Source organism: Oncorhynchus kisutch, unplaced genomic scaffold (genome assembly GCF_002021735.2).
Source record: "Oncorhynchus kisutch isolate 150728-3 unplaced genomic scaffold, Okis_V2 Okis03b-Okis08b_hom, whole genome shotgun sequence".
In the NCBI taxonomy this organism is placed as follows: domain Eukaryota; kingdom Metazoa; phylum Chordata; class Actinopteri; order Salmoniformes; family Salmonidae; genus Oncorhynchus; species Oncorhynchus kisutch.
Window position 1 is genome coordinate 5,779,077 of NW_022261980.1, and position 71,266 is coordinate 5,850,342.

At 44.6% G+C, this 71,266-nt stretch overlaps 4 protein-coding genes across 6 annotated transcripts in view; all 4 read right to left on the reverse strand.

Moving 5' to 3' along the window:
- The window catches only part of LOC109880367 (DEP domain-containing protein 7), a 22,154-nt gene extending 16,094 nt beyond the window's left edge, over positions 1–6,060 (reverse strand). Inside the window, exon 1 of one of the 2 annotated variants that reach the window (XM_031812872.1) lies at positions 5,936–6,060. The gene's annotated coding sequence lies outside the window, so the exon portion shown is untranslated. Of the gene's footprint in view, positions 1–4,361; positions 4,492–5,935 lie in introns of those variants that run through there. The other variant, XM_031812870.1, reaches the window with a different exon arrangement.
- A 2,472-nt stretch (positions 6,061–8,532) lies between these two features.
- Positions 8,533–25,117, reverse strand: qser1 (glutamine and serine rich 1). The gene is made up of 13 exons (XM_031812460.1): positions 24,712–25,117; positions 21,046–21,146; positions 20,584–20,733; positions 16,930–20,223; positions 16,354–16,661; positions 16,008–16,124; positions 15,772–15,905; positions 15,455–15,672; positions 15,026–15,163; positions 14,235–14,332; positions 13,993–14,139; positions 13,655–13,750; positions 8,533–10,826 (listed from the first exon to the last, which is right to left on the reverse strand). The coding sequence occupies exons 1-13, from the start codon at positions 24,816–24,818 to the stop codon at positions 10,686–10,688; spliced, it is 5,049 nt and encodes a 1,682-aa protein (XP_031668320.1). The 5' UTR covers positions 24,819–25,117; the 3' UTR covers positions 8,533–10,685.
- Positions 25,118–25,410: 293 nt separating this feature from the next.
- Positions 25,411–34,203, reverse strand: prrg4 (proline rich Gla (G-carboxyglutamic acid) 4 (transmembrane)). Of its 2 annotated transcripts, XM_031812461.1 has the most exons (7): positions 33,938–34,203; positions 29,602–29,717; positions 29,315–29,478; positions 29,194–29,221; positions 28,650–28,791; positions 28,111–28,290; positions 25,411–27,180 (listed from the first exon to the last, which is right to left on the reverse strand). In XM_031812461.1, the coding sequence occupies exons 2-7, from the start codon at positions 29,711–29,713 to the stop codon at positions 27,153–27,155; spliced, it is 654 nt and encodes a 217-aa protein (XP_031668321.1). In that variant the 5' UTR covers positions 29,714–29,717; positions 33,938–34,203; the 3' UTR covers positions 25,411–27,152. The 2 variants fall into 2 exon arrangements, with proteins under 2 accessions (XP_031668321.1, XP_031668322.1); XM_031812462.1 differs by having other exon boundaries at positions 29,315–29,717; positions 33,938–34,193.
- A 7,987-nt stretch (positions 34,204–42,190) lies between these two features.
- On the reverse strand, positions 42,191–51,416 carry eif3m (eukaryotic translation initiation factor 3, subunit M). The gene is made up of 11 exons (XM_031812665.1): positions 51,286–51,416; positions 50,308–50,440; positions 49,760–49,898; positions 49,211–49,334; positions 47,630–47,724; positions 47,315–47,398; positions 47,102–47,201; positions 46,847–46,928; positions 43,525–43,668; positions 43,117–43,177; positions 42,191–42,432 (listed from the first exon to the last, which is right to left on the reverse strand). Exons 1-11 carry the CDS (start codon positions 51,325–51,327, stop codon positions 42,309–42,311), a joined length of 1,128 nt encoding a protein of 375 aa, XP_031668525.1. The 5' UTR covers positions 51,328–51,416; the 3' UTR covers positions 42,191–42,308.
- Between the last annotated feature and the right edge of the window lie 19,850 nt (positions 51,417–71,266).

A 71,266-nucleotide genomic window follows, 5' to 3' on the forward strand; every position in this document is an offset into this window, starting at 1 on the left:
CAAAATCTGTGCAGAGGTTGTCTACAGTCTCCAGGCTCTGTGGTGCTCCCTCTCCCAGCCTCACCTTGTTAAACATACAGTAGAAAACCGCTGATAGCAGGGCAGCTGATAGAAAGAAACCACTATTTTTCTTTGACAGCGCGTAGGGAGGAGAGCAGAGGCATGTGAAACAGTTGGATGTCAACCTGCTCTGTGTGTTTTATAAGGCCACTTACCTCTACTGAGTGGAGAGAGAGAGACAGAAAGAGAGAAATACACACAGAGAGAGAGAGAGAGAGAGACTAAGTGAGAGAGAGAGATAGAGAAAGAGAGAGACACAGACAGACAGAGAAAGAATTGAATTGAAAGAGAGAGCAGGAGGGTGACAGTGGGAGGATAGTTACTGAGGAGGGGAGACAGACAGACAGACAGACAGACAGACAGACAGACAGACAGACAGACAGACAGACAGACAGACAGACAGACAGACAGACAGACAGACAGACAGACAGACACAGACAGACAGACAGACAGACAGACAGACAGACAGACAGACAGACAGACAGACAGACAGACAGACAGACAGACAGACAGACAGACAGACAGACAATTGAATTGAAATAGAGAGCAGGAGGGTGACAGTGGGAGGATAGGAGGGGAGACAGAGAGAAAGGGGTTGAAGAAAAGGAACAAAGGAAAAGACCGGAGTCTTTTTTAAATTTATTCTTATTTAACCAGGAAAGTCCGTTAAGAACACGTTTTTATTTACAATGGGGAACAGTGGGTTAACTGCCTTGTTCAGGGGCAGAACAACAGATGTTTACCTTGTCAGCTGTGGAATTCGATCCAGCAACCTTTGGGTTACTGGCCCAACGCTCTAACCACTAGGCTACATGCCCCCCCCAGGTCCTAAAGTCCTAAAGACTCGGATTGGAGTCTTGGGTTGCTGACTGAGTGAGAATGGCCCCTTATTCAGACCCTCCAAATCCTGTGGTAGATGGATTCATGACTACCACAGTCATAATATTGTAGCAAATTTGGGCAGTAGCCCCGACCGGGAATCGAACCCCAGTCCAACAACTGTCAACCCAACACCTTAGTCAACAGATCTGAACCTCTCAACAAGGTCACCACGGGTTGGGTTAAGGTCCCTCCACACTTCTCTATACCAAGTCCTTCACATGCACACGTAGCTAGGTGTTGGGTTAAGGTCCCTCCACACTTCTCTATACCAAGTCCTTCACATGCACACGTAGCTAGGTGTTGGGTTAAGGTCCCTCCACACTTCTCTATACCAAGTCCTTCACATGCACACGTAGCTAGGTGTTGGGTTAAGGTTGATACACTATGATATAGTCCTATAGGTGATGTGAGGTTGGAGGTCAGAGTGTATTAAGGAGGCATCGTAACAAGCTGGTTACAATGGAATTGCCTCAGCTTTGTGTTACTATGACGTCAGTAACAGATGACTGTCTCTACAGCCCACTTCATGTCCCTCCTTCTCCCTACAACCCTTCTATAAGCTCCTGCAGCCATGTCATGTTCACCTTTATGCTGTTGACATCAACAGTTACTAACATGTGGGGTAGGTGCCAGGGCTGAGGGGTCACCCAAAGTAACACGTTACTGAGACAGAAGCAGCAGTCTCATGCATAAAACAGCACACACACACACACAGTGAGAGAGAGACTACTTGCACATCGTTACGACACTGTATATAGACATAATGACATTTGAAATGTCTTTATTCTTTTGGAACTTCTGTGAGTGTAACGTTTACTGTTAATTTCACTTTTGTTTATTATCTACTTCATTTGCTTTGGCAATGTTAACATATATGTCCCATGCCAAGAAAGCCCTTGAATTTAATTGAATTGAGAGTGAGAGGGAGAGGGAGAGGGAGGAGGGGCCGAGGACACAGATCTGAAACTTAACACCTGTGCACAGACACCCTCAGGTGGCAAAGCCTCCATAATGATGTGGCTAAACACAGCCCTTATGTTGTCTACAGTTTAGTAAACATTCATTGTGGTCTGAATCTCATGATTGTTTGGCAAATTGTCAGAGGCCACACAGACTCACTCACGCACATGCAGGAAGGCAGGCACGCACACACCCACCCACGCAGAACACACACACACAAACAACCACACACACTTCATCCAGTCTGAAAGGTATAGATCCAGTCTGAAGGGGATAGATCCATTCTGGAGGGGATAGATCCTATCTGAAGAGGATAGATCCAGTCTGAAAGGTATAAATCCAGTCTGAAGGGGATAGATCCTGTCTGAAGGGGATAGATCCAGCCTGAAGAGGATAGATCCAGTCTAAAGCGTATAGATCCAGTCTAAAGCGTATAGATCCAGTCTGAAAGGTATAGATCCAGTCTGAAGCGTATAGATCCAGTCTGAAAGGTATAGATCCAGTCTGAAGGAAATAGATCCTGTCTTAAGAGGATAGATTCAGTCTAAAGCGTATAGATCCAGTCTAAAGGGCATAGATCTTGTCTGAAGGGGATAGATCCTGTCTGAAGGGGATAGATCCTGTCTGAAGAGGATAGATCCATTCTGAAGGGGATAGATCCTGTCTGAAGAGGATAGATCCAGTCTAAAGAGTCTAAAGGGCATAGATCTTGTCTGAAGGGGATAGATCCTGTCTGAAGGGGATAGATCTAGTCTGAAGGGGTTAGATCCTGTTTGAAGCGTATAGATCCAGTCTGAAGCGTATAGATCCAGTCTGAAGGGCATAGATCTTGTCTGAAGGGGATAGATCCTGTCTGAAGGGGATAGATCCTGTCTGAAGGGGATAGATCCTGTCTGAAGGGGATAGCTAGTCTGAAGGGGATAGATCCTGTCTGAAGGGGTTAGATCCACAGACTGAGATCCTCACTGGAGAAGCCCCCATTTCTATAGAAATATAATCCATTGTCATGGAAATGATAATGCATTAAGGTGATACATTGAACTCAAGGCGTACAGTCTGTCATGAGTACTGAGAGGAAGACTGAACATTACAGGTCATCTCTCAAAGACACAATGCTGGAGAAGAATAAAGAAGGCAACTGTGCCGGTGGAAACCGGTCTGACAGAGGATGGTTACATTCTCCAACATTATGTGTGTGTGTGTGTGTGTGTAAGAGAGAGAGATAGACAGAAAGTATGTGTGTGGGGTGTGCATTTGCTTGAGTCTCCTCCCTGTCCCTGTCACCTAATTTCCTAGATGATTATAGATAAAGAAAAATATTTTTAAAACGTTCTAGAGAAGAGAGAAAGAGATAAGATACATTCAGAGACACATCTTTAGACATTCTACAGAAGCACACATTCTGGGAGGTCACATTCAGAGGAAACAGTTCCCAGAGCAGTAACTGTTAACCCCTATCCATAAAACACAATGTAACACGCCTATAAGCAGAACAATACAGACTGCTCCATGGTGTGACTAAATACAGACCAGAGAGAATTCACATGAAAGACAAAGCTCAGGACGATGTCAAACGCTATAAATGAAATTCCACAACTCCTCTGAAAACTAACAACAGAAACCCAAAAAAAGAGCTGACTGGAAGTCTTAAACTTCTAAAATAGGACTCAAGGCAGTGTTGGAGCACTCACTAAGCATGTTGAGAATATAGAACTAAAACTCACTAAACATGTTGAGAATATAGAACTAAAACTCACAAAGCATGTTCAGAACATAGAACTAAAACTCACTAAGCATGTTGAGAACATAGAACTAAAACTCACTAAGCATGTTGAGAACATAGAACTAAAACTCACTAAGCATGTTCAGAACATAGAACTAAAACTCACTAAGCATGTTCAGAACATAGAACTAAAACTCACTAAGCATGTTCAGAACATAGAACTAAAACTCACTAAGCATGTTGAGAATATAGAACTAAAACTCACTAAGCATGTTCAGAACATAGAACTAGAATGATTATATTTCTATGGACGAGATTAACTGATCACAGCTTCATTAAATAGTACCCGCAAAACACCAGTCTCAATGATCAATTAGCCTTTTAAAATGATAAACTTGGATTAGCTAACACAACGTGCCATTGGAACACAGGAGTGATGGTTGCTGATGATGGACTTCTGTACGCCAATGTAGATATTCCATTAAAAATCAGCCGTTTCCAGCTACAATAGTCATTTACAACATTAACAATGTCTACACAGTATTTCTGATAAATATGATATTATTTTAATGGACAAAAAAATTGGCTTTTCTTTCAAAAACAAGGACATTTCTAAGTGACCCCAAACTTTTGAACAGTCGTGTACCTATATAGGTATATGATATATTGTATGCTACTGCGAAACCTTTATACACACACAGGATTACCTATAACATAATCTAATAGACTAACTCACCACAAATGTGCTACTCCAAACAGCGCTATCAAGAAGGTCCAAATGTAGTTACAGGAGAATATTACACTTGAATTCAGACCTCTCTTTTCCGTACCGACTGTCAATTTCAAGCCTGAAGCGTGAAAACCATGCAGGTTGGCATTTATTGGGATGACTCGTGTAATGGAGGCAGCTCTGCAGAGTGGTCACTCGCTGGCACAGTCACAAAGTCATCACATCTGATTTTAAACCTTACCCTAACCACACTGCTAACCCTAATGATGGCTAACCATAACCTTAAATTATCACCAAAAAGCTCATTTTAGTTATCATGAATTTTTACAATATCGGCAATTTTGACTTCGTCGCTGGCCAATCTGGCATGAAACCACTCAGTGCTGCCTCCAGGGCAAGACTCATGACAATAAATGTCAACCTGCGAAAAACATCCACATCCAAACTGGTTCTACTGCTCTCCTTAGCCCTGTTTATACCTGGTGCTAACATTCGTTCTATGTCCTGATCTTGTCCAAATTCTCATTGTCCCCACATTAGGCGATTAAAAGACACATTCATCCGATTGTGATCAGATCTTCCTGACCTCTGGTTCTGGATGGTCAAACCATTTAAATTATCATTATACCAACCACTAAAATCATTGACAGGAAGCACCATTGACCTAAGTCTTATGGCACCAGTAATTGCCTTAAATTCAATAAATTCATAATATTTTGAAAGAATTTCTGTCAAATATCAGGTCACAATGTGGACACAGTGGACGGATGAGACACATTTTAACACCACGTGTAGACGCAACAAAACTTGATCAGAAAGACATTGGATCATATTCATCTGATCACGAAACTCACATGTTAGCGCAATGTGTAAACGAGGCTCTGTTCAGATGGAATTGTGTTTCTTAAATCAGCCATCAGTACTGACTGTACAAAACATTAGGAATACCTTCCCCCCTTTTGCCCTCAGAACAGCCTCAATTCGTTGGGGGCATGGACTCTACAAGGTGTCGCTCCATAGGGATGCTGCTCCATATTGACTCCAATGCTTTCCACAATTGTGTCAAGTTGGCTGGATGTCCTTTGGGTGGTGGACCATTCTTGATACACACAGCACACTGTTGAGCATGAAAGACCCAGCAGCGTTGCAGTTCTTGACACACTGAAACCGGTGCGCCTGGCACCTACTAACATACATCGTTCAAAGGCACTTAAATCTTTTGGCTTGCCCATTCACCCTTTGAATGGCAAACGCACACAATCCATCTCTCAGTTGTCTCAAAGCTTGAAAATCCTTCTTTAACCTGTCTTCTCCCCTTCATCTACAATGATTGAAGTGGATTTCACAAGTGACATCAATAAGGGTTCATAGCTTTCACCTGGTCAGTCTATGTCATGGAAAGAGCAGGTGTTCCTAATGTTTTGTACACTCAGCGCATCATAGCTGCAAAACAGAAGACCATTCTCACACACACACACACACACCTCTCCTCTCTTTCACACACCTCACGTGTACACACACATGCACACATACACCTGTGCTGAAATGTCACCAAACAGCTATTTGGTTAATACACTTACAGAACTAGTCCACAAGGTGAAAGCAATGTTGGCTCTCCTCTTTCAGTTCCTGTTCTGGGAAAATTAACCAACTTTATTTCCTTGACTTTCTCCTTCAAACTTATCACGCACGCAATGTCAGAGGAGAATGATTGCTTTAGGGCTGATGTGGTTATTAATTAGCTAAATGTATTTGGTTAGTGATTGTTCCTGGTTTATTGGTTAAATTCAGAGGAGGCTGGTGGGAGGAGCTATACGGGCTCATGTAATGGCTGGAATGATACCGTTCCGTTGATTCCATTCCAGCCATTACAACGAGCCCATCCTCCTATAGCTCCGCCCACCAGCCTCCTCTGGTGGATTGCAGTCTACTCCCTCATTCAGTGTGAGGACAGATTATCTAGATGGACTCATTGTTTATGACCAACATGAGTCTCTTCTCTATTAGGATACAGTGTTCCCATGACACAGTGGGTACATGGGACATCATCAGCACATCATCAGGCTGGCATCTCCATGTAAACAAATTCCCATTAGTATAGAAACCAGCTCATTCTCACCCAGTCTCAATGCATTCCACTCTGTTCATCTCCCACATATCAAACTATGTATCAATATTCATATGCTTTTCAGCTGTAGGTCTAGAACAATGGTTTGTGTTCCACAAGCCCAGCGTCTCTCCCAGTGATGCCCGCACTGGAATCCCAAACGCCCCACACCCTACCCAGAGGACAGGGTCCTCCTTCACAGGGCCGTGGTGGGAGAACAGGGGTGCTTTTGTTTTGGAGAGGGTACAGGGGAACGTTTTCTGCATTGTGGTCGTCTGGACAGTCATATTTTATTCAACAGGCCGCTGGCTCTTGGCGGAGGCTAGGCCACAGGTCACAATGTCAGCCGTCCATTGTCAGATGGAATAGTCTGTTCCAAGACAGGGTGAGCAGCATCACAGTCTGATCTTCCTCCCTCAGTGTGTTCTCTCTCTGTAAGCTATAGAACATCTGTCACATAGTGGACACGCAGACAAAGACAGACGGACACCATATTCCCCTTTTCTCCCTCCCTGGCTCTCTCTATATCTCTCCCTCACACACATCATAGGGTAGGAGCAGTGCTCTCAGGTTTTAGAGGCTTTCAGTACGTAGGTGACGTACGCAAGGAGAAGTAACTGTCCTCCACCATAGGTTACTGTGTGAGGCCACAGCATGTTTTATAAACAGGTTGAACACCAACCAGCCTCTCCCTGTGTGGTTATGAAAGTGAAGTGTGTTGCCAAGGGAAACCTCTCACTCTCACCTCCATAGGCAAACTCAGATCCGTTGAAGTCTCTGTGGTATTGAAGAGGAACTGGATGGGTACACTAAAGGTCTAAGTGTGACGATGGCTAGAGATGCCAATCACAGTGCTTTTAGGTAGTTTCCTTTCCACATTTCCATGACAGGTGAAAAGGGAAATTCTAGTCTAATAACCTTCACACTGTCGAACACAGATTTATTACAAAGGTGAGATAAGTTATGTATGACTGGGACAATACAGTGTTATTCTCCATCTACCAGCCAGCCAGACCAGGAAAAACAGTCAAACATGCAGTCAAACTGACCCTTAACAACATGCAGTCAAACTGACCCTTAACAACATGCAGTCAAACTGACCCTTAACAACATGCAGTCAAACTGACCCTTAACAACATGCAGTCAAACTGACCCTTAACAACATGCAGTCAAACTGACCCTTAACATGCAGTCAAACTGACCCTTAACAACATGCCTTTCTTGTCAAGAGATTTGGTTCTAGATTAAATGTTGATTGACTGGTTAAATTTGCATTTTCAGTAAATGTACCAGTTAAATGTGCATTTTCAGTAAACAGACCAGTTAAGTGTGCATTTTCAGTAAACAGACCAGTTAAGTGTGCATTTTCAGTAAACAGACCAGTTAAGTGTGCATTTTCAGTAAATGGAGTGGTTAAGTGTGCATTTTCAGTAAATGGAGTGGTTAAGTGTGCATTTTCAGTAAACGGAGTGGTTAAGTGTACATTTTCAGTAAATGGAGTGGTTAAGTGTACATTTTCAGTAAATGGAGTGGTTAAGTGTGCATTTTCAGTAAATGGACCGGTTAAGTGTACATTTTCAGTAAATGGAGTGGTTAAGTGTGCATTTTCAGTAAATGGAGTGGTTAAGTGTACATTTTCAGTAAATGGAGTGGTTAAGTGTACATTTTCAGTAAATGGAGTGGTTAAGTGTACATTTTCAGTAAATGGAGTGGTTAAGTGTACATTTTCAGTAAATGGAGTGGTTAAGTGTACATTTTCAGTAAACGGAGTGGTTAAGTGTACATTTTCAGTAAACGGCCTGTCAGAGTACTACTGTGGTACGTGAAACATTTACCCACCATGTGCAGCTCATAATGCCAGTCTCCTGTCATATGGCCTTGTCATATCTAGACAAAAAAAAAATCTTCTTTATACCGTTTTGTCTTGAAAGGGGTAAGAGGTAAAACATTTGTTAAATTAAAACCCGCCACAATACCTAGTCATGGATTGAATCCTGTTTTTTAAACATGCACAGACATCTCAATGACATCGCAGTACCTTGAAGTAAACAGACACGTACAGATTCATTCAACCATTTCAATGTCTATGTTTAGTAGGAAATGTATTTTCACATCAGAAAAATAAATCGGCAGCTACACTTGAAAAGAAAAAAAACTATTCAAATGCGGTCTGAATAAATCTGTTCAAAATGGAGGCAAACCCTTAAAGAAAAATGATCTTAAAAGCACAGTGCAGTCAAGAATGTGATTTTTCTGTTTTACATTTCCACAGAGGTTGAAATAATACTGTGAAATTGTGAAAATGATGACAATGCCCTTTTAGTGTGAGAGCTGTTTGAAAAGAGTACCTGACATTTCCAACTGTTTTTGGTGGGATGGAGTTTTGACCTGCTCAAATGAGTTCGACCAATAAGACTCATTCTTATTGAACCTAGGTTACACAAAGTTCCAAACCTCTCCGCCAATAACAGATCGTTTTCCCTTCCCCACTCAGACCACTCCCACAGTCCTGGGAACATTCTTGATTGATAAATTGCTCTGTGCTAAGAAGCCATTGGTTTCATTTTGACAATTTTAATTGAAAATAATCACAGTAAGGTACTTAACTGTTACCCAGAAATGATTTGATATTGAGACAAAACAGCTGCATTAGACCTTTAAGATATATATATATATATGTAAGTATACAATATGTAATCGAAATAAACGCATAGGGAATCTTCTCTGAAAAACAATGAAAAGTGCATTGCAAGGTGTAATGAACAAGAAACAATTATGACCACAATTTTCTTCTGTGAAAAATACATCTATAAGTGAGATAAAATGTACGTTTGTAAAGAAAAACGAGTATAAAGGCTGTTTTTCTGTTTTCTTCTCATTCGACCTCAGATACAGCAGTTAGGTAATAGCATTTCATTAGAATAAAAGACAAAAAGCAGTGTTAGAATTGCACCAACTCTGTTCGGATCCACAACTCGTCATGAGAAAATGACTTTTTGAAGCACAAAAGGTAAGTATCTATATTATATCCAATTCTTCCTGGAAAGAATCAATGTGACAAAACTGCTCTTTTTACAAAATGTACATTATATGTATAGAAATGTGGCGATCCATTGTGAGAAAACATGTTTTACATATAGATCTATGAATATATATTTATATAATAACCCCTGCCCCTTAATTTACTCATCAAATATCGGACTAAGGACTTGATTCAATCTGTAGTGCTGAAGATCTCAGCACGATAGAAATTTAAAAGCGATGTTCCCAGAAACTGCATTCACTGTAAACTCTGCATATGTCGGCTCAATCAGTATTTACCTTTAAAATTACGCCACATCGCTGATCTTCAGCGCAATCGATTGAATCGAACCCAAAAGTTTGCTGTAGGTAGTCAAGGGTGTGCTTTCTGATTGGCTGTCCTCTATTTCCTATGCTAATCTCTGCCTATCTAGTGCATGCTCATTGGTTGCGATCTTTCATGATTTGCAAAACAAATACAAAACTACATAAGAAAAATAGGTCTATGAAAAGGTCCACTAGCAGTCTGCTAGTTACATATTTTTTACTACAAAACCCAGATTGTCCTCGTACTCTGTGGTTTCAGAAGCGTCTAGCCAATCAGGTAGTGCTGAAATGCTGGACCCTCCTCTTCTCATCATGGTGACAGCGCTGATCTCCAGAAACCTCTGGTCATCCAATTAGTAGATTAAAACAGGAGGGCAGGAGGTTGATGCTCTCTGTCAGCTGACTATAGCTCCCCTGCCTCTCTTGTCTGGGCAGGCTATAGGCAGGCCTCTTATTCCATCTCTCTGGGCTGTAGGAAGACATCTGTCCCCCCCCCCCCCTTGCTCTCTCTCTTCACTATAGACCCCTTCCCATTTCTCAGTCTGTTTTAGGCAGACCTCCCCCTATCTGTCCTTCACTCTGTCTCTCTCCCTACATGCTATAGGCAGGCCTCTCTCCCTCCAGCTCGCTCTCTCTCTCTATCTTAGTCTGTGCTATAGGCAGGCCTCTCTCCCTCTCTCTCTCCCCTCTCCCTGTGCTATAGGCAGGCCTCTCTCCCCCTCTTAGTCTGTGCTATAGGCAGGCCTCTCTCCCTCCAGCTCTCTCTCTCTTAGTCTGTGCTATAGGCAGGCCTCTCTCCCTCCAGCTCTCTCTCAGTCTGTGCTACAGGCAGGCCTCTCTCTCCCTCCAGCTCTCTCTCTCCCTCTTAGTCCGTGCTATAGGCAGGCCTGCTGCACCTGGTTGAGGAGCTCTCCGAAGCGGTCGAACAGGCCCTCCACCCAGGCTCCGTTCCTCATGCACAGCTGCACCGTCTCCTCCTGCCCCATGTCACCAGCCTGCACCCGCAATGACGCAATCTGCAACACAGCAACCACAAAACAACCCACACGTCAACCACAAAACAACCCACACGTCAACCACAAAACAACCCACACGTCAACCACAAAACAACCCACACGTCAACCACAAAACAACCCACACGTCAACCACAAAACAACCCACACGTCAACCACAAAACAACCCACACGTCAACCACACCAGCATTTCTGTACAGCACTTTGTGACATCAGCTGATGTAAAAAAGGGCTTTATAAATACATTTGATTGATTGACGATTGTTGGACTCCCGTCTGCAACAGGAGTCTCACTCCTCAGGCCGTTCTCTTCCGTTACGTGACAACTAAACAACCCCGGTAGCACACAACAGTTGTATGCCTGTCATGGGTTAGAGTTGTGCAACCAAACCATACCCAGGGCCCTCACTGCCCAGGGCCCTCACTGCCCAGGGCCCTCACTGCCCAGGGCCCTCACTGCCCAGGGCCCTCACTGCCCAGGGCCCTCACTGCCCAGGGCCCTCACTGCCCAGGGCCCTCACTGCCCAGGGCCCTCACTGCCCAGGGCCCTCACTGCCCAGGGCCCTCACTGCCCAGGGCCCTCACTGCCCAGGGCCCTCACTGCCCAGGGCCCTCACTGCCCAGGGCCCTCACTGCCCAGGGCCCTCACTGCCCAGGGCCCTCACTGCCCAGGGCCCTCACTGCCCAGGGCCCTCACTGCCCAGGGCCCTCACTGCCCAGGGCCCTCACTGCCCAGGGCCCTCACTGCCCAGGGCGTGACATATTGCCTGACAAAGGCACAAGCCGCAAACAATTACACATATAGAGGGGTTGTTACTGAAGAGAGAACCTGGGTTCAATACTATTCTAATCTGAACATGACACTCAGTGGTCATTGCTGATACGGCGTCTCCGTTCTGCAGTCAAAACATCACGTTGGAGGTTTGACCGAGGGCAATGTGGACCAACTAGACAGCTGGTTAGTGTGTATTGTTTAGACTGAGGGCAATGTGGACCAACTAGACAGCTGGTTAGTGTGTATTGTTTAGACTGAGGTCAATGTGGACCAACTAGACAGCTGGTTAGTGTGTATTGTTTAGACTGAGGTCAACGTGGACCAACTAGACAGCTGGTTAGTGTGTATTGTTTAGACTGAGGGCAATGTGGACCAACTAGACAGCTGGTTAGTGTGTATTGTTTAGACTGAGGGCAACGTGGACCAACTAGACAGCTGGCTAGTGTGTATTGTTTAGACTGAGGGCAATGTGGACCAACTAGACAGCTGGTTAGTGTGTATTGTTTAGACTGAGGGCAATGTGGACCAACTAGACAGCTGGTTAGTGTGTATTGTTTAGACTGAGGGCAACGTGGACCAACTAGACAGCTGGCTAGTGTGTATTGTTTAGACTGAGGGCAATGTGGACCAACTAGACAGCTGGTTAGTGTGTATTGTTTAGACTGAGGGCAATGTGGACCAACTAGACAGCTGGTTAGTGTGTATTGTTTAGACTGAGGTCAATGTGGACCAACTAGACAGCTGGCTAGTGTGTATTGTTTAGACTGAGGGCAATGTGGACCAACTAGACAGCTGGTTAGTGTTTATTGTTTAGACTGAGGGCAATGTGGACCAACTAGACAGCTGGTTAGTGTGTATTGTTTAGACTGAGGTCAATGTGGACCAACTAGACAGCTGGTTAGTGTTTATTGTTTAGACTGAGGTCAACGTGGACCAACTAGACAGCTGGTTAGTGTGTATTGTTTAGACTGAGGGCAACGTGGACCAACTAGACAGCTGGTTAGTGTGTATTGTTTAGACTGAGGGCAACGTGGACCAACTAGACAGCTGGTTAGTGTGTATTGTTTAGACTGAGGGCAACTAGACAGCTGGTTAGTGTGTATTGTTTAGACTGAGGGCAATGTGGACCAACTAGACAGCTGGCTAGTGTTTATTGTTTAGGCTGAGGGCAATGTGGACCAACTAGACAGCTGGCTAGTGTGTATTGTTTAGACTGAGGGCAATGTGGAACAACTAGACAGCTGGTTAGTGTGTATTGTTTAGACTGAGGGCAACGTGGACCAACTAGACAGCTGGCTATTGTTTATTGTTTAGACTGAGGGCAACGTGGACCAACTAGACAGCTGGTTAGTGTGTATTGTTTAGACTGAGGACAACGTGGACCAACTAGACAGCTGGCTAGTGTGTATTGTTTAGACTGAGGGCAATGTGGACCAACTAGACAGCTGGTTAGTGTGTATTGTTTAGACTGAGGGCAATGTGGACCAACTAGACAGCTGGCTAGTGTGTATTGTTTAGACTGAGGGCAATGTGGACCAACTAGACAGCTGGTTAGTGTGTATTGTTTAGACTGAGGGCAATGTGGACCAACTAGACAGCTGGTTAGTGTGTATTGTTTAGACTGAGGGCAACGTGGACCAACTAGACAGCTGGTTAGTGTGTATTGTTTAGACTGAGGGCAACGTGGACCAACTAGACAGCTGGTTAGTGTGTATTGTTTAGACTGAGGGCAATGTGGACCAACTAGACAGCTGGTTAGTGTGTATTGTCCACAGACACACTCCTGTATATGTTCTTCTTCTTAGCATCCCTGAATTATTCCACCACAGACCCACTGGGGCACACACAGTGCACATGCATGCCCCCACTAGGGTGACCACATTTAAAATACCCAAATGTGGGACAATGGGATGACTTTGGGGGACAGTGTAGCCTGGTGGGAGGGAGTTTTAATCTGTTGATAAAATGTGGGACATGATTGTTTGCTTGCAGGACCAACATGCAGGGACATGTGGTCACACTCTGCCAATCACAGAGACACAGAGTGCTGTCTCACCTCCTCCTGACACATGAGGTATGTGTGGTACTTGTAATGCTGTAGAGAATGGTAGAGGGAGAACCACTGTGGTTTCTGCTGGTCCACTGTGTATTCCTAGAGACAGAGAGAACAGAGTTCATTACACTACATTTTCCTAAACACTCCACGCAGACTTCACAGTTTGGTCAAGTAAGCATAAAAAACTAAATGCATTCACATCCAGCAGTCACAGAAACATGTTGCATCAGAGACACAAACTGAGTGCAGGACGCCCTCTACTGGACAAAACCAGAAAGGGCTCCTTCTTTCCCTCTGGCCTGCACTGTAAATAGCAGTGTCAACATAGAGCCTCTTACCAGGGGCAGTTTGCTGGGGGACTTGGAAGGCTTCATGTTCTTCCTGTTGTAGGCCTTCCCACTGAGCCGCACCTTAAAGGCTGGAGTCTCCCCATCCTTGTTGAGCTCTGTTACCACGGAGATCTCTGGGAAGCTGTCCAGCGCAGTCTGAGGACAGAGACAATGTGAGAGGTACTCAATTAAAGGTTGTTGAGGAAGGCAGAGGCCTATATTTATTTTCAGGAGAATGCTAAAACGCAAACCTTAAAGAGTTGTCCCACTCGTAGTCTGGGCAGCAGGCGTCTCCTGTTGTCCCAGATCATCCCGTCCACTCTCTTCATGTGGGGCAGCAACAGCTCATCTGAACCCCAGAAACAATGTGATCAGCTTCCTAAATTCTACAAACAACTATTCCACTCCCTTCCCCTCTCTCTCTCTCTCTCTCTCTCTCCCCCACCTCAGGTATGCCCGACCTGATTACTCCTCCGTGAATACACCTTTCTCCGTCCCTAACCCCCCTATGGCAGTCGTTCCCAAATCTTTTTTTAAGGAACTCAGTCTGGCTTTCATGTGACTGTTGAAAGTTGTAACAGTAGAATGCAGAGATTGGGTATTGCATCATCAGTTCCTCTTGTCGTGTTAGTCATTATATACCTTAGAGATCTATTTAGAACTCGGCAGAAATGTCTAGAATAACTAGCCCATGTCAGCTAACGTTTTATAGCCCATAGATAGTTGTCATTTTTTTCTCACTCACATATCACAAACACATGGTCAAATGTATAGAATTGCAAGAAATTTTGATTGAAAATCGCACCATTTTCTTTGCACCCCATGACATAATGTATAGAAATGCAGGAAATAAGCTTAAAAGCTACAAAATGTTCTCTCCACCAACAAGAGGGGTGTGAACAGCGCGTGTCATGAACAACGGGTTGTTCCCATAGAAATAGATGTGGCGGGTACGCGCACAGGAGGGACGCGGGATGTTCACCAATGCTGGAAGGGGGGCACCAACCATCCCCCTCTCCCCCTCTGTTGGGGGTATACCCACCGTTCTCCCTCTCCAGAGCGCTCATCACGTCTGCATCCAGGGCGACGCTGATCAGCAGCTCTACAAAGCTCTTAAACGTCTCCTTCATGGTCCTGGTGTTGAGGAACCGAGAGGAAAACGGCACTGGAGGAGTGAACTCTGAGACAGAGAGAGAAAGACAGAGGGAATTAACAGAGGGAATTAAGAGGGAACTAACAGAGGGAACTAACAGAGGGAACTAACAGAGGGAACTAACAGAGGGAACTAACAGAGGGAACTAACAGAGGGAACTAACAGAGGGAACTAACAGAGGGAACTAACAGAGGGAACGAGGGAGAGGGAAGAACAAGAGATAAAACAACACATAAGAGGAGGTTGCAGAGCTCCATCAAGTCATCAAACCCATGGGAATGAGCCTAAATGTAGGCCCTCTAAAGCATCAACCCTCACCATCATCTTCAGCCTCATCCTCAGGAGAGGACTCGGAGGGAGACGGAGAGTACTCCTTCCACTTCCTCCTCTTCTTGGGCGGGGGCTCTACCTTGGTCTTGGGCTGCTTGGTGCGGGGCTTGGACTGGGACTTCTGTGATGTGGGCGTGGCGAGAGGGTCAGAGTTCACTGAGCGGGGAGAAGTCTTCAGACCGAGCAGTGTCTTCGCCTGAGAGCCTCTGGAGGAGAGAATGAAGGTAGAAATGAATGAAACCAGATTCAGAATGATGAAGATGAGACAGATTGAGGTAAATAAGTAGCGGAACAGATATCAGTACCTCATGGAGGACATGGGCTTGCAGCGGGGTTTGCGGTTGCAGACCCGGACGTACTCCTTCTTGTTGACCGTGTCCAGGAACTTGACGTACACCCTCCTGTACATGGTCTTAGCGTCACCAAAGTAGCCCAGATACTAGAACGGATGTAGACACACACACTAATCATCATCTGTGAGTGTTCATGAGTAGTGTGTGTATGTGCATGCATGTCTAATCAGATGTACACCTGTCCTTACACTGTTAGTGGCTGAGAACACTCTCTTGCTGTCCCTCAGCTCAGGGACAAACTTCTGCAGCAGAGCTTTCTGGACCTTCCAGATGGCTGGGGGTTCCTGTCCTGCTGTCAATGTCACCTACATAAACCACCACCACACACACACACACACACACACACACACACACACACACACACACACGAGTAGAACAAGTCTCAGCATGGATCAATAGAACAAACCACAGACAGACAAAGAGAGAGAGACACAGACACAAATATGTTTTATATATCTGGACTAACTGCATTAGGGAGAAAAAAATGTGAATCTCTGCCAAGGTTTCACACAAATCCCCTCCCATCCCTCCCACCTTCAGGCTCCCGGTGTCCTCGTTTTTGACCACAAACTCATCCCTCTCGCGGTACATGCCCTCTCCCCCGCTGTCCGACAGTTCTTCGTCCGTCAGTCCTTCTATGGCCACGCTGGTCAGCTGGACGGCCAGCTGGCCTGGGGGCGCCGGCTTCGCCCCCTCCTGCCCCGACGACCCAGTCACCGATGATGACAAGACGGTTGTCGAGGACTCCTTCGGTGCAGCCGTCTGCTGCTCCTGGGCTTTGGAGGCTGAGTGAGGCATGCTGGGAGCCTGGTCTGGCTTCAGGGGAGAGTTGGAGAGTCTGTCTGTTGATGGAGAGAAGAGGGAGAAGGGAGAGGAGAGAGGGGATAGAAGTTAGGGTATTAGATGTTAAATGTAACTACTGGAATTAACATGGGAACTAATGAATGCCCTTTTCCTTGATTTATGAAAATGTTTTTAGAGATAAAAAACAAAGCATTTTATTTAAATGGTATCCAATCAGGGCACAATGCTGTCTCGCACTACACTGATAACTAACAAACCAGATGACTGAATCCTAAGGGCTTGTGAGGGCAGCCCATCCATGTTTACCCGCTTTGTGTGTCCTGTCTGAGGGCTCGTCCAGGGCCGACAGGGCTGAGCTGATGCTGTTCTGGAGGGCCTGGTTCTTTCCAGCGCTGCTCTCATCCTCGTCCGAGCTGAACGATGGCAGTGTCTCCAGGTTCTTCTGGAGCTCTTCCTCCAGACGCTGCTGCTGAGAGCTCCCCGCAACGCCAAGGCCCTCATCGCCTATCAACGGGGCTGATGGAGGTTGTATTTTCAGAGGTAGAGGCGGTATGGCGCACAGTGGCCGCTTGGACGAAGCCGAGGGCCTGCGGGAGCGACTGGGGGTCCGTACGGGGGATGAGGAGAAGTGCTGTTTGGGACCTGACTTGAGGAAGTCCAGAAAGGAGCCGATGAAGCCTGTTTTGACCTCTGGCTGTTGCTCCTCCACCTCACGGATCTTCTGCCTCATCCTCTCCTGCTGCTGGTAGCTGTCGTAGGCCGCCTCCGAGGTGGAGGGGGAGCTGGTGGGGTCGCTGCCCCGGGAGTTCTGCCTCTTGGCCTGGACTGTCTTTTTCCTTGGTTGGATGTTCTCTTCCTCTGGAACGGGTGGCTTGGCCGAAGCCTTGGAGCGCACCCTCTTTTTGGGGTTGACAAAGCCGTCAGAGGGACACTCGTCAAGGCCGTCTTCTCTCTTGATGACTTTGGACCCTTTGGGGTTCTGCTTATTGGCCTTGCCTCTGTTGAGGTTCCCTGAGGGGTCGTACCCCAGGCCAGCCAGGTGGTACTCATTCTCAGAGTGGCCTCCGTTGGGGTTGCCATCGGCCCTGTTGCTAGGGTAAACAGACTGTCCTTTGGGTGAAATGTTGTTTGGCTCGTCTCCGGGCTTCCGTAGCAAACCCTTGTCGGCGCCCATGTCGTGCCTGGGGTCAACTACAGTGGTGTGCGATTGTGACATTGAGTACTGTTGCCCCAGATGCCCCTCCCCTTTAGGAAACTGGTGTCCGTCTGAGGTCATAGGAGAGCCATTGAGTGTCAGGGTCATGGTGTTATGGGAGTTAGTGTTGGTGATGGAGGTCTGGGAAGATGAAGAGGAGAAACTAGGTGACTGGTGTCTGGTGTCCACAGTCTGGAAATGACCCTTGGGGTCGGGCATGCCGCCCTCAGCAGCGCCAGACGTGGCTTTGACAAAGTCCTGCGGCGTGACACCGCAGGCGGCTGCCGTGGCAGCCAGGATGTCGTCCACGTTGGACAGGATGTTCCTCTCGTCCGCCAGCAGCATGGACTCTGGGAAGCAGATGGAGCTCAGGGCGAAATGGTGTTTGGCGTCCTGCGACTGCTGCTGATTGGTCGACTGGCTGTAAGGGTCTTTTGGCGAAGAGAGGTGCAGTATGGAGGAGTCCGTGATGGTGTTCTGTCCTATTGCCCCAGGCTGGCTCTGGCTGCCATTAAGGCTAACGCTGATCAGATGATCTCCCTCCATGTGAAGGTACTGGACCTGGCCTGACCCCGGGGTCAGTTGCACCTTGGAAGGGTTGAGACCACAGTGGATGAGAGGCTGTTGGATCAGGACCATCTGCTGGTCCCGATTAGGCTCCAGTAGAACCTGAGAGTTGGGGACCCTGATGTACTGGTTCTGGGTGTGGTTCAGGGCAGACTGGGCGTTGGCCTGGTGATTTTGTTGCCGTGGCTCGGGCCCTTTGAGCAGGAGTGAGTGCTGTTTGAGCTCCTCATGGGAAGACATGAGCTGGGCGTTGGTCCTAGTCTTTGGGCCCATGAGCTGGTCTTCAGCTCGCGAGTTGCTCCGGATCACACTCTGAGTGTTGTAACGGTCATCCATTTTGGAGACTACGTAGACCACATTGTCACTGCCCCCCAGGCTGGAGGTTTCTAAAGAGACCTGCTGGAGAGCCTGGAGGTCCTCGATGGGGATCTCCCCTTCCAGTTTCAGTTTGCAGTAGGCTGGCTTTAGGTCCTGTACTGAGGATCTGCAGTTGTTCTGTAAGGCGAGGGGAGGGGCTGAAGAGAAGGGGGTGTAGCCCTGGCCCGATATTGATGTGGGTAACCTCTGGGCGCTGGCGGAGGGGTAGGGGGCGCTGAGGGATTGTCCTGCAGCGTAGCTCTGAGACTGAGTGACCGTAGCCTGCCCCTGAGACAGGTAGCTCACGTTAGGGGCACCCTGAGAGTGGCTGGCAGGGGAGCTCTGAGAGGGGTTGCCCAGACACAGGCCCTGAACCTGGGCTCCGTACTGGCCCACATCCTCCTGGCTCTGCCCAGGGCTGGAGCAGTAGACCAGGGACTGACTGACAGACGCTACATTGCCTGAATGGCCAGAGAAGGAGGGCAGAGTCTTATAGAGAGAAGGCCTGAGGAGGTCTGAGGAGGAAGAGGAGTAAGCCTGGGAGGTGATGTAACTCTGAGAGTGGCTGAGAGTGGACAGCAGACTGGGCAGCGGGGCCGATGTGTATGGCTGAGTCTGTTGGCTGGCAATCACCGAACCATGCTTCAACCCAGGCCCCTGCCCTGGGGAGGGGTAGCTCTCTGGAGAGCCACCCTGTGACTGGGGTCCGCCATCTGGGGCCAGTTTGGAAGAACAGTCTTTAGTCTTGGCACCCGTGGAGGACGAGCAGTACCCAGAGGGGGAGGGGATGGAGGAGGGGTAGGCCTGAGATTGCACACCAGTCTTAGGCTGCTGCGCACCGTTGACCCCCTGGGAGGAGTCCGTCCCCATGGAGGTGCTGCAGGGCACTGTGGTCTGCCTCGAGGGGTCCTGCTGGAAGGAGCCATCCCCGCTGCCTGAGCCGAGGTAGCCCTGCAGGGAATGCTGCAAGCCAGGCAGCTGCTCCGAGACAGCGTGGCTGCTGCTAGAAGGCCTCTGGTGGTGCTTGATCACACTACATTCCCGCTGGAGTGCTCTCTCGATGGAGCCCGAGAAGACGGGCACCCCGTAAGGCTGGGGGGCTGACTGGGTAGCCAAGGGCAGTAGCCCAAACTGGGGCTGCAGGAGGTGAGGGGCCGACTCCTGGGCCGAGCGATATGTGGATGACTGGGGAGGGAGGGCGGTGCCCAGGGAGGGGGTGGGGAGGCGGTCGAAGGCCAGGGAGGTAGGTAGCGTGGCCTGGCTGGGTTTAAGCTGCAGCAGGGGGTCGAGGTGGGAGGAGAGCAGGCCGTTGGTGGAGGTGCTGAAGGCGTGGTCCTGGAGGGCCAGGGAGGGGCTGGTGGCGTAGCTCCGCGAGGGGAAGGCACTAGGGTGCTGATAAGAGGAGAGGGGGGCAGGGTAGGGGAATGTGGCGCTGGTAGGAAGGGCACCAGTGAGGAACAGCTCTGTGGTGGGGTTGGCACCTAAAAAAAGAAAGAAAGATTAATAAAGATAAATCTTCGGGAAAGTTCACATCCAAACAAAATACAAAATGATACAGACAAAAACAAGCCGCTAACACAGCTCACACACGACAGATGAACCAAACATGAGAGAGAGAGAACAAGGCCAACTATGTCTAATATATGAACTGAGTGGAATGGATACATGTCTCATTTCCCAATTGAAACCAGCCTGGTGCCTCAATTCAAAATGTCATTTTCTTTGGAATTCATGACGCACAAAACAATTCATAAATCGACGACAAATAATTCACAACACTCAAAACTGAGTGTGCAAAATGGCAGCCATTTGGTGTGTGTATATACTGTGTGTGGCCTCACCGGTCTGCCACGTGGTGGTCCTAAAGGGGGGGAGCAGAGAGGCCCCGACAGGACCAGCCTGCTGCAGGGCTCTAGACTCCATGGCCGACAGGAAGTTCATGACAGAGGTCTCAGTAGTGTTAGTGCCTGAGTCAAACCCCCCTGACAGACCTGGGAGAGGTAGAAGAAGGGGGAGGTGGTGAAGAGACAGAACATGTCATGAGGTTACTGAGGTTATGTCTAGAAGGGATACAGATTGTGTCAAAAATGTACTTTTCGGAGCAGGTTAGGTGAATTAGGTTAAGAAACGGGTTCGCTGAAAAAAAATGTAAAATTTGACAAAAGTTGTATCCATCTAGACATGACCGGTTACTGATACAGGCGCAGTAACATTCTACTAATGGTCTTCCTCCAATAACAACACAGAGTGGCAGCCCTCTACAGTTCATTAAACAAGTCTCGAAGCCCTTTATTAAATCTTACCTGTAGGGTGATGGGTAGTGGTGTAGGTGGGCAGCTGGGTGCAGGCGTAGGTCTGCCGATGGAGGAGCTCCGACTCCAGGTGTGTGGCACCATAACTGGCACTGCGGAAAGGAACACACACACACGCACATTTTGCACCTTTACTGTGCAACCTCACCATGCCTGAGGCACTAAACCAGACAAGCGTATTCCATACATCAACTTCACGGTGTGAGCACCATCACAACAGCACACTGTGCCCCTGTCAGCCCCCTGGACCTTGCCCTGTCACACAGAGACCCAGACGGTATTTATAGGCCCATGATGCAAGCTTACAGTGTGTCAGGCACAATGGAGGCCCTTAAAAATGTGGTGCAGGACAGGTCTCATTTGATATATAAAATATCTCTCACCCATTGATAATATTACAATTGACAGTCACATAAGAGGTTATTATTTGTTCAGCATTAGAAACGGAGTTAAACATATTATGAAATGATATACGTTGACAGAACTCAAACATGACACGTTGTTTTTATAGAAACACTAGTATTGATTATAACAGGGTGTCAGACGAGCTCATATGAAGACTGCTGTACTAAACAGGGATCACACACAACATGAGAGCAGACACACTTGTTGTTCCCTGCTCACAGCTGAGCTACCGCAGGGTAACATGCAGCACTATCAACCTGCACTGTCATGAATAGTGTCAGTGTAGCTAGACAACCAGCTGGTGCTCTCTCTTGCCCTTTCCACAGCCCCCCAGAGTGACACAAAGAAACTGGCATCCCCAGAGGTGAATTATTCATGTATACTGTACAGGGGAACCCAAGCAGGGTGAGGAGATTGTTACAAGTCATAACAGGGTTATGAATGAGAGCTCTGGGATATTTTTATGTCGGCCTCAGTCTTGAAACCCACAAAGGCCTAACCCACACACAGAAGTGGAGGCAGAAGAAGAACAGAGAGCGAGACTTTTTAAGAGGACAGACTACCTTATGAACCTTGGGTTATATTTGCTTCCAATGAAACTTTAATTCCGCACTTTACAATTCACTGGAGCATCAAAACAGCCTTGTCAGTATAAGAACTTGAGAATGAAAGACCCTGTACAAACAGCTAGCTAGCTACTACTTTCCATCAAAACATGTGGTGAAAACAACTAGGGCCGGTACGATACAATACTCAGTAGTATCTTGACAAGGAAACAAAACCCGAAGCGGATTTAACTTCTTTAGGAAAACAGTCCTAATGTTGGAAGCAAACATCATGTCATCCAGAGTCACATTTATTTATTTTCCATCTGTAGCTCACAATATTTTACATACAGCAGGTTTTTAAAGTACCAAAGAGTTGTCTGCTTCATGTTTTTATTTTTGCTATCAAAGAAATATTGTTATACTGATATCGTCACAGCCCCCCCCCCCCGCCCAAAAGACCCCAGAATGAGTCAGTCTGTTCGGCTCCATTTTGTGACCATGTGATGAACATGTCCCATTTCCTAATATTCAGATAATACGAGACGTCTCGGTGCGATGAACACAGAGCAGACTGACTGATGTTCTAGTCAGGAGACAAACAGCTGTCTGGGGGGGGACGCTCAGCTGGGAGTCATCTCATCTGCTTCTCTCTCTCACTAACACGTCCCTACTAATCTACAATAAAAGGGTGAGGGAGAGATAAGCTAGTCACAAACTAGGACCCAAGTCAAAGCTAAATTCCCAGAGTTGATTCTCACTGATCAGTTTGGAGGAACCAACCAAAACGCTGATTCTCACTGATCAGTTTGGAGGAACCAACCAAAACGCTGGTGCTTTCACACAGACAAGAGAAAGTGAAAAGGTCAGGAAGACATTATCACACTCAGGGATGATGAGGAGGTGGTGATCTCCACCTCCTCCCTGAGTGGGATAGTGTATTTTCTAGAGTGAATCCACTGTTCTCTCTAAAGACAGACGCTGGCCAAGTCCTTTTTCCTGGAGGTTAGAACACTCACAGGGACAATGAGCAGTTGGAGAGAGAACTCAGGAACAGGCTTCAAGCATGTTCAGTCTAGCCTACTTTCATAATGTAATGACATAGTACTAGTACGAACAGCTTCACTGTAAAAAACAACTAAAAACTGTTTTAAAACCCACCTGTCTGATATGCTACCTTCCCTGATTTAACTTACCTACCCCTAAAACTGTTTTAAAACCCACCTGTCTGATATGCTACCTTCCCTGATTTAACTTACCTACCCCTAAAACTGTTTTAAAACCCACCTGTCTGATATGCTACCTTCCCTGATTTAACTTACCTACCCCTAAAACTGTTTTAAAACCCACCTGTCTGATATGCTACCTTCCCTGATTTAACTTACCTACCCCAAAAACTGTTCAACTAAACATGTGCTGGTGAGTAGGTTAAAACAAGACCCCACGCTCCCCCCTAAGTGTGTCAATCTCAGTTTCCCTCCATAACCTGAGAAGTGACTGATCTCTAACCAGCCCCTCACTCTCCCTGTCTCCTCAGGCCCTGGGGGTGGGAAGGTAGAAGGAGGAGGGTGGGTGGCACAGCCCCCCAGAGGCACTGTGTGGGGCTCCACAGTTCATGTCTGGACAGAGATTCCCACTCACACCACTAACGAGGGCTCCTCTCTTCATCCAGATGGAAATGAGTTGAAGAGCCCAGTCTGCCAAGACGAGAGACATGATTCTGTCAAATGTGTTTCAACTTAATGTCAGAAAACAGGTAGTTAAGGTTTAGCTAAAGACTGAACCTCAATATCCACATATCTGATCAACTGTTACGGCATGGACTAACTTCATTTTGTCTCTCGCTGTGTGTCTGTACTCAGCAGATACCATAACTAGGGCAGCTGGTGTCCCACATTTTCAGCGCTATCCATTTATAAAACAGGATATTTTAACAGGCAATTCAGGTTAACTCCACACAGAGAGTGGACCAAAAAAAACACACATTATCAACCACACCACTGAGCCTCCCAAATATACATGTGACAAGCACGACTTTCATATTCATCATTTTGTTCAATGGTCAAATGACAGCGATGCTCTGAAGAAGTAAACATTCAGAGTTGACCACGATGTAGACGTCAGACAGCTGTCAACAAACTGTACAAAACACCAGTCTTTCTGTGACTTCACCTTCAGGCAAAACAGAATCCAACCAGTCAAGCTACTTCCTAAAATTTGAGACCATGTCAATGACCAGTTTATCAGCTAATTAAACACCTCGGATTTGACAACCTTACGCGCAACAACGTATCTAGTTAGCTATGCAAATATACCCGTACATCAGTGTGATTAAGCGGATCTGTCTGGCGACTTCTTTCCTAGTTAAATATGGTTCATTCTAAACGATCGAATAATTGATTGAACTATTCGACATAATTGCATTCTTGCATGTAAGATAGTTAATTGTGCATATTGACAATTAACGTGCAACATAGCTACGTAGCTGATGGCGTGCTACAGATTTTAGGGGTGTCCAACATTTCCAAAACACTGTTCAATGAGTGATCAGTAACTTTATATTCATATGTCAAGCCCTCGACCCAATTGTTCCATAACACGACGCGTTAACTTTAAAAGCTCGTCACATTTCTGTTTGTTGTGCTAGGCCTTCCATCACCGGAATTTTCCGTGAAAGGTGATCCGCCCTCTCCTTCATCTCATTTACCTTGGCTTTATGCTTGCGGTGCTCCGCTCATAGGCCCAGGCTACGGTCTGTGCTGGTGGAGCCAGCGGGTCTGCGAAACTGGAATTCGGGTAATTCCGGTCCATCATCCGTCGAAGGCTGGGAGTGATGCACTTCCCCGATGGCGCTTTGTGAAGCAGTAGGCACACATACGAGCGCGGCGCCGGACAAAACAATCACATTCTCCCGGACCATAGATTACTAGGCGCCGTCAAGTTCAGCTGTTTAGTTCTGAAACTTTATAACCGCGTCTCTTTAGCATGAGGTTATGATGATAATCATTGTTCGTTTTCCTTAATCAAAAACTGTGCAGGCACTGCATGGTGGTTTGGTACTTGGATCAGGTCCCCATGTTGGTTTATTTCCCATGATGCACCGCCAACCCTGCTTGAGTTGGAAGAGTTCTTTCTCATAATTTTCCTTCAGTATAATAATGGAGCAATATTTCTTTCTGTGAAATGTTTTTACCTGTCTGAAATGACATCAATAGTCAGTCATATCACTGATCATATATTTTTAACACGACCTTTGCACAGACTTTTTTGTTAAACCTTTGCACGGTCACAGAATTATGTAAGAAATCATATTTGCAGACAATTTAATGATCAAAATAATGATAGCTTTTGGTTTTGCTGTAAACATTAACACTTCGCCATTCAAACATTCTTCAGAGACAAGACAATCATTAAAATGTCAATTTATGAAATGATCCTTTGATAGTTAACATGTTTCATAGACTTAAAGTACACAATCAGTCAAACCAAGCATCAACAGCACACATACAGTACATTGTCCCATGATGTCAACCTCACCATTGACATCAACCTCACCATTGACATCATTCATTGATCTATGTGCCACTATACCTCCTAATCCTTACAGAAGTCATGCTCAGATGTGAGCAGTATTAATTCAGTATCCTATTTTACAAATGAATGGGTAAAGAAACAGCCCACTACTCAACAGTGTCCAGAAATAAAAACAGAATTATCCCAACCTGTGGTTGTAAAACCCTAAAACAAAGTGCACCCTGTTATGACAATTTAACAGGCACTTCATTAAATATCATGGATAGGTGTCTTCTTCATTAATGAATGGAGCTTCAGAAAAGAGCAAAGACTTCCTGGGACACTAATAATAGCATAGCGTGTGATCCGTGCTTGACGTGGGCAGGAGCTCACCGGAACTGAGTACTGGCACCAACAATGTTCTACTGCTTCAGTTTCTGCACCGCCTATAGAATATTATCTCAAAAGTATTGCAGTGTTCCTGCACAGACATACATATATATATATATCAAATATAATATAATATAAATGATATAAACAACAGTACAGGTAAATGAGTACCGGCATGTACAGTATTTCAGTCCAAGTCAAGCACTGAGTGTGATGTCATCAAACTCACACAGTCTACTTGAGCAGTTACAACACATACAGTGAGCACCAAAAGTATTGGAACAGTGACGCATTCTGTCTATGTACTTTGGTTTTAAAATGATATGACTATGATGATATTTGTGCATCTAACTTTCTCACAAAAAAATTGTCACTGTCCCAATACTTTTAGAAGCCACTGTACATCTAATGTGATTCAGAGAAAGTGGAAGTGTCAATTCTCTCAGTCCGTCCTAACACCATGCTCATATTGTGTCATTAACCAACAGGCTACAGTAGTAGGCAGACTTGTGTGTACACCACAGGTTGGTGGCACCTTAACTGGGGCGGATGGGCTCGTGGTAATGGCTGGAGTGGAATGTGGAATGATATTAAACATGGTTTCCATGTGCTTGATGCCATTCACGCCGTTCCAGCTATTATTATGATCCGTCCTCCCCTCAGCAGCCGACACTGTTATATACTCAATACGGTTTCTCATGCTTCATTTTCCATTCATAAAAGCAGAGCAGTTGACAGGTTACAGTTAAACTAAGATGTATCATGTCAACTATTACCTCACTAGTTGTTATGGGTTAAAGCAGGTCCAACTCAAAAGTGAGGAATAAAGTGATGAGGAATAAATCAACTTTGGCACATGCAGAAGAACTGCTAAACATTTGTACAAATAGATAAATATGCTAAACATCTCAAATTGCAGGTAATGGAAGAGGTAAAGAGGTAATCAGTCACACAGGTAATGGAAGAGGTAAAGAGGTAATCAGTCACACAGGTAATGGAAGAGGTAAAGAGGTAATCAGTCACACAGGTAATGGAAGAGGTAATCAGTCACACAGGTAATGGAAGAGGTAAAGAGGTAATCAGTCACACAGATCTACAATTATCACAAGGTATTACAATCCAATAAAATCACATGTTGAACATGCACGGGGGAGAACAACCACGTAAAGTAAATAGATCTAAAGAGGTTTAGTAGCATTTGATGATGCTCAATATGGAGACAGTCATCCAGCGAGGTCAAAGGTACTATCGTCGAATACTTCCAGGTTGAGACCTGTGGGAAAGAAACAACCAAGTAAACATGTTGTTCACCTAACAAGGCAAGGTTACAAAGATCCCTACTGTCTAGAAACCAAAATAAAATTGTACAAAACAAATGTTTTGAAAAAGATTTTAATGTATGAACATTTTTGTAGTTATAATTCAATTCAGATAGGTAGAGCTTTGGGGGTATGTGTAACAGTGTTGGTTGCGTCAATCTCCTTCCCACAACCTGGGCTCGAACCAGGGAGGACACTGAACCCATCGACAACTGTTACCCACAAAGCATCATTACCTGTCACTCAACAAAAGCAGTGGCCCTTGCAGAACAAAGGAAACAACCAGCTCAAGGTCACAGAGCGAGTGACGTCACCGATTGAACACTAGTAGCCCGCACAGCTAACTAGGTAGCCATTTTACGTCGGCAACACTCACTCTTAAGCATTAGCTGTCAGAGCAGCTCACAGATCACTGCACCTGTACATAGCCCATCTGTAAATGGCCCATCCAACTACCTCCTCCCCATATTGTTATTTATTTTTTATCTTTGCACCCCAGTATCTCTATTTGCACATTCATCTTCTGCACATCTATCACTCCAGTGTTTAATTGCTCAAATGTAATTACTTCGCCACTACGGCCTGTTTATTGCCTTACCTCCCTAATCTTACCTCATTTGCACACACTGTATATAGATTTTTTCTATTGTGTTATTGACTGTGCATTTGTTTACTCCATGTGTAACTCTGTGTTGTTGTTCGTGTCACACTGATTTGCTTTATGTTGGCCAGGTCGCAGTTGTAAATGAGAACTTGTTCTCAACTAGCCTACCTGGTTAAATAAAGGTGAAATAATTATTTATTTTTTAAACTCCCCTTTGACCTCCTCTGCAGCAACCGGCAAAATCGTGTGTGTGTGTGTACATGAGCATGCATGTGTATACCCAGGGTAAGGAGGAGGTGGGGCGTCGTGCGTTCCGGATTTGCCGATGGCGTCCTCATAGGAGGGCAGGCCTGGGGGGTCAATCTCCGGCGGGGGCAGGAGCACAGGCTGCAGAGAGACCTCATCCAGTCTCCGCATGATCAGCGAGGCATTACTGCGCCTTGGACGCACCCTAACAGAGCTGGAAGAGACAGTCAGGAATGATACAGTATCCCTTTGACGAATGTGTGCGTATACACACACACACACACACACACACTTTACCCCTATCTACATATCTACGTAACACTGCACATTGACCCGCCTATATATAGCCTCGTTATTTTTTTATTTTTTTACTTTAGTTTATTTAGCAAATATTTTCCTCAACCCTTATTTTTCTTAAAACTGCATGGTTGGTTAAGGGCTTGTAAGTAAGCATAAGTAAAGTCTACACCTGTTGTATTCGGCGCATGTGAAAAATAACATTTGATCTTATTCAAACTATTGATCCAGCGACCACTGTCATTCAGTCAACATAATGCCCCTCATCTAACTCACCCTGCACGTGAGAGGTTATCCTTACAACTCCCCTTGCAGAAGTACCAGACCAACAGGCCGAAGATGACGATGGCCACCCCTGCCGCGATCAGACCCACAAGCAGGGCAGTCACATCCAGCCGCGATGGCCGCGTGTCCTCATCTGTGGGATCACACAAAAGCAACCAATTGAAGTATTTTTGTATGTATGACACAATGCAAGATTCCTAAATATGCTCCTAACTCTCCTTAAGAGTCACAGTGTATGGTGCTTTTTTTAAACTAGACTGTAACCAGGTTTCTCTCCAGCCATCCTGTAACATTTATGGACTAATAAACCTATCAAGGAGAAAATAAACTGGACTGCAGAACTTAAGGGCCTGAGTTGAACCGCTGGGCTATAGGCTGCATTGGGTTTTTCATTTCGTCCTCCTGATTAAGGGTGTCTTCCGCCACCCTGTACCCATCAGTGTAGTTAGAAAAGTCTGTGCGATTAGTAGTAGTACAATGGAAAATAGTTGACCTGCGACATACATGTAGATATACTTAGCCATACTTCTCTTACCCTCAGTGTACTTTTTCCAGAAGTCATCCTGCCAAATTACATAAAGACAACATCAGGTTGTGGTCATGAGACTGGGCCTACCACACAAATTATGCCTGAACACCATCTCAGCATCACTTACAGTCTGAGGGACATTTTCAAAGACCTCTCGTGCTTCCTCGTAGCTGCAGACTTCTTCAAAGCACTCCCTCTCCAAATTCCCAGGAGTGAAGAGCTCAAAGTCAAATCGGTTGGCCAATAGATGGCGTCCTAAGAATGCATTTGCCTGCTCCTCTTGCATGAAAACTAGGGGACTCAATCACATGAGTGGAACAAAATTATGCTAACTTTTAAACACAATACTTTAATACCATAATTTAGGAATATAACAACATTTTATTTGAAGATGTTTGGAAACTCATGTCTCACCTTCTTTTGACTGGTCCTCTGTCCCTGTGGTGTGTAATAACTTTCTCATACAAGCAAATTTTCCACAGGGAAGCAGTTGATACAGTATGAATAAATGCAAAAGCATCGCCATTCACCTGCGGATAATGATTTGAGCATAGGTCATAGAGATTAGATAAGAAGTTACAACGTGCATTTCACAAGTTAGTGACAACAAGACACACCCAGTTTTCACCAGAAAGCTGTTCAGAAGCCTATACGGGTTATCTGTTGATTGCTTAGCAATTCTTTCCTTAAAAACGTGAGTTTTAATTTTACACCTTAAATTGTTCACACTGAAACGTCACTTTTTGGGCGACCCGACCAAATTCGTATATAAAGTATGAATTGTAGATCTGTAATTCTCATTGAAAGCAAGTCTAATAAGCAGTAGATCTGTAATTCTCATTGAAAGCAAGTCTAATAAGCAGTAGATCTGTAATTCTCATTGAAAGCAAGTCTAATAAGCGCTAGATCTGTAATTCTCATTGAAAGCAAGTCTAATAAGCGGTCGATCTGTAATTCTCATTGAAAGCAAGTCTAATAAGCGGTCGATCTGTAATTCTCATTGAAAGCAAGTCTAATAAGCGGTCGATCTGTAATTCTCATTGAAAGCAAGTCTAATAAGCAGTAGATCTGTAATTCTCATTGAAAGCAAGTCTAATAAGCAGTAGATCTGTAATTCTCATTGAAAGCAAGTCTAATAAGCAGTAGATCTGTAATTCTCATTGAAAGCAAGTCTAATAAGCAGTAGATCTGTAATTCTCATTGAAAGCAAGTCTAATAAGCAGTAGATCTGTAATTCTCATTGAAAGCAAGTCTAATAAGCAGTAGATCTGTAATTCTCATTGAAAGCAAGTCTAATAAGCAGTAGATCTGTAATTCTCATTGAAAGCAAGTCTAATAAGCAGTAGATCTGTAATTCTCATTGAAAGCAAGTCTAATAAGCAGTAGATCTGTAATTCTCATTGAAAGCAAGTCTAATAAGCGGTAGATCTGTAATTCTCATTGAAAGCAAGTCTAATAAGCAGTAGATCTGTAATTCTCATTGAAAGCAAGTCTAATAAGCAGTAGATCTGTAATTCTCATTGAAAGCAAGTCTAATAAGCAGTAGATCTGTAATTCTCATTGAAAGCAAGTCTAATAAGCAGTAGATCTGTAATTCTCATTGAAAGCAAGTCTAATAAGCAGTAGATCTGTAATTCTCATTGAAAGCAAGTCTAATAAGCGGTAGATCTGTAATTCTCATTGAAAGCAAGTCTAATAAGCAGTAGATCTGTAATTCTCATTGAAAGCAAGTCTAATAAGCAGTAGATCTGTAATTCTCATTGAAAGCAAGTCTAATAAGCGGTAGATCTGTAATTCTCATTGAAAGCAAGTCTAATAAGCAGTAGATCTGTAATTCTCATTGAAAGCAAGTCTAATAAGCAGTAGATCTGTAATTCTCATTGAAAGCAAGTCTAATAAGCAGTAGATCTGTAATTCTCATTGAAAGCAAGTCTAATAAGCAGTAGATCTGTAATTCTCATTGAAAGCAAGTCTAATAAGCAGTAGATCTGTAATTCTCATTGAAAGCAAGTCTAATAAGCAGTAGATCTGTAATTCTCATTGAAAGCAAGTCTAATAAGCAGTAGATCTGTAATTCTCATTGAAAGCAAGTCTAATAAGCAGTAGATCTGTAATTCTCATTGAAAGCAAGTCTAATAAGCGGTAGATCTGTAATTCTCATTGAAAGCAAGTCTAATAAGCAGTAGATCTGTAATTCTCATTGAAAGCAAGTCTAATAAGCGGTCGATCTGTAATTCTCATTGAAAGCAAGTCTAATAAGCAGTAGATCTGTAATTCTCATTGAAAGCAAGTCTAATAAGCAGTAGATCTGTAATTCTCATTGAAAGCAAGTCTAATAAGCAGTAGATCTGTAATTCTCATTGAAAGCAAGTCTAATAAGCGGTCGATCTGTAATTCTCATTGAAAGCAAGTCTAATAAGCAGTAGATCTGTAATTCTCATTGAAAGCAAGTCTAATAAGCAGTAGATCTGTAATTCTCATTGAAAGCAAGTCTAATAAGCTGTAGATCTGTAATTCTCATTGAAAGCAAGTCTAATAAGCAGTAGATCTGTAATTCTCATTGAAAGCAAGTCTAATAAGCAGTAGATCTGTAATTCTCATTGAAAGCAAGTCTAATAAGCAGTAGATCTGTAATTCTCATTGAAAGCAAGTCTAATAAGCAGTAGATCTGTAATTCTCATTGAAAGCAAGTCTAATAAGCAGTAGATCTGTAATTCTCATTGAAAGCAAGTCTAATAAGCAGTAGATCTGTAATTCTCATTGAAAGCAAGTCTAATAAGCAGTAGATCTGTAATTCTCATTGAAAGCAAGTCTAATAAGCAGTAGATCTGTAATTCTCATTGAAAGCAAGTCTAATAAGCAGTAGATCTGTAATTCTCATTGAAAGCAAGTCTAATAAGCAGTAGATCTGTAATTCTCATTGAAAGCAAGTCTAATAAGCGGTAGATCTGTAATTCTCATTGAAAGCAAGTCTAATAAGCGGTAGATCTGTAATTCTCATTGAAAGCAAGTCTAATAAGCGGTAGATCTGTAATTCTCATTGAAAGCAAGTCTAATAAGCAGTAGATCTGTAATTCTCATTGAAAGCAAGTCTAATAAGCAGTAGATCTGTAATTCTCATTGAAAGCAAGTCTAATAAGCAGTAGATCTGTAATTCTCATTGAAAGCAAGTCTAATAAGCAGTAGATCTGTAATTCTCATTGAAAGCAAGTCTAATAAGCAGTAGATCTGTAATTCTCATTGAAAGCAAGTCTAATAAGCAGTAGATCTGTAATTCTCATTGAAAGCAAGTCTAATAAGCGGTAGATCTGTAATTCTCATTGAAAGCAAGTCTAATAAGCAGTAGATCTGTAATTCTCATTGAAAGCAAGTCTAATAAGCAGTAGATCTGTAATTCTCATTGAAAGCAAGTCTAATAAGCAGTAGATCTGTAATTCTCATTGAAAGCAAGTCTAATAAGCGGTAGATCTGTAATTCTCATTGAAAGCAAGTCTAATAAGCAGTAGATCTGTAATTCTCATTGAAAGCAAGTCTAATAAGCAGTAGATCTGTAATTCTCATTGAAAGCAAGTCTAATAAGCGGTCGATCTGTAATTCTCATTGAAAGCAAGTCTAATAAGCAGTAGATCTGTAATTCTCATTGAAAGCAAGTCTAATAAGCGGTCGATCTGTAATTCTCATTGAAAGCAAGTCTAATAAGCGGTAGATCTGTAATTCTCATTGAAAGCAAGTCTAATAAGCTGTAGATCTGTAATTCTCATTGAAAGCAAGTCTAATAAGCAGTAGATCTGTAATTCTCATTGAAAGCAAGTCTAATAAGCAGTAGATCTGTAATTCTCATTGAAAGCAAGTCTAATAAGCAGTAGATCTGTAATTCTCATTGAAAGCAAGTCTAATAAGCAGTAGATCTGTAATTCTCATTGAAAGCAAGTCTAATAAGCGGTCGATCTGTAATTCTCATTGAAAGCAAGTCTAATAAGCAGTAGATCTGTAATTCTCATTGAAAGCAAGTCTAATAAGCGGTAGATCTGTAATTCTCATTGAAAGCAAGTCTAATAAGCGGTAGATCTGTAATTCTCATTGAAAGCAAGTCTAATAAGCGGTAGATCTGTAATTCTCATTGAAAGCAAGTCTAATAAGCGGTAGATCTGTAATTCTCATTGAAAGCAAGTCTAATAAGCAGTAGATCTGTAATTCTCATTGAAAGCAAGTCTAATAAGCAGTAGATCTGTAATTCTCATTGAAAGCAAGTCTAATAAGCAGTCGATCTGTAATTCTCATTGAAAGCAAGTCTAATAAGCAGTCGATCTGTAATTCTCATTGAAAGCAAGTCTAATAAGCTGTAGATCTGTAATTCTCATTGAAAGCAAGTCTAATAAGCAGTAGATCTGTTCTATGTGCTTTATTTATATGCTTCCTGTTCTTAAAAATGTCGTTTTTTAAACTCTTTTACTTTAGGTTTCGTACACCAGCTTCAAACAGCTGAAAATACAATATTTGTGGTTATGTAAATGATATTTCACAGCGGTTTAGATGATACAATGATTCTCCACACTATACTTGGCGAACTATTAGAATTTTAGCAACAAGGAAATGGCAGAGCAATTTCTACATAGTGCACCTTTAACTTTAAAACGTGTCAAATCCAAGAAGAGTGGAAGAAAACAGGCTACTGCCACGAAATGAAGTTACTGAGCAGGTATGAATGACATTGATTGTTGACAGGTGAAACTGAAATGAAACCACCTACCTTGAACGTTCGCCGATAACAGCTGTGTTTGATGTTATATTTCCTTATAAAATCACTCAGAACACGTATCGTCAATAATCAACAACACTGCATTACAAAATATTATAATTCGATAAATCAATACAAGTAGAATATTCCAGGAAGCGCGAGGTTTCTGTTTACTCGCAACACATTTTTTTCCAATTTCTTTTACTCCCAAGAACTGTGAGCTCACCTCCTGTTCTGTAGTAGTTACCTACCTGTACAGACCTGACTAATCAAGCTTTTCACCTGGATACACTGATCTACAGTTCAGTAAAAACACAAGGTGGCACTTGAAACCACTAAACAAGAGAGAATCGGCACAAGAGTGAATCAAGTAGAGTAGTAGACTTCCCAGAGCTTTTAAAAACGTCTACTTTACATTTAGCCTAGAACAAATGAACAGACATATTATTAATTGTAAGGGATATGCCTACTCATGCTCCACTGTCGAAACAGGCACGTCACAATCAGGGAAGTGTGGGAACTAATGGATGTCATTGTGGCTAAAAATACCATGTAATGTCACACCAAAACATGAAATCCCATTCTACTGTAAGGCTTGGTTTCCACTCTCAATTTACCTTTGTTGTAATATTTATTTAAAAGAAAACACAAGTCCATATCTAAGAGAGGTCAGAGGCATATATTGTACTAAACATTGTATTACACGTTGTAGAAAGGGAAACATGTCCTCTCTGAATCTAACGGATGTGTCCCAGTTTTCCACAAGACCTGTTCAAGTGACGCACATTTCCTTTTGCGACCATGATGTCATGGCCTGGATTCTTAATGTGTCTGCCTCGCGACCTGTCTCAGCAAATTGACCTTTATCCCTGAGACTTACTGGGATTGACTAGGATAGCCGAGTTTAACGACCTCTTAATGGGAAAAAAAACCTGTGCATGTAATATTTCACCCCAAATGGCTAAGCATTTTATCCAGAGTGCTCTTTGTGGTATCCACAATGCTTCCTGTGCCCTTTCAATATGAGTGCATAAATTAGCCAGGTTAAAACCCACAGGTTCATGCTCCTCTCAGCACACAGAAGAGCAGAGGTGTGTTCTCGATAAGACTTCCTTGTGCCACACTCTGTCATAAAAGATCCCTGTTACAACAGCAACCCTCAAGACTCGCTACAAACGTATCACAAACCCCCAAGACACGCTTGTAACGTGTTAGTATTATAATCAGAGCAAATAGCCTGCTCCTGCCAGGTCAACACCCCTGTCAGTGTCCTTACACTTGTGTTTGTGCACTCTGTCTAAATAGGGTTATCTCCATCATGGGTGCAAGGCCACTATTTATGTAAAGTAGTGATATGGTAGAGATATGGAGAGAGAGACATACATAAAGAGAGAGATGGTGCTAATTGAAAGTTAATAGGATGTCTTGTCCTGTGCTCTGCTGTGTGTCTGGACACTGTCACGGCTTTAGATTTGCTATAAGGAATGTTCATACACAGAATGAAAGGCTGATGCAAAAGTGAAATTCCTGACTTATCTAGTGTCTGACGCTAGATGATATTACAGAAAGGCTTTAAACATGCACTCTGAGGCAAGGCTGTGATGATTGAGCACCCTGCTCTGGAAAAGGAATCATATTCTCAGTGGTGGGAAAATTCCAAGTCAGCATGATCTGTTGAGAGTCTGTCTTCTTACACACATCCATAGTCTTTAAGGCATAATGAACTGGATAACATTCTAAAAGGCACTGCTGTCCATATGCATACTGTTCATATTTAGTGGAGTACACGCATTTCACATAACACACGGGAGATCAAATTCACCTTAAAACTGTTTTGGTTTTGCTTTTGCTTTTCAGCACGGAACTGCGTGGAACTAACTACCAGCTTCCAACCATGATAAGACGGGTCATGAAAGCAGATAAACCAACTGGAGAATGACGGGAAAGTTACAGCTGGGAGATCTCACATGACACACCATCCATGAAGCAGTAACTTAGGACCCGAGAGACAAATTAGAGAGAGTGAGAGGGGAGAAAGGACGAGAGAAAAACTATGTGAGAGAAGATAGAGAAACAGAGTTCAAGAAAGAGAGGGGGGGAGAGAGGGGGGGGGGGAAGGGGGAGAGAAAGGGAAACAAAGATTGGGAGAGATAGAGGGAGAGAAAGAGAGGGGGGGGGGGGGGGGAGAGAAAGGGAAACAAAGATTGGGAGAGATAGAGGGAGAGAAAGAGAGGGGAAATGAGAAAGAGAGAGAGAGGGAGAGAAAGAGAGGGGAAATGAGAAAGAGAGAGAGAGGGAGAGAAAGAGAGGGGAAATGAGAGAGAGAAAGGGAAACAGAGATTGGGGAGAGAGAGGGAGAGAAAGAGAGAAAGGGAAACAGAGATGAGAGTGAGAGAAAGAGAGAGGGGAACAGATTAGGAGAGAGAGGGAGAGAGAGAAAGGGAGAGAGAGGGAGAGAGAGAAAGGGAAACAGGGCTTAGGAGAGAGAAAGGGAAACAGAGATTAGGAGAGAGTGGGAGAGAAAGAGAGAGGGAAACAGAGATTAGGAGAGAGAGGGAAACAGAGATTAGGAGAGAGTGGGAGAGAAAGAGAGAGGGAAACAGAGATTAGGAGAGAGAGGGAGAGAGAGAGAAACAGGGATTAGGAGAGAGTGGGAGAGAAAGAGAGAGGGAAACAGAGCTGGGGAGAGAGGGAGAGAGAGAGAGAAACAGGGATTAGGAGAGAGAGGGAGAGAGAGAGAGAAACAGGGATTAGGAGAGAGAGGGAGAGAGAGAGAGAAACAGGGATTAGGAGAGAGAAAGGGAAACAGAGATTAGGAGAGAGTGGGAGAGAAAGAGAGAGGGGAGCAGGAGAGAGAGAGAGGGGAACAGAGAGAGAAAGAGGGAAACAGAGAGAGAGAAAGAGAGGGAAACAGAGAGAGAAAGAGACGGAAACAGAGAGAGAGAAAGAGAGGGGAACAGAGAGAGAAAGAGGGGAACAGAGAGAGCGAAAGAGAGGGGAAGAGAGAGAGAAAGAGGGGAACAGAGAGAGAGAAAGAGAGGGAACAGAGAGAGAAAGAGACGGAAACAGAGAGAGAGAAAGAGAGGGGAACAGAGAGAGAAAGAGAGGGGAACAGAGAGAGAAAGAGACGGAAACAGAGAGAGAGAAAGAGAGGGGAAGAGAGAGAGAAAGAGGGGAACAGAGAGAGAGAAAGAGGGGAACAGAGAGAGAGAAAGAGGGGAACAGAGAGAGAGAAAGAGGGGAACAGAGAGAGAGAAAGAGAGGGAAACAGAGAGAGAAAGAGACAGAAACAGAGAGAGAGAAAGAGAGGGGAACAGAGAGAGAAAGAGGGGAACAGAGAGAGCGAAAGAGAGGGGAAGAGAGAGAGAAAGAGGGGAACAGAGAGAGAGAAAGAGAGGGAACAGAGAGAGAAAGAGAGGGAACAGAGAGAGAGAAAGAGAGGGAAACAGAGAGAGAGAAAGAGAGGGAAAAGAGAGAGAGAAAGAGAGGGGAAGAGAGAGAGAGAGAGGGGAACAGAGAGAGAGAAAGAGGGGAACAGAGAGAGAGAAAGAGGGGAACAGAGAGAGAGAAAGAGGGGAACAGAGAGAGAAAGAGGGGAACAGAGAGAGCGAAAGAGAGGGGAAGAGAGAGAGAAAGAGGGGAACAGAGAGAGAGAAAGAGAGAGGGAAACAGAGAGAGCGAAAGAGAGGGGAAGAGAGAGAGAAAGAGGGGAACAGAGAGAGAGAAGAGAGGGAACAGAGAGAGAAAGAGAGGGAACAGAGAGAGAAGAGAGGGGAGAGAGAGAGAGAAAGGGGACAGGAGAGAGAGAAGAGAGAGGGGAAACAGAGAGAGAAAGAGGAGAGGGAAAGAGGGGAACAGCGAGAGAGAAAGAGAGAGGGAACAGAGAGAGAAAGAGAGGGGAAAGAGAGGAGAAAAGAGGGGACAGAGAGAGAGAAAGAGAGAAGGGAAACGAGAGAGAGGAGAAAGAGGGGAACAGAGAGAGAGAAAGAGAGGGGAACAGAGAAGAGGAAAAGAGAGGGGAACAGAGAGAGAAGGAGGGGGAAACAGAGAGATAAAGAGAGGGGAAGACCGAGAGAGAAAGAGGGGGAAGAGAGAGGAGAAAGCGGAGAGGGAACAGAAGAGAAGGGGGAACAGAGAGAGAGAGGGGCAAGAGAGAGAAGAGAGAGGGAACCAGAGAGAGAAAGGGGGGAACAGCAGAGAGAAGAAAGAGAGAGGGAAAAGAGAGAGAGAAAGAGAGAGGGGAACAGAGAGAGAAAGAGGGGAACAGAGAGAGAGGGAAACAGAGAGAGAGAGAGAGAGAGGGGAACAGAGAGAGAAAGAGGGGAACAGAGAGAGAGAGAGAAAGAGGGAAACAGAGAGAGAGAAAGAGAGAGGGGAACAGAGAGAGAGAAAGAGAGAGGGGAACAGAGAGAGAAAGAGAGGGGAACAGAGAGAGAGAAAGAGAGAGGGGAACAGAGAGAGAGAGAAAGAGGGGAACAGAGAGAGAGAGAAAGAGGGGAACAGAGAGAGAAAGAGAGAGGGGAACAGAGAGAGAGAGAAAGAGGGGAACAGAGAGAGAGAAAGAGGGAAACAGAGAGAGAAAGAGGGGAACAGAGAGAGAAAGAGAGAGGGAAACAGAGAGAGAGAAAGAGGGGAACAGAGAGAGAAAGAGGGGAACAGAGAGAGAAAGAGAGAGGGAAACAGAGAGAGAGAGAGAGAGGGGAACAGAGAGAGAGAAAGAGGGAAACAGAGAGAGAGAGAGAGGGGAACAGAGAGAGAAAGAGGGGAACAGAGAGAGAGGGAAACAGAGAGAGAGAGAGAGGGGAACAGAGAGAGAAAGAGGGGAACAGAGAGAGAGAGAGAAAGAGGGAAACAGAGAGAGAGAAAGAGGGGAACAGAGAGAGAGAAAGAGGGGAACAGAGAGAGAGAAAGAGGGGAACAGAGAGAGAGAAAGAGGGGAACAGAGAGAGAGAAAGAGGGGAAACAGAGAGAGAGAAAAGAGGGGAACAGAGAGAGAGAAAGAGGGGAACAGAGAGAGAGAAAGAGGGGAACAGAGAGAGAGAAAGAGGGGAACAGAGAGAGAGAAAGAGGGGAACAGAGAGAGAGAAAGAGGGGAACAGAGAGGAGAGAAAGAGGGGAACAGAGAGAGAGAAAGAGGGAAACAGAGAGAGAGAAAGAGGGGAACAGAGAGAGAAAGAGGGGAACAGAGAGAAAGAGGGAAACAGAGAGAGAGAAAGAGGGGAACAGAGAGAGGGGAACAGAGAGAGAGAAAGAGGGGAACAGAGAGAAGAGAAGAGAGAGAGGGGAACAGAGAGAGAGAAAGAGGGAACAGAGAGAGAGAAAGAGAGGAACAGAGAGAGAGAAAGAGGGAAACAGGAGAGAGAGAAAGAGAGGGGAACAGAGAGAGAGAAAGAGAGGGGAACAGAGAGAGAAAGAGAGAGGGAAACAGAGAGAGAGAGAAAGAGGGGAACAGAGAGAGAGAGGAGAAAGAGGGGAACAGAGAGAGAGAGAGAAAGAGGGGAACAGAGAGAGAGAAAGAGGGGAACAGAGAGAGAAAGAGAGGAACAGAGAGAGAGAAAGAGAGGAACAGAGAGAGAGAAAGAGAGGAACAGAGAGGAGAGAAAGAGGGGAACAGAGAGAGAGAAAGAGGGGAACAGAGAGAGAGAAAGAGAGGAACAGAGAGAGAGAAAGAGGGGAACAGAGAGAGAGAAAGAGAGGAACAGAGAGAGAAAGAGGGAAACAGAGAGAGAGAAGAGAGGGGAACAGAGAGAGAGAAAGAGGGGGAACAGAGAGAGAGAAAGAGGAGGGAAACGAGAGAGAGAGAAAGAGGGGAACAAGAGAGAGAAAGAGGGAACAGAGAGAGAGAAAGAGGGGAACAGAGAGAGAGAAAGAGGGGAACAGAGAGAGAAAGAGGGAACAGAGAGGAGAGAAAGAGAGGAACAGAGAGAGAGAAAGAGAGGAACAGAGAGAGAGAAAGAGAGGAACAGAGAGAGAGAAAGAGAGGAACAGAGAGAGAGAAAGAGGGGAACAGAGAGAGAGAAAGAGGGGAACAGAGAGAGAAAGAAGGGGAACAGAGAGAGAGAAAGAGGGGAACAGAGAGAGAGAAAGAGGGGAACAGAGAGAGAAAGAGGGGAACAGAGAGAGAAAGAGGGGAACAGAGAGAGAAAGAGGGGAAAGAGAGAGAGAAAGAGGGGAACAGAGAGAGAGAAAGAGGGGAACAGAGAGAGAGAAAGAGGGAACAGAGAGAGAAAGAGGGGAACAGAGAGAGAAAGAGGGGAACAGAGAGAGAGAAAGAGGGGAACAGAGAGAGAGAAAGAGGGGAACAGAGAGGAGAGAAAGAGGGGAACAGAGAGAGAGAAAGAGGGGAACAGAGAGAGAGAGAGGGGAACAGAGAGAGAAAGAGGGGAACAGAGAGAGAAAGAGGGGAACAGAGAGAGAGAAAGAGGGGAACAGAGAGAGAAAGAGGGGAACAGAGAGAGAGAAAGAGGGAAACAGAGAGAGAAAGAGGGGAACAGAGAGAGAGAAAGAGGGGAACAGAGAGAGAGAAAGAGGGGAACAGAGAGAGAAAGAGGGGAACAGAGAGAGAGAAAGAGGGAAACAGAGAGAGAAAGAGGGGAACAGAGAGAGAGAAAGAGGGGAACAGAGAGAGAGAGAATTGAGATATGTTTGATTTGATAAGGATCCTCATCAGTAACAACTAGTCTTACTGGTGTTCGACATATAATGACAAATACATTACAGACAAAAGGCTTTACAAGTTACATGTAGTGTGTGTATGTTCATCAATCAGATACACATACATGTCAGTACATACACACTTAAAGCCGAGAGGGAGAGAAAGAGAGGGATATGGGGGTAGAGCAGGAGAGATAGAGACAGATGGAGAAATACTCGTACAGAGAGAGATGTGGGGCAGGTTAATGGGGACTTCCACAGTGTTCAGTAAACCTAACTGTCTCACTACATTAGTCTAAACCTGCTTTCTCCGTACCCCACCTTGCTGGTGGTGACCATGAGGAGTGTTGTGTGATTTACTCCCTCTGAAAAGACCAGGGGATGCTTCTCCCAGAGGACTCTGGGATAGGAGTGAGCCTTGAGCTTCTGCAGACGCTGCTGGGCCAGAGCTGTGACATCACCATTAACACAGGTTTCTGTTTGGTTTTGGCTCTGCCCAGTAGACTGGCAAACAATGGTGTTGCTCCCTTCCTCATGTCTCTTCAAAGTATACTTTGTTTTGACTGACAAACCACCGCTGTATTTCTGCTGTCTAAATTAACTGTGCAGTGATGCAAAATCTTTTTGGAAAAAGTCCATTACAATGTAAAGGTACGTTGTCAATTTGTCGTCGAAAGTATGACAGCAGTGGTGTTTTAGCAAGAAGTTGATTTGACACAACTTCTGTGCTTCATCAACTACATTTCATCAGTCCCTGAGGGAGAGAACCCTTTCATATCTAATGCCTGATCCAACACATACACCAGCACAGTTCAGAACATAATGCTCTGGAATGCTGCTAGAGATCAGATTCTAACACACCAGTGTAACAGCCAATCATTTGTCCTCTTACAGCATTAGGAGGGAGTGGAATTCCATTCTGGTCAGCTCATTAGTGTATTTTGTGAACATTTTCTCTTTTATCATTCAGAATTGTCCAACAGTGTCCAGGGCTGTTGAAGTGTTTTAGCATGAAATAAGATGGACCAGGCTAGGGTAAGGAATGTGGTCAATGCCAGTCACTAGTCTTCTGTGGAAGTGGCACAGATAAAGAGAAGACCAGTCATACCATAAATATTACAGTAAATGTTTCATCTTGAGTGAAATCATAAAACTGCTCTGTATTAGAGGTGGGAGACCATTGAGATAGGACACGGTATTCCTAACCTGTGTAACAACAACTGACACTAGATCAGTTTCCCAACACCTCACCCAAAGTCTAAAAACCTAGTGCTGAAAGTAACACTGCTCTGACCTCAGCTGAGGAGTCAGGTTGACAGCACTGATAAGAGTAGGGTCTATAAAGTTCTTAATCAGGTGACCCATTTGTCACCCTCAGTAACAGGCCCCGTCACCCCCCATCTCACATGGCCACTCTGGGTCTAACTAGAGCCAGATGCTCCGGGTCGCCAGGTGAAGAGCAACCATTAACACAACAGACAGCAGCTTCTCTGGAGAACACGGTCACTGCTGATGTTCGCATGTGATGCTGAAACTTCTGCGCTACCACTTGCCCCTGTAAACAGCTAGACATGATTTACATCTGGTATTAAGACAAGCAAAACAACCATGGAAGATCTCAATTAGTCTTTTATTGGGTGAATATAAAAATGGTGACAGAAGATTCAACCAAGGGAGTTTAACAAAGGAAAGGGGGAAGTTTTTTTTAAGTGGGTTTTGGAGAGAGATCTTAGGCAGAGGGGGACAGGGTCTGGAGGCTGGTCTTCACAGTTGCCAAATTGCCCTTCCAGGAGCTGAGACTGTCGTAGAGCTGCTGCCACTGCTGCTTGCCGAAGGTGCGGTGTGTGCTGTGGCTGATGGGGGCAGAGATGAAGACACCTGGTTAGGGAAAGGGGAGCATAATGCCATACCTGGCAACCCTGAAAGGTATCATTGGAAATCTTAAGAGTTTTGAGTCTCCCTCTGACAGTGTAGTAATACGTCTGAAGTACCTAGAGGGAAGACATTTTCCTTGTCATACACACAACAAAACCCTATGATTAATAGGTATGCATAGAACATACCACAACCGTAAGCACCAATCAGATCAGAGTCAAAGGGAACCTGTTTTGTAGCACAGAATAAAAATAGATGTCTAGATTTCCTTTGCGGAAACCCATCAACAATAGCATTTATACTCAACTGGCAAAAAAAAAGCCTCCAAAGGTGAAAAAAAGTATTTCTGTACAGCAACACAAGAACAAAGACCAACTCTATGGTTTTATAGTGGGGAGCTCTGAAGAAGGGTTGTCAGAAACCTTGAGCTGATTGCTACACAGTAAAGAGTGTCTATTACAGGGTCATATTCATTAGGCACCAAACGGAAGAAAAAGGACTGAAAAAGGGGAGGGACTACTACAACACCAGTTTCCGTTTTCTGTTGCAAAATGTTTCGCCGTAATACGACACAGCTTTAGCCTGCCAAACGCAGCCGCTGACATGGCAGAATACACCTGATTTGAATAGCACGTTCTTAAAATATTATTCTTTTGGCTTACCTCACGATAACCTTTCGCTGTGTCTGGTCAATCTTGCAGTACACCATCTTAGTCCGAACGGCTACAGACAAAAGAGACAGGAAGACATTGAGGTGGGCGGCAGACAAGAGGGAGTATCCGTGTGTCAAGGCAACCCTCAAACACATTACAGACTTCTGAGAGGACGACCAACGTCACAGTAACAATAAGGATACTAACTCCTACATGTCTGCTCCTATGACAGTTTGGTTCCTCAATTTGTTAAAAAAAATACATCTACAGACAACATCCTGTTTTGACCGTTTGAACTTTTTGTGTTTATAGATAGGTGGACTGTTGCACCGAGGGGGAATTCCAGCGTTGTCAGAGGGGAGTATAGTATTATTAGAGGGTGTGTGGGTCAGATTGGATTTGAGGCGGTGTTGGTACCGTCGATGACGAAGGCTTCTACTTGGTCTTCTTCTAACTGCAGCTCCTGCTGCATGGTGTCAAAGGAGATCTCTTTAAACTCCACCGCCATGCCCATGAACGTCAGCAGACACATCTTAGCCATGTTCTGCTCATGGTTGAGACCTGGGGACAGGAAGACCGTCAGTAAAACACAGGACTAACATCATGGTTGAGACCTGGGGACAGGAAGACCGTCAGTAAAACACAGGACTAACATCATGGTTGAGACCTGGGGACAGGACTAACATCATGGTTGAGACCTGGGGACAGGAAGACAGTCAATAAAACACAGGACTAACATCATGGTTGAGACCTGGGGACAGGACTAACATCATGGTTGAGACCTGGGGACAGGAAGACAGTCAATAAAACACAGGACTAACATCATGGTTGAGACCTGGGGACAGGAAGACAGTCAATAAAACACAGGACTAACATCATGGTTGAGACCTGGGGACAGGACTAACATCATGGTTGAGACCTGGGGACAGGAAGACAGTCAATAAAACACAGGACTAACATCATGGTTGAGACCTGGGGACAGGACTAACATCATGGTTGAGACCTGGGGACAGGAAGACAGTCAATAAAACACAGGACTAACATCATGGTTGAGACCTGGGGACAGGAAGACAGTCAATAAAACACAGGACTAACATCATGGTTGAGACCTAAGGACAGGAAGACAGTCAATTAAACACAGGACTAACATCATGGTTGAGACCTGGGGACAGGAAGACAGTCAATAAAACACAGGACTAACATCATGGTTGAGACCTGGGGACAGGAAGACAGTCAATAAAACACAGGACTAACATCATGGTTGAGACCTAGGGACAGGAAGACAGTCAATAAAACACAGGACTAACATCATGGTTGAGACCTGGGGACAGGAAGACAGTCAGTAAAACACAGGACTAACATCATGGTTGAGACCTGGGGACAGGAAGACAGTCAATAAAACACAGGACTAACATCATGGTTGAGACATGGGGACAGGACTAACATCATGGTTGAGACCTGGGGACAGGAAGACCGTCAGTAAAACACAGGACTAACATCATGGTTGAGACCTGGGGACAGGACTAACATCATGGTTGAGACCTAGGGACAGGAAGACAGTCAATAAAACACAGGACTAACATCATGGTTGAGACCTGGGGACAGGAAGACAGTCAGTAAAACACAGGACTAACATCATGGTTGAGACCTGGGGACAGGAAGACTGTCAATAAAACACAGGACTAACATCATGGTTGAGACCTGGGGACAGGAAGACAGTCAGTAAAACACAGGACTAACATCATGGTTGAGACCTGGGGACAGGAAGACAGTCAATAAAACACAGGACTAACATCATGGTTGAGACCTGGGGACAGGACTAACATCATGGTTGAGACCTGGGGACAGGAAGACCGTCAGTAAAACACAGGACTAACATCATGGTTGAGACCTGGGGACAGGACTAACATCATGGTTGAGACCTGGGGACAGGACTAACATCATGGTTGAGACCTGGGGACAGGACTAACAGTGAATAAAACACAGGACTAACATCATGGTTGAGACCTGGGGACAGGAAGACAGTCAGTAAAACACAGGACTAACATCATGGTTGAGACCTGGGGACAGGAAGACAGTCATAAAACACAGGACAGACATCATGGTTGAGACCTGGGGACAGGAAGACAGTCAATAAAACACAGGACTAACATCATGGTTGAGACCTGGGGACAGGACTAACATCATGGTTGACACCCGGGGACAGGACTAACATCATGGTTGACACCTGGGGACAGGAAGACAGTCAATAAAACACAGGACTAACATGGTTGAGACCTGGGGACAGGAAGACCATCAATAAAACACAGGACTAACATCATGGTTGAGACCTGGGGACAGGACTAACATCATGGTTGAGACCTGGGGACAGGACAGACATCATGGTTGAGACCTGGGGACAGGACAGACATCATGGTTGAGACCTGGGGACAGGAAGACAGTCAATAAAACACAGGACTAACATGGTTGAGACCTGGGGACAGGACTAACATCATGGTTGAGACCTGGGGACAGGAAGACAGTCAATAAAACACAGGACTAACATCATGGTTGAGACCTGGGGACAGGACTAACATCATGGTTGAGACCTGGGGACAGGACAGACATCATGGTTGAGACCTGGGGACAGGACAGACATCATGGTTGAGACCTGGGGACAGGACAGACATCATGGTTGAGACCTGGGGACAGGACTAACATCATGGTTGAGACCTGGGGACAGGAAGACAGTCAATAAAACACAGGACTAACATCATGGTTGAGACCTGGGGACAGGAAGACAGTCAATAAAACACAGGACTAACATCATGGTTGAGACCTGGGGACAGGAAGACAGTCAATAAAACACAGGACTAACATCATGGTTGAGACCTGGGGACAGGAAGACAGTCAGTAAAACACAGGACTAACATCATGGTTGAGACCTGGGGACAGGAAGACCATCAATAAAACACAGGACTAACATCATGGTTGAGACCTGGGGACAGGAAGACAGTTATTAAAACACAGGAATAACATCATGGTTGAGACCTGGGGACAGGAAGACAGTTATTAAAACACAGGAATAACATCATGGTTGAGACCTGGGGACAGGAAGACAGTTATTAAAACACAGGACTAACATCATGGTTGAGACCTGGGGACAGGAAGACAGTTATTAAAACACAGGAATAACAAGACATGACAATGAAATAGATATCAATCAATGACAGGTCACCAACTCTTAGGTACCATTAATCATGAGATCATTAACTATAATTACTGAATGCACAATAATAGTCAGTTGGCTGGGTGATGAAGAATGTAACTGACTACGGTTCAAACTCTCAGGGCGACCTTGGAGGGAAACTCCAAGAGGTAATCGTTCTGTGATGAACACACGAGCACACTCAATTCCACTTGACTCAGGGAGGGTCCCTTGGCTAATTGCTCTGTGCCCAGCAGTGTGGAACTACAGTGACTAGGCATATTAACACAAACACCACCATGTCTGCAGTGAGAGCCAATACCACCTGACTTATGTGGGAGGACCAACCATGTTAATTGGACAACTACGTTCTCAGCAGTGTGTGTGTGTGGACAGAGAGACACTGCTGACACACACATTCCAACCCTGTATCCACGGAGGTCAGCGATTTAGGCTAGGCAGGGTGTGTGTGTGTGTGTCCCCGGGGGGGATTTGATCTCTGCAGTCAGGTCACTAGCCGCGAGGTAGCCCCATTGAGTCTTGATCACTCACCGAGGGAATCGATGAAGTCTTTGTTGCTCTGGTAAAACTTCACGTAGGCAGCTAGCTTTGCACTCACAAAGATGGTTAGGAGCTGTGAATGAAGGCGAGAGAGTGAGAGAAGTCACTGTTAAAACAACCAGGTAATAATGTAGCATCTTTGTTATGAATGGATTCATATGAACCTATTAAATCCTCAGAGTTCAAATGTCACGGCCTTGTTATCAGCAGGATGAGCTGTTCCCTGAGCTGGGCTTCAGTACTCACGTCGTGGAGGAGTTCTCCCTCTAGGAAGCGGACAGGTTTGAGGGCCAGGAGGTGGTCCAACAGGAAGGTGTTGGGGTCTTTCAGGGCTCGTACAATGCATCTGGGGGGAGGAACCAGAGAGGGGTGAGTAACAGCAAAGACAGCCAGTCACGTGTCAGATCTTGTAGTTATGATGGTAGGATAAGAGTAGGATAGAGGTGGGTATATATGTACCTGTGGGCATCAACGCGTGCTTGTGAGGCGTTGTCCTCTGTGTAACTCCCCAGCAGCTCCACCATCACCTTAGCTGCAGCCTCGCTGCAGAGGAACACACACTCAGTGACACAAGAACCAGCTCAGAAAAAGAAAACATTGCAGATACACAACACATATCCCATTGTACTGAGGAATTAGAAAAATATGGAAAATAAACAATCATAACAGAGAATGAATGTGCCGAAGACACCACCAGGCACCAGACTGTGTCAATGACCCTACCAGGCACCAGACTGTGTTGATGACACCACAAGGCTGTGTATAGTTAGTTACCTCTTCTTACATTCGACCAGGGCCTCGTACACCAGCCTTAGCAGTGTGTGTTTCTTCTCTGTGTTCAGGTTCCAGTCTGTGATCCACTTACGCACCTGAACCACAAACACACAAGCAGGTGAGAGTGACAGTATATGGCGAGTGTGCACGGCGAGAGTGACAGTATATGGCGAGTGTGCACGGCGAGAGTGACAGTATATGGCGAGTGTGCACGGTGAGAGTGACAGTATATGGCGAGTGTGCACGGTGAGAGTGACAGTATATGGCGAGTGTGCACGGTGAGAGTGACAGTATATGGCGAGTGTGCACGGTGAGAGTGACAGTATATGGCGAGTGTGCACGGTGAGAGTGACAGTATATGGCGAGTGTGCACGGTGAGAGTGACAGTATATGGCGAGTGTGCACGGTGAGAGTGACAGTATATGGCGAGTGTGCACGGTGAGAGTGACAGTATATGGCGAGTGTGCACGGTGAGAGTGACAGTATATGGCGAGTGTGCACGGTGAGAGTGACAGTATATGGCGAGTGTGCACGGTGAGAGTGACAGTATATGGCGAGTGTGCACGGTGAGAGTGACAGTATATGGCGAGTGTGCACGGTGAGAGTGACAGTATATGGCGAGTGTGCACGGTGAGAGTGACAGTATATGGCGAGTGTGCACGGTGAGAGTGACAGTATATGGCGAGTGTGCACGGTGAGAGTGACAGTATATGGCGAGTGTGCACGGTGAGAGTGACAGTATATGGCGAGTGTGCACGGTGAGAGTGACAGTATATGGCGAGTGTGCACGGTGAGAGTGACAGTATATGGCGAGTGTGCACGGTGAGAGTGACAGTATATGGCGAGTGTGCACGGTGAGAGTGACAGTATATGGCGAGTGTGCACGGTGAGAGTGACAGTATATGGCGAGTGTGCACGGTGAGAGTGACAGTATATGGCGAGTGTGCACGGTGAGAGTGACAGTATATGGCGAGTGTGCACGGTGAGAGTGACAGTATATGGCGAGTGTCCACGGTGAGAGTGACAGTATATGGCGAGTGTGCACGGTGACTGACAGTATATGGCAAATGTGCATGGTGAGAGTGACCGTGCACGGTGAGTGTGACAGTGTATGGCGAGTGTGCACGGTGAGTGACAGTATATGGCGAGTGTACCCTGTGCGTGACAATATATGGCGAGTGTGCACAGTGAGAGTGACAGTGTATGGCGAGTGTGCACAGTGAGCGTGACAGTGTATGGCGAGTGTGCACAGTGAGCGTGACAGTGTATGGCGAGTGTACACGGTGAGAGTGACAGTATATGGCGAGTGTGCACAATGAGAGTGACAGTATATGGCGAGTGTGCACAATCAGAGCGACAGTATATGACGAGTGTGCACAGTGAGAGTGACAGTGTATGGCGAGTGTGCACAGTGAGAGTGACAGTATATGGCGAGTGTGCACGGTGAGCGTGACAGTGTATGGCGAGTGTGCACGGTGAGAGTGACAGTATATGGTGAGTGTGCACAGTGAGCGTGACAGTGTATGGTGAGTGTGCACGGTGAGAGTGACAGTGTATGGCGAGTGTGCACGGTGAGCGTACCTGGTCGAGGTCCGTGGGGATGAAAGCGATGGCGTTGCAGGTGGTTGCTACCTTGATGAGGCTGCAGTAGACTGTGTACCTCACTGGGGCCGTCTCATCCATACCATGGAACAGGTTACTCAGCCTACACAACCAAAACCATACACGTTAACTTGACCATTAAGACATGGCTTACAATTAGTGTTTACAAGGGTCCCACTTCTTCCATTTTTTTTTTTTACCTTTATTTAACCAGGCAAGTCAGTTAAGAACATATTCTTATTTTCAATGACGGCCTGGGAACAATGGGTTAACTGCCTGTTCAGGGGCAGAACGACAGATTTGTACCATGTCAGCTCGGGGGTTTGAACTCGCAACCTTCCGGTTACTAGTCCAACGCTCTAACCACTAGGCTACGCTGCCGCCCCATAATGCATAAACAAACCCAAATCTTGGGTCGCTGACTCCATTCACTATGTCCGAGTGCTCCAGGCATCGTGTGGGTGGCTGCATACCTCACCGGTCAGGGAGACTAGTAGAGAACAGAGATAGATGAGTGTGTGGACTTACAGCTGCATCCTGAGGGAAGGCCTCTCTCCCTCTCGGGACTTGACCAGCTTCTCACACAGACTCTCGATCAGGGTCTCCTGTTTCTCTGTCTCCAGGATGAGTAGCAGCGACACTATGCTGTTCATCACACTCTCCACTTCTACAGAGAGGAGAGAGACAACTATCAATCACAATGACACCATTCATCATCATTCAAGACTCATTCATACCAGCCACTTTTAGGATGAAACAGAAAAACAAATATAAGTGGGGGTCCAGGAAAAAACAAAAAGGACAGGATGGGTAGAGAGATGGAAAGGAAAACAGCAGAGGTAGAAACAGCAGATGAATTAAGGGAACAAGACAATGAGGGGGAGGGGCTGACAGACAGAAAGACAAGAGTGAGAGAGGACAGTTTACAGTTCATGTGTGTGCTGACATCATGCAGACAGGCGTATCTGTAGATGCCTTGGGCATGTTTGCCTTCTCTACATGGATACTTCACCAATGTGAGCAGTCCTTTAGAAGTGCCACTGGCTATAGGTTAGCGTTTCCCTGGTGTCACTCACCTTTATCGTCATCCTTGAGGCAGACGTCACAGGCCTCAATGATTTGAGCCAGGTCCACATGGAGACCACCTTCTGAGTTTTCCTCTGAGATCTCTGCTCCTTTGGCTTTGATGTAGGCCCTGAGCTCTGAGGCCTGTCAACAACAACATGTTATAAAAGAACAGGGGTGTATTTATTAGTCAGATTCCTTTGCGAAACATTTTGTCTGTGAAACCAAACGTAAAACGTTCTCCAACGAAAACTACAGTTTCTATTGGGTCCTTTCCCATTTGCTTCTGTTTGGTTCCTTGAGTAAAAAGTACATATTTTCCGTTGTAAAAAGTTTAACGGAATCAGACTAATGAATGCACCCCAGATTAAACTACAGACACAGCGATGACACTTAGTCCAATAACAAAACATGCACTACTTAACAGCTGTCACTAAAGATATTTAAATTGTACATTTGATTAAGGCTGCACAATGACGTATTTTCCTTCTCCAAGCCTTACAGCTGGCAGTTAATCTATACATTACAACTAGCTTGTGTCTTCATCCAAAGCTAGTCAACTATTCTAACCAGTTAGCTAGCTACATTGGATGCAAACATTGAAAAAATTGTTGATGTTGTAGACTGCAACTAACTGTTCGCTAGTTACCTAACGTACATTCCTAGTTACGTGTAAAACAAATGCATCAGCTGGCAATACGTTTCATTAAGTAAACACAAATCACGGGGATATAGCTAGTTTACAAAGAGATCTAGATCCATTTAACTGGGGGTGAAAATGGATCCAGCTGTAAAGTTAGCATACTAGCTAACAAACAGCTAGGCTAACTAGCTAGTGTACTGATCATAGTCATTGGCATTGACTCATTATATGGCTAACGGTAGCATGCTAATGTTATCTGGTATGTCACCCTTTGTCGTAACGTTACATATCGACATGAGTGTGCTCATTCTTTTTTTTTACTATTACTAAAACACTTAAATCGTACCTGGTCCTCTTCAGTTATGTCGATAAATGCTGGGACACTCATTTTATAATTATTTTAGTGAGCCTAGATCAAATCCACGCTCGCACTACCGCTGAGGCCACCGGAAAAGAAAACGCTTTACGACCGGCAAACATGATGCACTTCCGGGTCATCCTGTTAAAGTGACCGTAGTGATAATTCTGCTGGACTGAACTTTTTCTCATATTGTTTCATACAAAATGATTAGGTAGCCTAACCTCTACATTTACAACATACGGCCAAACGATGTAATGTTTATTCGTGTTTGATTATGTAATTATGATACAATGTAACCATTTAGTTTTTGTTCCCCCCACCAGTTGTTACATGTTTAAATGTAACCTTTATTTAACTAGGCAAGTCAGTTAAGAACAAATTCTTATTTAGAATGATGGCCTACACCAGCCAAACGACGCTGGGCCAATTGTGCACCGCCCTATGGTACTCCCAATCACGGAGTGTTACAGCCTGGATTCAAACCAGGGTGTCTGTAGTGACGCCTCTAGCACTGAGATGCAGTGCCTTAGACTGCTGCACCACTCGAGAGCCCCGAGCCCCAGTTTCTTTGAGAACATCCTACAATCTCGTTGATAAACACTTTTATTGAAGGATTTCAATAAGGATTCCCGAGATACGAAATGTGTGAAACAGGTAGTGGAATCATATAATTCTGTTTATTTTGCTAGATGACTTATGCACCATCTGGAAATGGATAACCTCAGCTTGAGCGCTCCAAAAAGAACAGACTGGGTTCAAAGTGTATGGTCAGGGTCACAAGTTAACGAGACCCACTGCCATGGTCCATGCCATCCTTTCTCCTCTTCTTATCCAGGTATCAATCTATCATCTGGGGGGGTAGTCCCAGGATGTCTTGGCTGAGAGTTACAGTGGTAGAGGTGATCCTTGGACGGAGGTTATCTGGCTGAGTTACCTCTCTGTTCGGACCACCATGACTTTCCCCAGAGTTGACACCGGAAACAATGTGAGCATCAGAGGGGAGCACATTTACACAGCCCTCCCACTGACCCAGCGGTATGGCACCAGGGCCTGTATATCAAGTGGGATGCTGTGATTTAGTCAGCCGCAGAGGCAGGCCACTTCCCCCTGGAGTGATTGAGGTGGGGGGGCTTTAGAGTAACTGGAGATGCAATTGCCCCTAAAAGCTGGCTCAGGTTACAAGCTATTGGGGTGTAAAGCCATACATCTTCACGTTAAGAGTAAAGCCAAGCACCCTCCACACCCAAACAATGGTGTTCTCTTCTTTCCTCTTTACTGTCTCATAAAACGGATACTATCCTGACCTTGGATACCAAGTCTTGGTGGGTTAACTGTCTCAACTTTACTCAGCCATACAGTACTGTTTCCTCTATAACGTGTAGAACAGTTTGCTGTAATCCATGTCTACGTATGTTGCCCATTTGAGACACTTGGACGTGGCATAGAAATGGCTTTTTAACTTATCTAATAGCAGTGAGATATGAACTGCACATAGGTCACAGTTTGCTTATAACAAGTAATTCCTGTTTGATTACAGGAAAATTTCACATCATGAAATGGAGAAAGAGAGCGGCCAGACCATAATTCCTGGAGAGTCTGCCAGTCAGATACAGTGGGGCAAAAATGTATTTAGTCAGCCACCAATTGTGCAAGTTCTCCCACTTAAAAGATGAGAGAGGCCTGTAATTTTCATCATAGGTACACTTCAACTATGACAGACAAAATGAGAAAAAAAATCCTGAAAATCACATTGTAGGATTTTTAATGAATTTATTTGCAAATTATGGTGGAAAATAAGTATTTGGTCAATAACAAAAGTTTATCTCAATACTTTGTTATATACCCTTTATTGGCAATGACAGAGGACAAACGTTTTCTGTAAGTCTTCACAAGGTTTTCACACGCTAGCTTGTATTTTGGCCCATTCCTCCATGCAGATCTCCTCTAGAGCAGTGATGTTTTGGGGCTGTTGCTGGGCAACATGGACTTTCAACTCCCTCCAAAGATTTTCTATGGGGTTGAGATCTGGAGACTGGCTAGGCCACTCCAGGACCTTGAAATGCTTCTTACGAAGCCACTCCTTCGATGCCCGGGCGGTGTGTTTGGGATCATTGTCATGCTGAAAGTCCCAGCCACATTTCATCTTCATTGCCCTTGCTGATGGAAGGAGGTTTTCACTCAAAATCTCACGATACATGGTCCCATTCATTCTTTCCTTTACACGGATCAGTCGTCCTGGTCCCTTTGCAGAAAAACAGCCCCAAAGCATGATGTTTCCACCCCCATGCTTTACAGTAGGTATGGTGTTCTTTGGATGCAACTCAGCATTCTTTGTCCTCCAAACATGACAAGTTGAGTTTTTACCAAAAAGTTATATTTTGGTTTCATCTGACCATATGACATTCTCCCAATCTTCTTCTGGATCATCCAAATGCTCTCTAGCAAACTTCAGACGGGCCTGGACATGTACTGGCTTAAGCAGGGGGACACGTCTGGCACTGCAGGATTTGAGTCCCTGGCGGCGTAGTGTGTTACTGATGGTAGGCTTTGTTACTTTGGTCCCAGCTCTCTGCAGGTCATTCACTATGTCCCCCCGTGTGGTTCTGGGATTTTTGCTCACTGTTCTTGTGATCATTTTGACTCCACGGGGTGAGATCTTGCGTGGAGCCCCAGATCGAGGGAGATTATCAGTGGTCTTGTATGTCTTCCATTTCCTAATAATTGCTCCCACAGTTGATTTCTTCAAACCAAGCTCCTTACCTATTGCAGATTCAGTCTTCCCAGCCTGGTGCAGGTCTACAATTTTGTTTCTGGTGTCCTTTGACAGCTCTTTGGTCTTGGCCATAATGGAGTTTTGAGTGTGACTGTTTGAGGATGTCGACAGGTGACTTTTATACTGATAACAAGTTCAGACAGGTGCCATTGATACAGGTAACGAGTGTAGGACAGAGGAGCCTCTTAAAGAAGAAGTTACAGGTCTCTGAGAGCCAGAAATCTTGCTTGTTTGTAGGTGACCAAATACTTATTTTCCACCATAATTTGCAAATAAATTCATAAAAAATCCTACAATGTGATTTGTCTGTCATAGTTGAAGTGTACCTATGATGAAAATTACAGGCCTCTCTCATCTTTTTAAGAGGGAGAACTTGCACAATTGGTGGCTGACTAAATACTTTTTTGCCCCACTGTATGTCACGTTGCAGTTATAGTTTAGACCAAGTTTAGACCAACCGACTTCATTTTTATTATGTTTAGTAGGATAAGGATCTTAAATAGGGAGCTACGGGTAAATGGTCGGTGGAGTGTTTCACCATGGCCCCTGTACAATGTGTAACACTCATCAGCCTGAGAGTGCCTGGTACCAAGCACCAAGCTCCCCCCTCACTCTCTCCTTGCCCTCTTTGGCTGTCACAGCCAGGAATTTATGGCCGCTTCTACTCCCAAAGTGTGCTTGCTTGTGTAACTCTGAGCATTTCATTAGGTGATTAACAACTGTTGTCAAGTGCCTGTTGTATTTCAACTGCAGAATAAAGGTGTATTTTTTATGGTTTTGAAGCTCCAGATGCATCTGAGACATTGTTTGTCTTTTTTAGGAGAAGCATTAAAACGCCAGGTTTGGATATGATCCTCTGTATGTAACAGAGAGGGCATGTCTTCCTATGGTTAGATCCCGCTGGGCAAAAACTGGTTGAATCAATGTTGTTTCCACGTCATTTCAACAAAGAAATTAAAAGCGATGACGTTGAATCAACATGGAAAATTGATTGGATTTGCAAAAAGTCATCAACATAAGGGAATTTTGTATGTTTTTTAACCCAGCTTTTAACCTAAATCCAATGATCTGGTGAAATGATTTGTTGAATTCACATTAGTTGAAAATTAAACCAAAATTTGACCGCAAATGAAGGCTGTGGTCAGGGTATAAGCCGCAGACATTATGAGACATGTCTTACAGGTTTTACAGGTTCATTGGACTGAAACATTACTTGGTCCACTGTGTAACAATCTGTCTGTCTTATTTCTCATAGCCAGGCTGACCTCACTCTGACCCAATATACCTTGTATGTGTTTGTGTGTCTGTGTGTGTGTCTGTGTGTCTGTGTCTGTCTGTGTGTGTGTCTGTCTGTGTGTGTGTCTGTCTGTCTGTCTGTCTGTCTGTCTGTCTGTCTGTCTGTCTGTCTGTCTGTCTGTCTGTCTGTCTGTCTGTCTGTCTGTCTGTCTGTCTGTCTGTCTGTCTGTCTGTGTCTGTCTGTCTGTCTGTCTGTCTGTGTGTGTGTGTGTGTGTGTGTGTGTGTGTGTGTGTGTGTGTGTGTGTGTGTGTGTGTGTGTGTGTCTGTGTGTGTGTGTGTCTGTGTGTATTGAAGTGTTAGCGCACATTTCAGTAGAAAATGACTGGTCAGTCAGCCCCATTAGGTATTGCAGTATGTGTGTGACTCATCGTCAGAGTTTGTTCACAGGAAATGGTTGGTACATGACTGTTTCAAAGTAGCAGATCATTTAGGTTTGCTGTGCCCCACTGCTATCAGAGTGTGACTTATTCAGAAATTCGGCATAAATGAATGTCCTCAATGACATCAGCTATAGCAATGGCAGAGATGAACCCGTCCTCTCTTTGACATTATGGGGGTGTGAAAAGAAAAGTTTGTACTAGGAGACGATTTAGTTTAGGTGTCTGTTTTCTCAGCCAAGTGTAGCCTACCCACCTACTAACCCTAACCCATCACGTAAATCGCTCTCATGATCATCATCACACAACATGGCCGCCCAACTTTCTCCCTCTGGTTCCCACTGTCCTCTTCACCTCTCCAACCACTGTCCAATCCCCTGCCCTGGGCTCATCTATCAGACTAGCAGTGACCTCATCAAAGAGCGCCTCGCTTGAGTGAGCACTGGAATAAGACCAAGTTTCCCCTAAAAAAACGTCTCTATGGTTTTGCCATTTCATCCTGTATGTAGGTACCGGCTCGCCAAGTCTTGGTCCAAAGGAATAATGAATAGCTTCTACCCCCAAGCCATGAAACTCCTGAACAGCTAATCAAACAGCTACCCAGACTATTTGAATTGTTGGTTTAAGGGCTTGTAAGTAAGCATTTCACTGTAAGGGCTACTACACCTGTTGTATTCGGCACATGCAACAAATAAACTGTGATTTATATTTTTTATTTGAATGGTTCAGGTTAGGATTTGAGGGTGGTAAACTAATCCTAAATTGTATTGTATGCCATTGTGTGCCAGTCAGAGGTCTATCTTGGTGTAGAATTGTAATGGTGAGAAGCAGATGTATTCTATCATAACTTTTCAGCGTTATGATAGAAGTATGCAATGATGCTGACCCCCCTAAATATTCTACCCCTCCCTACACCTCTTGCACACACGCAATGTACTTAATCTAAAATAAACATGTAGACCTTATGTTGTTCATCTAGTTGATTACTTGTTTTCTCTCAAAGCATCAGACATGACCTTTGGCGTAGTCGGAATGATTTCCCATGACGATCTGCCTCCCTGTGTGTGTGTGTTATCACATGCATGTTTGTCTGTGCTCGCCTGTGTGTATCTTGATAGATGCTGCATGTCTGTGGTCTGCTTAGATAGCGGTTCAATGACTGTGATCCCTTATCTGGCCAGACACTAGATAATCAATACTGAAAGGGAGTCACGATCTGATGGATCTCTGACCTGCCAGATTGGGAAAGAAAAAAGATACCCTAAACGAGGTGACAAAATATTTTTTATTTAAATATTAGTTTCCGATTTCACACACACAGAAGCCACGTGTGGACTTTTATTTGACACCTTCAGGAGAAAAGCATTTCAAACCATAATCTGCCACGTAGGACCACTGTTTTACCAGGATTAATTTACATAGTGGGCATAACTATGTCCACAAAAGAAACATACGGTATAAAACACTGACATCAGTCACATGCCATATCTCTTAATGAGCACATACCAACTCCATATCACTGAGACGTTGGCTAACGATCAAACTGTGGGTGAACAGTTAGCATTGAGCTATCTGAGGTTATTAATTCCCCTTTGTGGAATATGTGTGCTCTGTTTCAACCTAATGTCATGAACAAGGAGCCACAATCTGCTAAGAACCCATCTGAAGGACCCAGTCAGTGCTGCAGAAATGGGAAGGGGGCTTGGGAATGATAGATTGGCCTCTTGTCATCATAGAGTGTTTACACAACATACACTCATTAACGACAGAGCACACATATTCCACAAAGGGGAATTAATAACCTCAGATAGCTCAATGCTAACTGTTCACCCACAGTTCAATCATCAAGTTTGCGGACGACACAACAGTGGTAGGCTTGATTACCAACAACGACGAGACGGCCTACAGGGAGGAGGTGAGGGCCCTCGGAGTGTGGTGTCAGGAAAATAACCTCACACTCAACGTCAACAAAACTAAGGAGATGATTGTGGACTTCAGGAAACAGCAGAGGGAACACCCCCCTATCCACATCGATGGAACAGTAGTGGAGAGGGTAGCAAGTTTTAAGTTCCTTGGCATACACATCACAGACAAACTGAATTGGTCCACTCACACAGACCGCATCGTGAAGAAGGCGCAGCAGCGCCTCTTCAACCTCAGGAGGCTGAAGAAATTCGGCTTGTCACCAAAAGCACTCACAAACTTCTACAAATGCACAATCGAGAGCATCCTGGCGGGGTGTATCACCGCCTGGTATGGCAACTGCACCGCCCTCAACCGTAAGGCTATCCAGAGGGTAGTGAGGTCTGCACAACGCATCACCGGGGGCAAACTACCTGCCCTCCAGGACACCTACACCACCCGATGCTACAGGAAGGCCATAAAGATCATCAAGGACATCAACCACCCGAGCCACTGCCTGTTCACCCCGCTGTCATCCAGAAGGCGAGGTCAGTACAGGTGTATCAAAGCTGGGACCGAGAGACTGAAAAACAGCTTCTATCTCAAGGCCATCAGACTGTTAAACAGCCACCACTAACATTGAGTGGCTGCTGCCAACACACTGTCAATGACACTGACTCAACCAGCCACTTTAATAATGGGAATTGATGGGAAATTATGTAAATATATCACTAGCCACTTTAAACAATGCTACCTTATATAATGTTACTTACCCTACATTATTAATCTCATATGCATATGTATATACTGTACTCTATATCATCGACTGCATCCTTATGTAATACATGTATCACTAGCCACTTTAACTATGCCACTTTGTTTACATACTCATCTCATATGTTATACTGTACTCGATATCATCTACTGTATCTTGCCTATGCTGCTTTGTACCATCACTCATTCATATATCCTTATGTACATATTCCTTATCCCCTTACACTGTGTATAAGACAGTAGTTTTTTTGGAATTGTTAGTTAGATTACTTGTTCGTTATTACTGCATTGTCGGAACTAGAAGCACAAGCATTTCGCTACACTCGCATTAACATCTGCTAACCATGTGTATGTGACAAATAAAATTTGATTTGATTTGATTTGATTTGACATTGGAGACTGGGTTTAGAAAGGAGAAGAAAAAAGGAATATGTTTTGATTTTTTTGTTGGGGGGGATACTGTGTGACTAGAGCGTAGTGTGGCACGCATACGATATCATCACAGATCACAGACGTCGGGGTGGCGGTCTATGTAAATTTGTAAACAACAGCTGGTGCATGATATCTAAGGAAGACTCGAGGTAGAGTATCTCATGATAAGCTGTAGACCACACTATCTAGAGAGTTTTTATCTGTATATTTCGTAGCTGTCTACATACCCCCACAGACCGATGCTGACACTAAGACCGCACTCAATGAGTTGTATACAGCCATAAGCAAACAGGAAAACGCTCATCCAGAGGCAGCGCTCCTAGTGGCCGGGGACTTTAATGCAGGGAAACTTAAATCAGTTTTACCTAAGTTAAATTTGCAACCAGAGTGAAAAAGATCTAGATCACCTTTACTCCACACACAGAGATGTGTACAAAGCTCTCCCTCACCCTCTGTTTGGCAAATCTTACCATAATTATATCCTCCTGATTCCTGCTTACAAGCAAAAATGAAGGCAGGAAGCACCAGTGACTCGGGTCAATAAAAAAGTGGTCCGATGAAGCAGATGCTAAGCTACAGGACTGTTTTGCCAGCACAGACTGGAATATATTCCAGGATTCTTCCGATGGCATTGAGGAGAACACCACATCAGTCACTGGCTTCATCAATAAGTGCATCGATGACGTCGTCCCCACTGTGACTGTACATTCAAATCCCAACCAGAAGCCATGGATTACAGGCAACATCCGCACTGAGCTAAAGGGTAGAGCTGCCGCTTTCAAGGAGCGGGACTCTAACCTGGAAGCTTATAAAAAATCCTATGACAAACAAAGCATCAAAACATGACTAAAATCGAATCGTACTACACCGGCTCCGATGCTTGTCGGATGTGGCAGGCCTTGCAAACTATTACAGACTACAAAGGAAAGCAGTGACACAAGCCTACCAGACGAGATACATGACTTCTATGCTCGCTTCGAGGCAAGCAACACTGAAACATGCATGAGAGCATCAGCTGTTCCGGACGACTGTGTGATCATGCTCTCTGCAGATGATGTAAGTAAGACCTTTAAAAAGGTCAGGGTCAGACGGATTACCAGGACGTGTACTCCGAACATGCGCTGACCAAATGGCAAGTGTCAGATCCACAGACGATGCAATCTTTATTACACTCCACACTACCCTTTCACACCTAGAAAAAAGGAACACCTATGTGAGAATGCTATTCATTGACAGCTCAGCATTCAACACCATAGTGCCCTCAAAGCTCATTACTAAGCTAAGAACCCTGGGACTAATCACCTCCCTCTGCAACTGGATCCTGGACTTCCTGACGAGCCGCCCCCAGGTGGTAAGGGTAGGTAACAAAACTGATCTTCAACACGGGGGCCCCTCAGGGGTGTGTGCTCAGTCCCCTCCTGCAGTCCCTGTTCACTCATGACTGCACGGCCAGGTACGACTCCAACAGCATCATTAAGTTTTCCGATGACACAACAGTGGTAGGCCTGATCACCGACAACGACGAGACAGCCTATAGGAAGGAGATCAGAGAACTGACAGTGTGCTGCAATGACAACAACCTCTCCCTCAATGTGATCAAGACAAAGGAGATGATTGTGGACTACAGGAAAAGGAGGACCGAGCACACCCCCATTCTCATTGACGGGGCTGTAATGGAGCAGGTTGAGAGCTTCAAGTTCCTTGGCATCCACATCACCAACAAACTAACATTGTCCAAGCACACCAAGACAGTCATAAAGAGGGCACGACAAAACCTATTCCCCCTCAGGAGACTGAAAGTATTTGGCATGGGTCCTCAGATCCTCAAAAAGTTCTACAGCTGCACTATCGAGAGCATCCTGACGGGCTGCATCAGTGCCTGGTATGGCAACTGCTTGGCCTCCAACCGCAAGGCACTACAGAGGGTAGTGCGTACAGCCCAGTACATCACCGGGGCCAAGCTTCCTGCCATCGAGGACCTCTATACCAGGCAGTGTCAGAGGGAGGTCCTAAAAATTCTCTCTGCTACCGCACGGCACGCGGTACCAGAGCACCAAGTCTAGGAGGCTTCTAAACAGCTTCTACACCCAAGCCATAAGACTCCTGAACATCTAATCAAATGACTACCCCAACTATTTGCATTGCCCCCCTACCCCCTCTTTTACGCTGCTGCTACTCTCTGTTATTATCTATGCATAGTCACTTTAATAACTCTACCTATATGTACATATTACCTCAGTTACCTTGACTAACCGGTGTCCCGGCACATTGACTCTGTACCGGTACCGACTGTACATGGCCTCACTACTGTTATTTTCCTGCTGCTCTTTAATTATTTGTTTCTTTTATTTCTAACTTTTTTCTAGGTATTTTTCATAAAACTGCATTGTTGGTTAAGGGCTTGTAAGTAAGCATTTCAATGTAAGGTCTACACTTGTTTTGATTTGATTTGATCACAAATGTAATTACAGCAGATAAATACCCAGTTGTTGAGTGGGGTATTCATTTCCCAGTATACCTTGATGCATGTTAAAGTACTTGACTTTGAGAATTTCTCCTGAACTGTGCCATTTATTTAATCAACTTCCACTGGCGAATGACCTCAGGAAACTTGTCACACTAAGATAAGAATCAGACCCAGAAGCACACACATATCATCCTCACACATTGTCTCTGGATGACTGTGCTGACAACCTGTCTCATGGGTCTGAATACTCGGAAAGCACTGATTTAGAAATATCAAATAACATCATCCTCATTTTCACTATCCGTCAGGATTTCTTAGAAATAAGCTTAGTAAAAGGGGAGAGAGTGGGTGGATCTATATGTGTGCTGCTTCCTTGGCACTCTAGGTGAGGTCAGTAAGAAAACAACTGGCCTCTTACTGGAACACAGTAAACTGATATGTGGTGAGCCATCTCCTTCACTGTGACATATGGACCACTTTTAAAACCACGTCTGACATTTTCCAACACACTTAGCCCTAGCCATCATTATCTTCATCCTCTTAATCATCACCATCATCACCACCATCAACATCATTGTCACCATCATCACCACCATCATCATCACCACCACCACCATCATAATCACCACCATCATCACCACCATCTTCACCACCATCATTGTCACCATCATCCCCATCATCATCACCACCACCACCATCATTGTCCCCATCATCACCACCATCATCATCACCACCACCACCATCATAATCACCACCATCATCACCACCACCATCATCACCAGCATCTTCACCACCATCATCGTCACCATCATCACCACTATCATCATCACTACCATCACCATCATCATCACCACCACCACCCCATCATCACCACCATCATTGTCACCATCATCACTGTCATCTTCACCATCATCACCACCATCATCACCATCATCATCACCACCACCACCCCATCATCACCACCATCATCACCATTATCATCACCATCATCATCACCACCATCATCATCACCATCATCACCACCACCACCCCATCATCACCACCATCATCACCACCATCATCACCATCATCATCACCACCACCACCCCATCATCACCACCATCATCACCATTATCATCACCATCATCATCACCACCATCATCATCACCATCATCACCACCACCACCCCATCATCACCACCATCATCACCACCATCATCACCATCATCATCACCACCACCACCCCATCATCACCACCATCATCACCATTATCATCACCATCATCATCACCACCATCATCATCACCATCATCACCACCACCACCCCATCATCACCACCATCATCACCATTATCATCACCACCATCATCACCACCACCATCATCACCATCATCATCACCATCATCATCACCATCATCATCACCATCATCATCACCATCATCATCACCATTATCATCACCATCATCATCACCATTATCATCACCATCATCATCACCATCATCATCACCACCATCATCATCAAAATACATCCAAACTCCCTGTAGGTAACAGCTAAAAGGACTTTGCAAAAGAAGGAAAACCACACAAGCTATCTCAGGTACTTGCTGATGTATAGTATATTACTGCACAATGTCAATACCCCAGAACATGTATAAATATCCTGCTTCAATTCGTTTCAGTGCCTTGTTGTATTATATTAGTATCTTGTTGTATTATATTAGTATCTTGTTGTATTATATTAGTATCTTGTTGTATTATATTAGTATCTTGTTGTATTATATTAGTATCTTGTTGTATTATATTAGTATCTTGTTGTATTATATTAGTATCTTGTTGTATTATATTAGTATCTTATCTTGTTGTATTATATTAGTATCTTGTTGTATTATATTAGTATCTTGTTGTATTATATTAGTATATTGTTGTATTATATTAGTATCTTGTTGTATTATATTAGTATCTTGTTGTATTATATTAGTATCTTGTTGTATTATATTAGTATCTTGTTGTATTATATTAGTATCTTGTTGTATTATATTAGTATCTTGTTGTATTATATTAGTATCTTGTTGTATTATATTAGTATCTTGTTGTATTATATTAGTATCTTGTTGTATTATATTAGTATCTTATTATTATTCATCAAGCTTTTATTTTCTACTACTCTTTTATTCACTTAAGTACTTTTCTATTGTTGCACTTTGTACTCCACGTATATGATGTGTATATGACTAATAAACACAGTTGAACTTGCTGGGTGTGTTCCTCAGAGAGACACATCTGTTGGGGTGTGGTAGGGTGAAGACAATGTTACTGTAAAGAGCTGATGATGGGCGTTTGTATCCTTCCAGAGCTCTGACTCACTAACACCTGCTGTGGTAAACCAGTGAGCGTCATAGGTACTGTAGCCTCATAGGCACTGTAGCCTAATAGGTACTGTAGCCTGATAGGCACTGTAGCCTGATAGGCACTGTAGCCTGATAGGCACTGTAGCCTGATAGGCACTGTAGCCTGATAGGCACTGTAGTCTGATAGGCACTGTAGTCTGATAGGCACTGTAGCCTGATAGGCACTGTAGTCTGATAGGCACTATAGCCTGATAGGCACTGTAGCCTGATAGGCACTGTAGTCTGATAGGCACTATAGCCTGATAGGCACTGTAGCCTGATAGGCACTGTAGTATGATAGGCACTGTAGTATGATTGGCACTGTAGCCTGATAGGCACTGTAGTATGATAGGCACTGTAGTATGATTGGCACTGTAGCCTGATAGGCACTGTAGTCTGATAGGCACTGTAGTATGATTGGCACTGTAGCCTGATAGGCACTGTAGCCTGATAGGCACTGTAGTCTGATAGGCACTGTAGTCTGATAGGCACTGTAGTATGATTGGCACTGTAGCCTGATAGGCACTGTAGCCTGATAGGCACTGTAGTCTGATAGGGACTGTAGTATGATTGGCACTGTAGCCTGATAGGCACTGTAGTCTGATAGGCACTGTAGCCTGATAGGCACTGTAGCCTGATAGGCACTGTAGTCTGATAGGCACTGTAGCCTGATAGGCACTGTAGTCTGATAGGCACTGTAGCCTGATAGGCACTGTAGCCTGATAGGCACTGTAGCCTGATAGGCACTGTAGTCTGATAGGCACTGTAGTCTGATAGGCACTGTAGTCTGATAGGCACTGTAGCCTGATAGGCATGGTACTGGAGTATAGAGCCTCGGTATTAGAGTACTGGGAGTCAGAAATGTTAGGATACATTGTTTAGGTTAAAAAGTATCCATCACTCTTACCAAGTCATTAGCCAACATAAGGACCCTCAGTCATCCCATCCACTGTCTGGGTGATTGTGACCACCCTGGCTTGGAGGGATCCTGATTTCCCAGACTATAATTTGGAGCTGGAGTTTTTCCTCAAGAAGAACTATAGTTCCAGGCTGTTGAAGCTGGAGCGTGGGCAGAGAGAGGGATAGAGGGATGTGTGAATGGCACCACTCTAGCTAGTAGTATATGGGCCTAATCCAGTGTCCAACTACAACATGTTATATGTTGAACCTCTTGAATAGTCCCAGTATCTCTTCTCCCTTCCTCTCCTCTGAAGTTGTGCCAGCTCCAACAGATGTTGTACTTCGTTGTGTCTCCAGAAACACAGCTTCTCATTGGAAACCATCAAGTTTAGTCTTCCCTTCATATCACCCACTGTTTCATATCAAACTTCTATCACCACATGTGATACTGATTGGAATGTCTGTAGGTTTTGACCTTTGACATATCCCGAGTTAACGTCCCTTGAAATGTACTCTGAGGCCTTGATTGATACATTTTGGCACATTTGATACACTCACTATGGACTTCAGACGTCTGGTCTTATCGTGTTTTCATTTCAGAAGTTTGTCATTCAGCACTGACTTTATTTCATCTAGTATATTGTCTTTGTGCTATCTGAGGCTGTCTCCTGTGTTTGTGAGAGAGAGAGAGAGAGAGAGAGAGGAAGAGACAGAGACAGAGGCAGAGAGAGTTGAATGGGAGAGTTGAACGAGAGAGAGAGACAGAGACAGAGAAAGAGCTAGAGAGAGCATTGCTGTATCATGTTGTGGGGGACTGAGAGACTAAAGCAGGGAGATTAGGTGGGGGTGACCGGAGGGAGTGTGATCCATCAGCCAGCCTCTAGACCAGTGCTGTGTCTCATGCTAGCTCCCCTTTTCTTATCTCCACTCTGATACCCAGCTCACTTTGAAGTATGTTGAGAGTTGATATGAAAATAATATAGGAAATTGTGTTTTCTAGCTTGCTGGGTAACTTTTGGAGGTTTGCCAATGTTGGAGAGATTGTAGGGACACTGTTTTTACCTTTATTTAACTAGGAAAGTCAGTTAAGAACAAATTGTTATTTACAATGACAGCCTAGGAATAGTGGGTTAACTGCCTAGTTCAGGGGCAGAACGACAGATTTTTACCTTGTTAGCTCAGGGATTCGATCTAGCAACCTTCCGGTTACTGGCCCAACACTCTAACCACTAGGCTACCTGCTGCCCCAAGTGTATACTTATTGATATGCTGAAGTGTACAGTACAATGGACCTTCAGTTGTTTTGATGTTGTTGACTGTCTGTCACTATCTCTGTGGTGAGAGAGGAGAAGGCAGATGAAGGAACATTGTTCAGAGTGAGTTTTGTTTTGGCAGAGGCCACAGGCAGATATGGAGGAACTGATGACTCACTGTAACAAATGGCTGTGTGGCATTATCAGCTCTTCTCTGTGCTTAGTACACTGGGTTTCTATATTAGAGTCAGGAACACTTCTCTGTGCTTAGTACACTGGGTTTCTATATTAGAGTCAGGAACACTTCTCTGTGCTTAGTACACTGGGTTTCTATATTAGAGTCAGCAACACTTCTCTGTGCTTAGTACACTGGGTTTCTATATTAGAGTCAGCAACACTTCTCTGTGCTTAGTACACTGGGTTTCTATATTAAAGTCAGGAACACTTCTATGTGCTTAGTACACTGGGTTTCTATATTAGAGACAGGAACACTTCTCTGTGCTTAGTACACTGGGTTTCTATATTAGAGACAGGAACACTTCTCTGTGCTTAGTACACTGGGTTTCTATATTAGAGTCAGCAACACCTTTCTGTGCTTAGTACACTGGGTTTCTATATTAGAGTCAGCAACACCTCTCTGTGCTTAGTACACTGGGTTTCTATATTAGAGTCAGGAACACTTCTCTGTGCTTAGTACACTGGGTTTCTATATTAAAGTCAGGAACACTTCTATGTGCTTAGTACACTGGGTTTCTATATTAGAGACAGGAACACTTCTCTGTGCTTAGTACACTGGGTTTCTATATTAAAGTCAGGAACACTTCTATGTGCTTAGTACACTGGGTTTCTATATTAGAGTCAGGAACACTTCTCTGTGCTTAGTACACTGGGTTTCTATATTAGAGTCAGGAACACTTCTCTGTGCTTAGTACACTGGGTTTCTATATTAGAGTCAGGAACACTTCTCTGTGCTTAGTACACTGGGTTTCTATATTAAAGTCAGGAACACTTCTATGTGCTTAGTACACTGGGTTTCTATATATATTAGTTTTTATTTATTTATTTTACCTTTATTTAACCAGGTAGGCAAGTTGAGAACAAGTTCTCATTTACAATTGCGACCTGGCCAAGATAAAGCAAAGCAGTTCGACAGATAAAACGACACAGAGTTACACATGGAGTAAAAACAAACATACAGTCAATAATGCAGTATAAACAAGTCTATATACAATGTGAGGTGAGAAGGGAGGTAAAGGCAAAAAAGGCCATGATGGCAAAGTAAATACAATATAGCAAGTAAAATACTGGAATGGTAGTTTTGCAATGGAAGAATGTGCAAAGTAGAAATAAAAATAATGGGGTGCAAAGGAGCAAAATAAATAAATAAATAAAAATTAAATACAGTTGGGAAAGAGGTAGTTGTTTGGGCTAAATTATAGGTGGGCTATGTACAGGTGCAGTAATCTGTGAGCTGCTCTGACAGTTGGTGCTTAAAGCTAGTGAGGGAGATAAGTGTTTCCAGTTTCAGAGATTTTTGTAGTTCGTTCCAGTCATTGGCAGCAGAGAACTGGAAGGAGAGGCGGCCAAAGAAAGAATTGGTTTTGGGGGTGACTAGAGAGATATACCTGCTGGAGCGTGTGCTACAGGTGGGAGATGCTATGGTGACCAGCGAGCTGAGATAAGGGGGGACTTTACCTAGCAGGGTCTTGTAGATGACATGGAGCCAGCATGAGTGAAGGATGCTTTGTTGCGAAATAGGAAGCCAATTCTAGATTTAACTTTGGATTGGAGATGTTTGATATGGGTCTGGAAGGAGAGTTTACAGTCTAACCAGACACCTAAGTATTTGTAGTTGTCCACGTATTCTAAGTCAGAGCCGTCCAGAGTAGTGATGTTGGACAGGCGGGTAGGTGCAGGTAGCGATCGGTTGAAGAGCATGCATTTAGTTTTACTTGTATTTAAGAGCAATTGGAGGCCACGGAAGGAGAGTTGTATGGCATTGAAGCTTGCCTGGAGGGTTGTTAACACAGTGTCCAAAGAAGGGCCGGAAGTATACAGAATGGTGTCGTCTGCGTAGAGGTGGATCAGGGACTCACCAGCAGCAAGAGCGACCTCATTGATGTATACAGAGAAGAGAGTCGGTCCAAGAATTGAACCCTGTGGCACCCCCATAGAGACTGCCAGAGGTCCGGACAGCAGACCCTCCGATTTGACACACTGAACTCTATCAGAGAAGTAGTTGGTGAACCAGGCGAGGCAATCATTTGAGAAACCAAGGCTGTCGAGTCTGCCGATGAGGATATGGTGATTGACAGAGTCGAAAGCCTTGGCCAGATCAATGAATACGGCTGCACAGTAATGTTTCTTATCGATGGCGGTTAAGATATCGTTTAGGACCTTGAGCGTGGCTGAGGTGCACCCATGACCAGCTCTGAAACCAGATTGCATAGCAGAGAAGGTATGGTGAGATTCGAAATGGTCGGTAATCTGTTTGTTGACTTGGCTTTCGAAGACCTTAGAAAGGCACGGTAGGATAGATATAGGTCTGTAGCAGTTTGGGTCAAGAGTGTCCCCCCCTTTGAAGAGGGGGATGACCGCAGCTGCTTTCCAATCTTAGTACATTAGTACAATAGATCATTTGTTGTTTGCTGTGGATGGGAAGAAATACATTAGAATTGTATTGGGATCCATTCTTTTTCTTTTGCTGTAATTTGTCAAAATGGCCGCCTGGACGTCTTCAGAATGTCTGTGTGCTCCTTCGGGAGAGAAAGCTGCCTTTGCACAATTTTTTGGTCCCAGAAATAGAGTGAGTCAGAGAGCACACTGTTCTTTTCATCACCACAACCTTATCATTTCAAGGATGTGAATAGATTAAAATGGTGTTGGATTTATCGTAAATATGGATTTATTAATGACCAAGTACTACATAACTGGAGGTCATGGTGCAGTCATGGTGCAAACTCTTAGTAAATATGTCCCTCTAACTCAAGCAGTGAATCAGCCTCTGTGTGTCCAGTCCACCCGTCCCTTCACCACACATATATAGGAACTGTGACACTTTCTTGGCAAACGTTGTGAAAAGGGAAAACATTGAAAGAACATTTCTTCATCCAGGCCATAGTGTTGCGTCACTCTGTCTGAAAACAGAATAACAGCAATAATGCTTCATCAGCCTTCCATATCCAGCAACAGGAAGTGTGTTAATGTAAGAATCTGTCCTGTCTGTTGGTGTATGTTGTCTGCATCGCCGCTTTCAGCCCAGAAACAATGTTCCTACATGGATAAATGAAGTTCATTTAATTTATTGTCTTCTCACCCAGATATGTTGATTTCTTCACTTCTACAGGGTTGTGAGAGTCTACTGTATGTATTTCTCAGTCTAATGCCAAAGTGAGGACTTTCTCCAGTAGCTTTAATCCCCTGGATAATGATAAAACAGAGCACACTCTGACACACTGGGCTATCCATTCATGACAGACTGCTCCCGCTCCCTTCCTCCTTCCCCCAGTTGAATCAGGGGTCAGTGACTTTCTCTGGAGTACAAGACTGAAATTCCACATAGTGGAGGTGGTGGTAGGAGAGGAGGTGGATGACGAGAAGCGGCCCACTAACCTCACTCAATTCCTGGGTAGCAGTTCCCTGAGGCAGGCACTCATCCTACTAGGGCCTAGCCCACACCTCAGACCCATGCAGAGTAAAGTCAGACATAACCAATCAAGTGGCTTTTCAGTGCACCACTAGCCACAGTCATGAGAGGAGAAACAGGGTGTGGAGCTTCTCATTAACTCCCTTCATCAGGGCTGTAACAACCACTGGATTACTTTCACATTCTTTCAATACATTATCATCCTTAAGAGCCTCATGTTTAGGGTCATGTATCGTAAAGAACGGATCTGCGATTGCGACATCTATTTTTGAAAACTTTTAAATTCATAATATATACCTATTGATTCTTGAAGAATATACAAGTAACTTATAAATGCCTCATGGGGTTAGTTCAACTGTTTAATCCCATCAGAACCCAACACAGAAGACTGTTTAACCCCATTAGAACCCAACATAGAAGACTGTTTAACCCCATCAGAACCCGACACAGAAGACTGATTAAACCCATCAGAACCCAACACAGAAGACTGTTTAACCCCATTAGAACCCAACACATATGACTGATTAACCCCATCAGAACCCGACACAGAAGACTGATTAACCCCATCAGAACCCAACACAGAAGACTGTTTAACCCCATTAGAACCCAACACAGAAGACTGTTTAACCCCATTAGAACCCAACACAGAAGACTGTTTAACCCCATCAGAACCCAACACAGAAGACTGTTTAACCCCATCAGAACCCAACACAGAAGACTGTTTAACCCCATCAGAACCCAACACAGAAGACTGTTTAACCCCATTAGAACCCAACACAGAAGACTGTTTAACCCCATCAGAACCCAACACAGAAGACTGTTTAACCCCATCAGAACCCAACACAGAAGACTGTTTAACCCCATCAGAACCCAACACAGAAGACTGTTTAACCCCATCAGAACCCGACACAGAAGACTGATTAACCCCATCAGAACCCGACACAGAAGACTGTTTAACCCCATCAGAACCCAACACAGAAGACTGTTTAACCCCATTAGAACCCAACACAGAATACTGTTTAACCCCATCAGAACCCAACACAGAAGACTGTTTAACCCCATTAGAACCCAACACAGAAGACTGTTTAACCCCATTAGAACCCTACACAGAAGACTGTTTAACCCCATTAGAACCCAACACAGAAGACTGTTTAACCCCATTAGAACCCAACACAGAAGACTGTTTAACCACATTAGAACCCAACACAGAAGACTGTTTAACCCCATCAGAACCCAACACAGAAGACTATCAAATACAGTCACGGGTGGAAACTCTACAATTCACTTGAAAGGTGAGGTGAAAGTGTGGACTAGTAGAGACACTGGACCAGTGTTACATTTGACACTCTCAGTGTTGATTTAACACTGGACAATTTGCTGTGAGGGGAAACCTTTGAATCTTCATGAATCTTCAGAAGCTATGGAGTTTTCCAGAATTCCAGAATCCTGTCGCTCCATTCCTCTTTGTCCCAGTCCATCCAGACCTGGGTCATCACCTCTCAAAGATAAACATCCCTTGGCAAGCCAACCAATATAGTAATAAACGGCAGCAGCAGCAAAGATCCTGTCGTAAGCGTCAATATATTTTTAATAAGGTCCCATCCAATTCAAACTAACCAATTCAGCCAGTAAATAATTTGTTTCAGTTTAATTTAGTTCAAGAAGTGAATATGAACAATTGTTTTTCATTGCAGACTAGGCCTACATATTTATTCAAATTGTATTTTAGGGGATTGTGCATTTTACCCATTACACAGTAAGTAAGTAGGCATATATAACAAT

What these genes read in the sequence shown, in the direction of transcription:
- prrg4 (XM_031812461.1), bottom strand. Translation starts at nt 29,713, where the DNA reads ATGGCGATGCTTTTGCATTTATTCATACTGTATCAACTGCTTCCCTGT. An exon ending in AGAGGACCAGTCAAAAGAAG is followed by an intron (nt 29,479 to 29,601) that starts GTGAGACATGAG and finishes TGAGTCCCCTAG; the next exon opens with TTTTCATGCAAGAGGAGCAG. An exon ending in TTGAAAATGTCCCTCAGACT is followed by an intron (nt 29,222 to 29,314) that starts GTAAGTGATGCT and finishes GTAATTTGGCAG; the next exon opens with GATGACTTCTGGAAAAAGTA.
- eif3m (XM_031812665.1), bottom strand. Translation starts at nt 51,327, where the DNA reads ATGAGTGTCCCAGCATTTATCGACATAACTGAAGAGGACCAG. An exon ending in AGGGAGAACTCCTCCACGAC is followed by an intron (nt 46,929 to 47,101) that starts GTGAGTACTGAA and finishes CTTCATTCACAG; the next exon opens with CTCCTAACCATCTTTGTGAG. An exon ending in CAGCGAAAGGTTATCGTGAG is followed by an intron (nt 42,433 to 43,116) that starts GTAAGCCAAAAG and finishes TGCCCCCATCAG; the next exon opens with CCACAGCACACACCGCACCT.
- qser1 (XM_031812460.1), bottom strand. Translation starts at nt 24,818, where the DNA reads ATGATGGACCGGAATTACCCGAATTCCAGTTTCGCAGACCCGCTGGCT. An exon ending in AGACAGGACACACAAAGCGG is followed by an intron (nt 16,662 to 16,929) that starts GTAAACATGGAT and finishes CTCCATCAACAG; the next exon opens with ACAGACTCTCCAACTCTCCC. An exon ending in CCCCCAGCAAACTGCCCCTG is followed by an intron (nt 13,751 to 13,992) that starts GTAAGAGGCTCT and finishes CTCTGTCTCTAG; the next exon opens with GAATACACAGTGGACCAGCA.